Below are 70,931 nucleotides of genomic sequence, written 5' to 3'. Positions count from 1 at the left end.
ATGTGCTTCTGACCTTTGCTTCTTTACCACCAAGTATCCAATCCAGTCCAAAGGGCCGCACTGGCACATCCTGCCACTGTGTCATCAATCTTTCCCTCCCTGCCTCTTCCTGCCCTGACCAGTGCCTCATCCTTCAGTAGTGATAAAACACAAACCTTGGGACACCTGGGTGGTTCAGCCAGTCAAGTGTCCAACTCTTGGTTTCGGCTCAGGTCATGATCTCACCGTTCGTGAGTTTGAGTCCCTTGTCAGGCTCTGCGCTGACAGTGCAGAACCTGCTTGGGATTCTCTCTCTCCCTCTGTCTCTGCCCCTCTCCAGCTCGCTAGCTGTCTTTCTCTCTCTCCCAAAATAAATAAATAAACTTAAAAAAAAAAAAGTCTTCATGTATGTCCACAGATGTAAACACTCAGGAGACAGGAAGAAGGGGAACAGAGAAGGTATCTGAGCATGTCTGAACCCCACCTGAGCTGGTCACAATGCTGTACTACATCAATAACCTGGGGGAGCAGCTCAGTTCCTTTGCCCTCATCCCTCATGTTCTGCCATCTCCAGGTCCTATAAATTTCTGCTGCCTTAATATCTTTTCATTATACCACCCTTCTCACAAAGGATCAGGGACTATCAGCCAGCTGCTGTGAACTGCATACAAAGGAAAGCCCATCTCATACTCAATAATGAGGACTTTCATTAGCCCATGTAACTTGGAGCACAGTTCCAGAGTCTGAACAGCATCAACAAGGACCAGATTCCTTCCATCTCTCCATTCTGTTGCCAACAGTGTTGACTTCATTCTCACGCTGTAAGGTTTCCTTCAGTTTGCGAGAGGGCTGCCTGTCTTCCTCATTCATGTCTGGTAAGAGACAATGACTGCCCATTATTCTCTTTTAAGAGCAACAAAGAACTTTCCCAGAAACCTTTACCTGCTCTCTCTTCATGTCTCATTGGCTGGAATTGGGTCACAAAGGATATGGGAAAATGTGTTGGCCAGTCATACCCACCACTTGAACTGTATCATTTCCCAAAACACATTGCTGTTACCTACTGGGGTGGAAGTGGGATGGATATTGGAGAATCACCCTAGTTACCACAGCCATTAAGAGATCCAAGTCTCCATTCATAGCCTTTGATCCAGAATTAGATCTTTTCTTCAGCTTTTCTTTTTTTTTTTATTTTTTATTTTTTAAGGTTTATTTATTTTTGAGGGATACAGAGACAGAGTGTGAGCGCGGGAGGGGCAGAGAGAGAGAGAGGGAGACACAGAATCTGAAGCTGGCTCCAGGCTCTGAGCTGTCAGCACAGAGCCTGATACGGGACTCAAACTCACTAACTGTGAGATCATGACCTGAGCCGAAGTCGGACGCCCAACCGACTGAGCCACCCAGGTGCCCCTCTTCAGGTTTTCTTACCATCATTTGGGAAAGATCTAGGAACATGTCTGCCTCCTTAGACTGTTTCTTCTATAATTTAGTCAACTTGATTCTTTCACTTGATGCAGTTTTGACTTGTGTTTGTCATCCTGGTGAATAGTGCTTATGTTTCCATGTAACCAAAGCCTCCTTTACCTGGTTCTCATTCTTTGGCATTGGACATAACCCCATTCAATGATGCAGAAGTGAGGCACAGAATTGCTTTTCAGTGAACCAACTGTCCACTTTTGGAGGAGGGAAACTAGGTTTGCAAGAGGCTACTTCATGTTGTAGACTGGAAGTTCTACCTTCTATAATCAGGTACACTACATTGAAGAGTCTGGGCTGGACAAGAGGCTACAAAAGAGAAAATTCAGAGAAGCCCAGAGTCTCCACCCTAGGGAGATGATGGTGATAGAATGTGTTGAGGAAGGCAGTACAAGACAAGAGTTGTTCACCCCCGTTTTACAGAGGAGACTCTGTGGCCACAAAGAAAGATAGTGCTGTCCATCTTTTTGGTGGAAAGAGGGTGCAGAGAGGGTCATGAGACATGATGGGATAGTCTTTGTCAAAAATATAAAAATAAAGTAATGAAAGATACTCAGTCTTTTGTAATTATTTATATTTTAGGGTTCTAAAAGGTCTAACGTGAGAGGTCAGGGCTAAAGTCCTGACATCAGAAGCTTGGAGGAAGGATGGGTAGACAGAAAGGGATGTTATTACTTAAAGATGATGCCATTGGCACATTTCTGTCAGAACTTCAGTCAGAGGGAAAAAACATAATAGGTGCCAGGAATGGTTTTTCAGATGTCAGACTGGAGGTGGGGAGGGGGGGTGGTGGGGAGACAGGTCCAATATAGCAACATCTTTAAATAAGAACTAAACTAATTTTAGATATGCCAGCAAACCAAGCTGGAAGCAAAGGGGAAGGGGAGGAACCTACTAAACCACAGCCCAAAATACTCTCATTTCTCCTTACACTATCTCATTCAAGGACCACCTCCTCCTCCTCCTCTGTGCCCCACCCCACCCAAGGTAGGGCCTCATCTCTGTGTACCACTAGCCCTTTATCTCCCTTTATCTCAACACTCTTGACACTGGACTCTACTCGTCCGCTCACCAGTCTGCCTCCAGTGCTGGATCATGTGCTCCCTCAGGGCAAGGATCAGATCCTTTGAGCCTGGAACAGAGACAGTGTTGATGGAAAGAAGGAATGAGTTGAATGAATGAGTGAGTGAATGGATGGGGCTGTGTTAAGATAGGGATGAAGAGAAGTGGAAGCCAGTTCTGTTTGGAGAGAATTAGGGGCTGTCTCCCAGACCTCTGTGGGGTCAAGGATAAGCCACAAGGGAAGCACTAGGTTTCTCAGACCCCAGAATGCAAGGCTGTGATGTGTGGCTGGCCCACCTCAGAAATTCCACACACCCTTCACAAAGTCATCCTAGAGAAAATAAATCAGATATGCTTCAGAACATGGCAACTCCACCTAGTACAATTTTAGTGTCCTTTTAGAAGAAGGAAAAGCCTTTTGGAGTTCAGGGCTAAAAGGCAGGTTCATCCCTGCCATGACCTTGCAAATGCAGTCTAGAAGTTCTGTATCTTCACTTGGCTGGCGAAGTCTTTTGTATCATTTTTCCCCCAAGGAGAAAAAAGTTCGAAAGGAGCTTCATTAATCCATTTTTGTGATGTCGGTAAGATTTGTCTGTAATGAAACACCACTTCTTCCTGTGGCATACCAGCTGGATCCCAAGCCCTGTGACCTGGGACCCTTTATATTTTTAGTAGGCTAAGGCTTCCAGGCAGGTTCTTCTTGATGCCCCAGCCAAGCAATAAAGGTTTAATTAAGATTAAAAAAATTTCCTGGCGAAATTTTCCAGGTTAGCTTCTTTTCTGTAGTCCAAAAACCTCAAAGATTTTTCTTTGGTTAAGAAGGCAATAAATCCACAGATTTATTATTTCTCAGCCAAATAAACCGCCCATCCACACGGACTCTGACAGGTGCAGGGTATACAGCTGCAGGCTACCACTAGGTGGTGTCAGAGTGCCTCTGACCACCTTTACCCAATGCGTGAGAGCTGCCTGGAATTGGCAAAGTGTTAAGCCCGAGGACAAGTTCCCCAGGGAAAGTGAGCTGCATTTATGGTGTTGGAGGGTCCTCAGTCATCTGTGGAGGCACCTGGAACCCACACTTTGGCCAAATAGAAGAAGGGGCAGTGTGGTTGGCTCAGGATTTGCCTTGCCAAACCACAGCTCAGAACCAAAGAGCTGGATAGAGAATTGGAAAACTATAGCCCACTGGTTCCCATCTGGTTAGGAAGCTTACCCAGGCATCCCTACTGCAAAGCATGGCAAAAGGAGAGTCTCAGATTTGTGACCAGTTTTGAGAATTGAGGACTCTTGAGGTAGGAGGGGCCTTTATAGCCACTTGGTCCAACAGCACCCCACTGCCTAATAAGTCAGGTTGAACTCTGTAGCAACCCTTCAAATGTATGTGGACAATACCCTTGGTCCCCCCAGGTAGGAGCAGCCAGTCCATGGTGTGTATGGGCCTTTGTATCCCCAGAGGGGGGTTTTGTGACTCACCAAGGTGGGTGATGGCTCCTACCACCCAGCCTCAAGCTCTTATTGCCACACCCTGCTGTCTTTCCCAGAATTGGCCTTTCAGAGGATGCAAGAAACCTGAGATTCTTGGACAAGCAAATGTCAGATTGCATTTGACCCCAGCTGCATGCCGTCCTCTCTTCCCCAAGGCAATGGGGCTAACCTTTAGCTCTGATTGCAGAACTGAAGCTGCCAGTATGGAAACCAATTTCTTTAGTTCCCACAAATGGCTGAGACGGTCATCTCTCACCTCCAACCTGAGAGTTCCTGTTACATGAAGTAGATTTATGTGCTCATATTTCTGGGTCTGTGTGCACCGCTGTGGTTTGCCTCCTGGAATTGGATGCAGGAACAAAGAGGATGCCAGACCGTGCTTTTCCTGTTGTTCTGGTTCTCCCTGGGAGAGAAAGAAGCCTCAAAAACCATTTCAGATATTTAGCAAAAAGGTGTCCCTGTGGGCATGGAGTTATCATCACTAGTGGATATTTGTCTCTTTGGAGAAGTCCTATGTGTGTGAGCTCATTCCCTCTCCTGTTTCTTTTCTCCCTTTATTTGTTTTGCTTTTCAGAGTGGACTAGTACTAGGAGCTCACTCCTTAGTCAGAATTCACTTACAAGGCTTCAGGCTCTGTGAGATGAAGGCCTTGTCCACTCTCATGTGCTCATCACCTAATACAGTGACATTTAGGGGGCACATAATAACCATGCATGGAATGGAATGAATGTCAAGACTTCCTTTATTTAGATAATTAACCCTTTTTCCAATGCCCACATACCTAAATCATCATCATAGTAGATACGTATTATAGGCATGTAGTGAGCACTATGTTATGGGCTTTACATATGTTATTTTTAATATTTTAGAACAACAAGCCTGCAAAGGAAGATAATACTCCTATTTGGGGGATTAGGAAACTAAGGCTCAAAGAATACACTCAGAGTTCAGTCAGTTGTGGGGCCGTGATTTGGAAATTCCAGTTGTGACCCAACCCAATTGGTGGAAGAGTCTAGCTTTCCCCACCATTCATTAACAGCGGAAAAAAATGGAAAGAATTGCCTTAAAACAACTAGCTGAGTTAACATTTGTAAAGTGCTCAGAAAAGCTCCTGTTTCATAGTAAATGCTGTATAAGTGTTTGTTAAATCAGTAAGAATCAAGCATAGGTCAATGCCAGAGATTGGATTAAAGTCAGCCTCATGGCTTTCACTGACAGTGTTTTAATCATCTGGAATAAATACAGTAAAGATGAGTAAAGTGGGGCCATGGGGTGTTCTGTGGACATTTGGCACCGCCACCAAGTCTGCGACATCCAGCCCCAGATGTTCAGCATCACAGAATTGGAGCACTTGGGGCCAGGAGGGGACTCAGAGTTTGAACCTGGAACCCAGGTATCCTTTAATCAGTGAGATCATCAGTGAGATCCAGAGGGTCCATGCACCCCTTAGAATGTTATGCACAGTGTTGTGGTTTCATGTATTTTCCAGGCATAGGGCCAAAATTTTCATCTATTGTTAGAGAGCTCTGCAGCTTAGAAGGGTTCTGAGGTTCAGATCTAGCAGTGCCTCCCAAGGTCAGCATTTAGGGGCAGGTAGGGAATCCCAGTGCTCCAGACTTCATTCCGCTCCCACTACCAGACAGACCTCTGACTCACTCCACCCCCTCCCTCAGCTCCTTTCTTTGGAGACTTGATGGGATGAAAATCACAATGTAGGACTGACAAGGCCATCTGGTCTGGCTGCCTACAGGGAAATAGGTTTTTCTGTAGCCTGCTACCTCCTCTGGGGACACCATGCCTCTCCACTGCCTGTGAAGCACCTTTTTTGAACAATTTGAAGGTTCTCCACATTCCCAAGACTCTAGCCACTGCCCCTTCTCCTATTGTGCATCTTCCCAGCCACACCAGCCTGGCAGTCACGGTGGCCCAATTGCTTAGTGGATTGCTAGGGCAGGAGAGGCCACTCCCCACAGGAGCAAAGAGCCCTTGCTATCCTGGCACTTGTGTTTCTGCTTCACCTCGCAGAAAGGGGCTGTTCCAGTGCCAGGCTTGGGAATGCTGCCTGATGGAGCAGTGACCTGGAGATGCCTGCTTCTGGCCACCCCCGTGGCCTTACCTCACATGAAAAGTACATCAGAAATTTGCCAAAGCTCTTTTTAATTTTCTAGAAGTTATTCTCTCAAACTTGTTATCAAGGTAACTAAGAATATAAAGCAGAAGCAGCAAAGGTACCCAGCCTGCCCTCCCACCCAGGATTTCTCTGAGGCCTCAGGAACTAGTGGAACCCACGGTAGAACACCTGCCTACCTGCCAGGAGATGCCATCTGGTTGTTGGTATTTACAGACTTTGGCAGCCCAATCCTGCCTCCTGGAGCTGTCCCTTTGCTGTTGCTGTACCAAGATATGAAATTGGGAGACGCCTGCCCTCTGGTGACAATTCCAGGGATAACACCATCTTGAGAACCAGCGCCAGGGCCTTGATTGGGCTGGATGCTGAAGGAAGTATCTTCTCTAATTAGCAAGTCAATGCTGATTTCCCTTCTGGCCCATTAAGCTCCTTGAGTCATTATTTAACCACTCAAGAGTATTTCGAAACTGGACACATTCTATTTTTCTGCTAAAACACAGTCTCTTAGGAATGTCTGAGTCATTTGAATTTCACAGGAATTTTATTAGCAGGCTGGAATTTCCAAACAATCCCTCAGCCAGAAAGTCTGCTGCTTCAACCCATCTTCTGTCCTGGAGGCTTGGAATCCATGGTCCTGCTCTTCAAGGAGCTAGAAGCCCAGAGCCTTCTTGGATTCAGGCTTCAGCCTCGCATCCATGGCTAAGGAAGGCCTTGGCACTCCCCACCGCCCCCCACTCCTCGCCCCCAAATGCACACAGTCAGGGGCGCCTGGGTGGCTCAGTCGGTTAAGCGGCCGACTTTGGCTCAAGTCATTATCTCACGGTCCATGAGTTTGAGCCCCCCGTCGAGCTCTGGGCTGACAGCTCAGAGCCTGGAGCCTGTTTTGGATTCTGTGTCTCCCTCTCTCTGACCCTCCCCCATTCATGCTCTGTCTCTCTCTGTCTCAAAAATAAATAAACGTTAAAAAAATTTTTTAAAAATTAAAAAAAAAAAAAAAACAAATGCACACACTCAGTCTCAGTGAGTGTCCCTGCCACCTTCTTCCCCCTCCAGAGGACCTGCCTGCCTCACCACTCCCTGGGCCTGGGTTGGCACCTGCTTGCCTTCATTGTCTCATCTCTCTTGCTCCCAGACTCCCCTTGCTGTGCTCCATCCATCTCCTGAAATACCTGTTACCTCTTGCTAAGTTCAAAGCAGTTCTCACTTAGATCACTTGGGATCTCACTGAAATGCAGACCCTTATTCAGAGGGCACGGAGAAGGCCCAAGATTCTGCATTTCTAACCAGCTCCCAGATGATGCTGATGCTGCTGGTCCCTGGAGACCTAGGGCAGCGGTTCTCAATCTCGGCCGCACATTGGAACCCCCTAAGGAGATCAAAACATTCTGAGGCCTGGGTCTCAACCCAGAGGTTGTGGTTTAAGTGGTCTGATGTGTGATCTGGGCACTGGAATTGTTAAAGCTCTCTCGGTGGTCCTAGGATGCAACCAGTGTTGAGAACCACTGACCACAATGCAGATTCCAGCCTCCCGGCCCCAAGGCATCTGCTCTTCATCAGATACTCTGTCCCTTTCTTTTATAGGTTGGCTTCCCTCCATCTTTAGTTCAGTCCATCTCCCTGTGTATTACCCTGGGGTCCTGGGGTTCACATACACCATGATGCAAATTGTACCTCTTGAACCTGTGCAAAATTGGGGCTTCATGAAGTCACTCCCAGGTGGGCCTGGCTGAAGGACTGGTAGTTGAAAGCAAGTGTGAGGGGACTGTGGAGCTGGCACAGAGTAGAAGAACAGGATTAGAGCAGTGGGGCACAGGCTTCGTTCTGCAGCTGCCTTGGGGTTCTTTGGGAACCATGTGCATTGCACCAAGGACTGTAGAAATGCCTGCAGCATCTGCCCTAGGTGGGGTTTGTTAAACCACACTCTGCACTGAAGGAGGATGTCTCCACTCAGCCCAACTCCTGGCTCCTGTTCTGGTGTTTATTCTGTCAGACGTTCTTTGGGGCTGAGTAGAATTTTACCATGAAGAGTCGCTGTTTAGTGTACATTTCCACCATGTCCCCGGATATCACTCCCTCCAACTCTTTCTCAAATGTCACTTTCTCAGTGCAGCCTATGCTGACCGCCTTATCTGAAATGTCACCCTTTATGCTCTATATTTCCTCTACAGTACCTACCACCTGTAGTAAACCACATAATTTACAAACATAATTTGTTATGTTTGTTGTTTGACTCTCTCACCCACTCAAATGTAAGCTGTCCAAGGGTTGTTGCCTGTTTTGATGACAGTGCCTCTGTAGCAACGTGGTGGGTACTGACATTCATCTGACTCCCAGACCTTCCCCTGCCTGGTTTCTGAATCCTGCCACTTGCCTGGTGCCCTGCCTGGCTGCACCCCGAGGCCAAGGCATGCTGCAGTCTCGGGGCCAGGCCCGCTATTGCTGACTGCAGACTGTGGGTGGCTGCAGACACCTGCCAGTAGTAGCTCTTTACCTGGCTGTGAGTTCCCAGTCTCAGCCACCCCACTTCACACCTACATCTTTACAATAACCAGACCTTGGTCTGGTTAGGAAGTTTTGCTATCCGAACAAAAAAACAAAAATCAACATTTCAGTGGTTTTTTTTTTTTTTAATTTTTGTTTTTAACATTTATTCATTTTTGAGAGAGAGTGTGCAAGCAGGGGTGGGGCAGAGAGAGAGAGGGAGACATAGAGTCTGAAGCAGGCTCCAGGCTCTGAGCTGGAAGCACACAGCCTGACATGGGGCTCGAACCCACGAGCCGTGAGATTATGACCTGAACCAAAGTTGGATGCTCAACTAACTGAGCCATCCAGGAGCCCCGACATTTCAGTGTTTTAAGGAGCAACATAAAATGACTTTTCCTCCCATGGAAGCAGGTACAGATTGGAGTCTCCTGTTTGTGGGGAAATAAATAGTTTGTTTCATCCCCTTCTCTCTTTGGAACTTTGTGCTTGAGGTAGAAGGAGCAGACTCTGAGGGGCGTATCCCATTCTCCTGGGGTATACAAGGCACAGAGGCCAAAACATTCCCCGGCTTCTTCCGTTTAATGTGCAGGCTGTCTTCCTGCTCGCTGCTCACCCTGACGCCGGCCCAGGCAAACGGCCTTGCAGCTCCCCTCTTTAGTTATAACTGCAGGAGGTGCTTGCATCACATTTCAGATGACAGTGAAAGGCCACCATTTTTAGGGGCCACAAGTAACTGGACTGGGTTTTCGAGAAGATGTGGAACTGGAGCGATGTCTGCTTTGGGGCATGGCAATGACAGTGCTTGCAGTGATCAGTGATCCGGTGATCCGGGAGAACTTGACAGGAGGGCGGGAGGGGAAGTGATGAGCCACAAGAGAGGTGTGAAAGATTAAAATAGGGCCACTGGAAAGTGGGGGCAGGAATGTCACACTGGGAGAGGAAGAAGGGGGAGTAGGTGAGACATGCAGATGAATCAGAAGAGGTCAGCTGAGTAGTGATGGCCAAAGAGATCTTACAGTTCAAAGGGTCTTTCATATCCACACGCAGCTGATAGCACCTGTGGGCAGCAGCCTCTAAGCTTCTCTGGGGCTCCGTCCCTCTGAGCTGTGAGGTGGAGGCTTCAGCACCCCTGTCCTTCTTTCCTGCCCGCCCTGGACAGACACACCCAGTCCTCTGTCTGGCAGCCCTTCTCGTGGCCTTTCCTTCACAGGCACTGGCTTCTCACCTGACCAAATCACAGCCACCCTTACCAGGCCCCCTCAACACCCCTCTGCCCTGAATACAGGACACCCAGTTAAAGTTGAATTTCAAATAAACAATGAATACTTTCTTTAGTATAACTATGCAATGTTTGGGATATACTCACACTAGAAAATTGTTCATTGTTTATCTGAGATTTAACTGGATGTTCTGTGTTTTATCTGGCAACCCTACTGAGCTCCATATGATGTCAGTTTGGGATCTACCCTGTAGCCTCTTGCTTATGGGTTGGCCCATGTGAGTCTGCAAGAAGTTGGAGAGAAGTGTTTCTGCATCAGACTTTGAAACCCATCTGCAGTGAGTGATGGAGGCATTCATCAATGGCCTTCACAATCTGGTCTCCACTCACCTTTGTCTCCCTGTCTTCTGCTTGTCCCTTAGTGAGAACTCTCTCTGGCCTGGCTGGTCTCCTCATCCTCACCCCATACTCTTGGGCCAGGTGGGGCTCACATCAGTCCCCTCTCAACCCTGTCCAAAATACCTTCTTCCTTTTCCACAATCACCTGTTGAAATCCCTCTACCCCTATTTGTGGGACCAGCTCCCTGAGGCTGGAGACTGAACCCCCGAGTCTTTGCATTCTCTTAGAACCAAGACAGCACCTGTCATTCCCACAGGTTTTGGAAACTCTCCAGAAAGACTTGAATAAGCCAAATTTCCTGCCAGGTTTTTTGAAGAGCCATGAGCTTTGTACCACCTTCCAACAACTGGGGGCTCCTTCAAGCTTTCCCTAGATGGATTCTGAGGGAGAAACTCCTCCTTGAAGCACTCACAGTATTCCTTTGGGGAGAAGAGAGCATCTCAGAATTCCCTCTTCCAGTGACACTTTAGGATTTTCAGGGCATTGGGCCCTGACCCTCTTCAGCGGACGCTTGCCCTGTGTGCAGAGGATGGGGACAGCCAGCTGTCTGGGTCATCAGATAACTTTCCAACATCATCGTCATCATCATTAACAATCCATTTCAGCTCCATGGTGCTTTATAGATCAGATACATTCCCTCATTTAACTTGCAACAATCCTAGGAGTTAAGGAGTTTTACAAATGGGAGGCTGAGGCCTGAAATGCACAGATAACCTTCACACATAGTCCTGTGTGTCTGAAGGTGGAGCCAGAAGTGGGGACTCCCTGACTAGCACTGTCTCTGCTACTTCAGGATGCCTAATTCTTCCTCAAGACGGCAATGAGGTTTGGCCTCAATACCACCTGCCCCCTCAGAGACACCTCTTTTTCCTAGGATCTTGTGTTCCTGAAGGGAGTACATCAAATGCCTGCCCCAGCTCTGAGGTTTTCACCTCCTTCCCACTTCCAGTCCTACTCAGGAAAAACTCCGTCCTCGGTGACTTGATCTCTACCTGTGGTTGTTCAAGATCATCTAGGCAGGGTTTCTGAAAAGATCTTCCATGAAGCACTAGTCCCACTAGATGCCCTGTGACATGAGGGTGCTGTCCAGCAAGTTTGGAAAGCACTGATACTATAATCCCTTTTGAGCATGATGATGTAAAATAACATATTAAAGGCACTGCAATGTCCTGCCTAGAAAAATAGCCATTTGACTTTGACCCTAATTTTCCAAAACCTATCCAACCATAGAATTATCAAGTAACAACCATTAACATTCTGTGGAACTAGGATTCCATACAACCCCCTCTGAGAAATAGGGATTTAGCTCAGATCTCTTCTTATATAGCTGAAAACCACTGAAAATTCATTCGTTAATTTATCAATCATTCATTAGAGGCAAACTGAGGGTCTCCTAAATGCAGAGTTTGTGCTAGGTTCCACGACTAGACAGACATACAGTTATAACAGCTCGTTTTCATGCAGTTCTTATACCTAGCCAGGCTCTTCACTGACCTTTGTGATCTCCAGTGTTTGCAAGAAGCCCATGAGATGTGGGTTTCACACCCACTGTAAAGATGAGGAGACTGAAACCCAGATGGATGCTGTGTGTTGCCCAGGTCAGCCTATAAACCTAGCTGCACCTTTTTATGATTGGTTTTGCTCTTTGTGATTCTACCCAGTGGCCTCTTGAATAAGGTTGCATTTTGCTGGGAAACGTAGAGCCTGGGAGGAATGATGAGGGTATGTTTGGGACCAGGGCTGTGGCCAGGATCTTACCTCCTCTCCCTCTTGTGTCCCCACAGGTCTACCTGGCTGAAGCCGTGCTGTGGGAAGAGAGCAGCCGTGTGGCAGGTATTTTTGCTCAGTGCAAGTCTCAACAGTTTCCTGGTAGCCTGTGTAATATTGGTGGTGATTCTCCTGACTCTGGAACTTCTAATAGATATAAAGCTTCTCCAGTGTGAGTAGCAAGAGAGATACATATGCAAATACATATGATGTCAATATTCAGTGTGCATCCATCAGGGGTCCCCAACCAGCAGTGCAATATGCCCCCAGCCCAATGCCACTGTTATGACCCTGGCCCCATGGCTCATGGGGATTATTGCCCGGGGAGGAAATCTGACAGCTTCTTTCTCTGTCCCCCCAAATACCTGTTTGCCCCTTTCTACCCAATGTGGCCTCTCCAATCCCCCTCCCTAGCATTCCGTGATCAGAAACTGATGAGATCAAAAGTGTTGGGGACCCCTGTATGCACTTTTCTTTTTATTGTTCCCATTTGGAATTCTCTAGGTTGGACTTTTCTGTATCTTAAAGAGAGTTCTTATGTGTGGAGGCATATCACCTTCTACTAACTAATAATAACAGCAACCACAATGATGGTATGATTGCTTGTGTTTTTATCCAGCCATAATTTGGCAGTGTTATTTACACATAATGTGATCATTTTGAAAGGATTTTTCCATACATTTGACCCTCGCAGCAACCCTGTGAGGTGGCATGACTGATTTTATCTCACCTTATAGGCAAGGGAATTAAGATTTGGAGAAGTTAGAGACTTTCCCTAGGTAAGGGTCTTCAAGCCATCAGGCCATTTAATGGCATGGCCAGTTTTTTTCCCACCATAGTGTCTTGGTGTTTGTTCTAGTCTTGTGTTTATGGGAGCCTGATGCACATGGCAGTCAATGGCTTGTCTGCTACCTCTTCTGTCCTTCTAGATGTCCCATGGCAACATGGCTGTTGGGAGGTGCCCACTTCTTGCCCCCCACCCTCGCAGACCCCTATCTGGCTCTCTGGGGAGAGCCAGGTGTCTTTACTCTTGGCTTCAGATGAGTGAGCAGTTTCTGTTAGAGCTCCTGGATCCCTATATTTCCCCAATTCAGAAAGCGGATTATACAAATGCAAATAAAAAAAAAAAGATAAAATTTTTGGCCTGCAAGTTTCCACCATTGGCAAAGTGTAGAACTATAGATCCATCCTCAAACCCAGTCAGTCATCTTAGACTTGTTTTCTCAAATGCCTCCAGTTCTTTTACTGGAGCCTCTGTACTCAGGGTCCATCAAAGCTCCTTCCATGCCCTATCAGCCCTCCCTACTCTCTAGAGAGGATGACAGGCAGTACAGAATTGCTTTTGTCTGATAAGCCTCATTGGGTTTTGTGCAGCTGGTGGCCCCTTGGTTCCAATCAAAGTATCTTCCAGCATAAAGTGACCAGCACTGATTTTACACTCAACCTGTCTTCAATTAAACCATGTTGTATACTTTCCCTCCCACTCATCCATATGTCTGCTTTTTATGAGGTCTGGCCATAACAGAGTCTTTCTTTCCCTGTCGTAGGTTATACTTGGGGCCCTCGGCTGCTCAGGTTGTGACAAGGCATTGAATAGAACTGAGAACCTGGCCGACACTGGAATTTTGCTTAAAATTAAGTATCCAGGAGATTGATTTTGGTGGGAGATCCAATAGCAGCTCATAAAAGGCATCTTAAATTCCATAAAACGCACAATCAGAGATTTATTGCTCTTCTAAAGCAAACCGTAAAAAAAGGCACAGGAATTCATTTGAGAAATAATGGGGAGAGATTTTATGTTTTCAGAATCATCTGGAGGTCTTTTCAGAGTCAGACAGGCCTCAGACTCTCGGTTCCCACTAGTATTCATGTGGCCTGGGATGGAAAGAATCCACGGTGCCTCCAGGCCCCAGCTTCTAAGGGTCAGTCACATTGGCCCAATACCAGGGAACCCTGAGGTCTCCCACCTGGAACCTGGTACCGCAGCCTCTCTCTCCCAGACATGCTCCAGGTTCTGGCTTCTGCCCATTCTGTGATCCCAGAGCTTTGGGGGAGGCTCTGGGTTCCTCTCTTTCAGGTCAGCCTTCCCCACTGAGTCCTGGGGTACTTTTCTTTTAGCCCCCAGGGAATTCTGAGCTACACGCTAAGCAGGCCTGACCAGCAGAGAAGCAATGTAGGCCTGTTCTTGGCAGCATTCCTCCACCTTGTTTTGGCCCTGCCCACCGCTCTGCCCGGCTGTCTTTCAGGCCTGCCTTCTAGAAAGCATCCCCTCCCATCCATTCTCCACCAGAGCCCACCTAACCCTTGTCCTGGGCCCAGAACCCTGCTTTTGGCGTCACTACCTGATAAACTACACCTTGATTAGGCTCTGAAGTTGGCCATGGCTCCCGTATTTTAAAGGGGTCTTCCAGAGATAGCGCCTTAACTCTAAGGATTGTCTGGTGGAAGGTGGGCTGGGAGCTTTCAGGGGCTGATGGCTCTCCCCACTTCACTATGGCGTCTGGAGGGCAAATGGAGCAACTTAGAAGCATGGCAGACCCCAGCTGCTTGAGCTGTCATGTTCAGGAGGTGACATCTCCCTACCAGGCCCAGCTCCCTCTTCCAGGCCTTTCTCCAGCCTCACTCCAAACACCCCTGCCAGCATAGCCATCTCTACATCAGGGTTTTCACAGTGAAAATTCAAAGTAAGCTCGCTTTGAGTCCCACCCAGTGCCCAGAGCTTTGGCTGTGAATTGTGGTAAGGGTTTCCGAAAGCTCAGGTAGACTTGACTGAAGCTGCCTACCGAGCTCTGACAGCCATGAATGTCTTGATAAGCCCCCCTCTGGAGGGCTCCTTTCTGGGAGGATGGCTATAGCTCACAGCCCACCAGAGCTGATGGGACTGAGCTAGAATTCTGAGGCATGGCCTATGGGGGGACAGACAGAGGGAGGAGCAGCACCACTGGCCCCGCACCCTCCTACCAGCTCCATCACAGACACCACTTAAAGCTGCCCTGGATGTTCTCTGGCCTGATTCTGTCCAGATCCAAATGTTCACATGAGCGGGCCCCGGGCTCGCAGAGGTCTGCCTCCACGCTGTGAAGGTCCTCTATCAACGCACCTAACTCCTTGTGCCTAAAATTGGTCCATTATTGTGTTCATTGCAGTTTCCAGTGCATTCCAGTTTGCTGGCATAATTCACTGGATCAGTCTGGTCATTCTCTCTGTGTTCTTCTCAGAGGTAGGTAAAGACTGGGGCCCTGGGACTTCTGTAGGGCAACTCCTGCCCTGGGGAGACCAAGCTTTATTCTCTAAATATTTACTAGCATCCAGCCCTCTTCTAGCCCTCAAGGCTGCAAAGAGGGAGAAACAATACAGAGAACTGAGCTCTGTGCTGGGAAATGGCGCTGGAGGGGCAGCTGTCGACCCCTTCAGGGAGGCCTGGGCCCCAGGAGGTGACCCCTGCATGGAATATGAGAGGATGGGCAGGTGTTGTCCAAGTAAGGGGCGGGCGATGACATTTGTGAAGGTGAGACTGAGTAGGGCGTAGCTGAAGGAGAGCAAATGGTCATGTTTACAGTAAGGAGCTATAGATAAGAGTCTGGGCTGATGCCTCGGGGGCCTGGAGGTAGAGAGAGCAGTTTGGAAGCTGCCCCTTGAGGGGGGATGCTCAGGCCTGCAGAGGGCAGAGAAGATGGAGTCGCATGCCTGGCCAGTGGATTGAGCAGGTGCTGCAGGACCATGGGGTCTGGCTAGGCCGAGAGCTGCCCCCTTGGTATGAACAGAGGGCCACATGAACAAAGTGGTGGGATCAGGGGTGAGAGGCTCCCTTTATCAAGTCAGCCAGTAAAGCCTAAGTCGGTATCTCTATGTGTCAGGTATCTCTATGTGAGAGGTATCTCTATGTGAGATACCTAAGTCGGTATCTCTATGTGAGAGGGGAAAAGCTCCTGGGGCCTTGTGGGCACTGGGTTTAATGCCAGCTGGTAGCCCAGCGTGGGACTGAAATACGTGGTAAACCAGATCCCAGGACATTGCTCTGCCTTTACACAGGGGTGCGTGACACTTCTTTCAAGCAGTTTCCAGACTGTCACAGTGATACCCTGACCTGCATTTCAGTGCTGTTAACTTGGGCTTGCTGCAGGCAGGGTCGCCCAGGGTGACTGGCAAGGCTGGGCTTTATCTTGTGAGCAGTGGCGGGTCATTGAGGGACTGGAGAGTTGCATGTGGAAATCCGGTTCTTCTCAAGAGAGCAGAAGGCTAGTCTAAGTCAGGTGGCTGGTCACTGCCTCTCTCCACCCATGTGCTCTACCACCACTGCCACAGGTCCACATTAGCTCACGCAGAGCCCCAGTGGGGCATTTCAATGGGCAGCAGGCATGGGGAGAATGGCAGGGGAGAAAAGGCAAAGAGCCTGTTGGGAAGATGCATGCACACACAGACACAGACACACACATACAGATCAGTGGGTGCTGCTTCCCTGGTGGCAAAGGGGCCTCTGGGTCTCAGAGCACAGCAGAACCTTGAAGGACAGGATGAAGTGGGAAAGGAACCTCATGAGTGAAGGTATGGAAGTACAGAATATTTTGAGACCTGATCAGGAAACTCAGGCCTCAGACCTGATCAGACCTGATCAGAAAGTCCCAAGGTCCTCTTCTGGGCCAGCTGGAGGCCCTATATGATGGCCCTCGATACCCTGCAAAAATCAGGGGAGGGTTGGGCCTCAGGCCTTCAGTCCAGAACCCTGAGTCTGGGTGTGGGGTGTGGTGGGGCTGGGCAGCAGGCGTTCCAAACACAAAGCGTTCTCTTTCCAGGCCTCGACTCCTGCAGTCCACGGAATTGGCAGGCAAGCCTGGGCCTAAAGCTGTGAATGTGGGGGCAGATCCTGACACTGCCCCTCCTGGGAGTGTCCCAAGTGGCTCGCTGAGACCGCTGCCCTGGAGGTGCCTCAGTACCCCCTAAACAGTGCCTGCTTCCCAGCCTGCTGCCTTTTTAGGGTCTTGCCCTCTCTAGCTCCCTGGCCTCTACTCACCATGATTCCCTCCCACAAACACACGGGCCAAGGCCAGATGTCTCCTTGCTGCAAACCTCAGAAAATGTGTCATGTGTCTGTGACTGCCAACAAAAATGTTTAATCAGTTGTTGCGGTTCTTCCATCTATCCCTCCGCTTTGGTTTTATTGCCTTTGCAGAATTTATTACCCAGCGTGAATTTGGCATTCCCTTCCTGTCACTGCCGGAGACAAGCCACCTGAAACAGACAAGCCCCTGTGCAAAGGAATCTCAGTCTCAAACCCCCCCACTCACTCCCATTCACACATCCAGAGGGGGATGGGCCTGGGGCTTCCCACAGGCCCAGCTGGAGGAGAATGACTGTGCCCCTGACCTTGGACCTTGTCGAAGAGAGGGTTGGGTGGAGCTGTAACAAGGTAGTAAGAGAAGAGTAACAGGTGGAGCAACAGAGGGCTAGCAGTAGAGTAACAGGAGAGATCTGTCTCCCCAGCACACCCTGACCAGCATGAACACAGGGGCTGGGACAGTGATCTTGTGATGAGGCAGCCCAGCTCATGAGCCTGGGCTCTCACATGTCATGGAGTGCCCGGAAGAACCAAGCATCAGAAGGGGCTAGAATGGCCTCATAGATGTCCCCCTAGCCTGTTCCTCAGAGGGTTTGGAGTTGTGTGACCGGGGCACCTCCGGTGAGAAAGGCCAGGGCAGCCAATTTCCCTGAGTAGTGCACCACGCCAGTGTATTTGTCCCCTGAAAATGCCAGTTGTACCCTTTTAAAAAATCACACGGACAAGGGGAGCAGCCTGGGGTCACACAGCCAATTCTAGCCCAAACTGGGCCCAGGCTTCTGGGCTCCTAATCTGGTCTGTCACCGCTGCATATTTTTGTGGCCCTGGTGCCAGCAGGTTGTGAGGGGACGGAGAATCTGGGAGAAAGGCTGCCAGGGCCAGGAGCTGAGAAAGAAGAAGTCCAACCCTACAGTGCATCTGACCCCAGACCCAGTGCTACTGGCTCATCCTCCTCTAGTGTGACGTCCATATTACTCCTTCAAGGCTGAGTGGGAAATACTTCCTCCGGAAATACCCAGGGATATGTCTCTGGGCCACAGGTGGGGGGTCTCTCCAGGACTCCAAGACTGGCTAGACTTAATGAGTGGGTGTTAATTCACAGACAAATTCTACAAAGGTTTGACCCAAAGGGCTCCTGATGCCGTGGTACCTTTTGACTTGTTCGGAGCAATATTCCACTCCTTGTCTCCACTGAGCTTTAGGACAACCCAGAATGTGGGTGTGACATTTTACAAGTTGGGAAACTGAGGCCTGGGAAGGTGTGGAAAGCTGCCCAGGGTCTGCAGGAGTGACAGGCTGGACCAGAAGGTGGGTGTGTAAGTGCTCTATGTCGTCCTTTGCCCATCTCTGTGCTCTGAGGGCTCCTTCAGGGAAGATGGGTTACTCCGTTCTGTGCGGGCCCCAGAGGACAGATCTAGACTCAAAGAAGGGAAGCGTGAGGCTGCTTTGGGCTCAGTTTGAGGACATCTGTTCAAACAGGCTGTGCTATTTTCCAGTGAGACAGATGCTTCTCAAAGTGGTAAGAGCGAGTCTCCCTCAGTCGAGCGGTCTGTGTGGGGTCCCAAGGTGACCAAGGCGAAAGCGGGTGCCCTCGAACTTTTCCTGGGCCCTGATATTCCAGATGGCTCTGAAGCACCCAAGAACGAGCAGAGCCTTTGGGATCCAGATGGAGAATTGTACAAATGGTGTTTGCAAAAACACAGGCTGCCCCACCCTTGGCTGACACCAGGACCGGCCAGCCACGTGCAGCCAGGGGGTCCAGCTGCTTCTCTTCCTGACTGTACAAGGATTTAGGGCCTGACCAGACTGGGCCACCCTGCAGCAGAGCTCCAGTGCAGGCCATGAGGTGTTGGCCCTGTCCCCTAATGCTGGGTGTGGGGGGATCTGGAGAAGCCCAGCTCTTTTCCTGGAAGAAGAAAAAGCTGACCCATGGCTGGCCCTCTAGATAGGAGCCTCAAAGCAGTGGTGGCAACAGCTGCTTCTTCCTTCTCCTCCTATTATTATTATTTTATTGAGGTAAAGTTTACATAATATGGGGCTCGAACCCACGAACTGGGAGATCATGACCTGAGCTGAAATCAGGAGTTGGATGCTTAAATGACTGAGCTACCCAGGTGCTTGCACATAACATAAGTCCTTAAACTCTACCCTCTAGTGCATTCAGTGCATAACCAGTGTTGTACATGACCTCTTTCTAGTTCCCAAGCATTTTCCTCAACTCTCAAGGAGGCCCCAAACCCATTACGCAGTCACTCCCCATTCCACCTTTACCCAATCCTTGCCGACCACTGATCTGCTTTCTGTGTCTGTGAACTTAACTCTTCAGGATATTTCATATTAATGGAATCACAAAATACATGCCCTTTTATATCAACATGTTTTCAAGTTTACTCACATTGTAACATGGGTTAGTGTTCCACTCCTGTTACGTCTGAATACTATTCCTTTGGATGGATAGACCACGTTTTATGTTTCTACCCATCAGTTGATCAAGGCTTCTTAGGGCCACCTCCTCTCCCAAGGCAGCCTCTCAGTCTTGAGGGAGTGTGGCCTGCCCTGTTACCTGTGCCGTGTGCCAAGAGGAGGCCAGTGCCAAACTGAACTGAACCAAGGCCTCCTCTTAGCAAATCAGCAGTCACCCCAAGATTCTGGATTCATGAGGGGGTCCCCCTCCTACCCGCTGCTTCCAAGCAGGAGTGAGCCTCAGTAACCACACAGAAGGCAAGAGGGTGGTAGAATGCTTTATGCTGAGAGATGAGGATGCCATTGCGTACCTTCAGAGCCCCATGAGAACTCAACAGAAGGGAGCCTGTTTGGCCACTGACTTGCTATATGTCCTTGGGCAAGTCACCGCCTCTCTCTGTGTCTTGGCTTCCCCCATCTTTGACCTGAAGGAATTGGAGCTGTCCTAGAGGCTGCCTTTCTGACCCCACCTGAGGTGGAGCCACTGCTTGCCCTTAGGGGAGAGTTTAATTTCTGTCTCCCTTTCCAACTTCCAGAGAGGTGGAAGGAAATCAGGGTCCCAGACCTGCCTCACCCCCAGCCGAGGGAGTCCCTGCCCATCCTGCCACTTCTGACTTCCCTTGCCCCATCTGTAACGTGAATAGCAGCTGCCCCGCCACCTCACGGGAAAAGCCTGTTAGGTTTATGAACATGCCTTAAACAGACTGAAGAGAAAGAAGTGGGTAAGAGCCCAGAGCAGTGGACTTCTAGAGGGACCAGACTTGATTTAGAAGGTTCGATCCTGCCATCCCCAGCCTGTGCCTCCCGCCTCTGTTGGGCTGGCACTAGAGCAAGTCTGCAGTGACTTGTTGCTGCTTTTTCAGCACTGCCAGGAGCCCTTTGTCCTCATACCCCAACCAGGCCCCACCTGGTACTGTGCAGAGATAAAAAAAAAAACACAATGCCACTATGCAGGGTTATGTGGACGTGAAAGGGGGTAACTCACATTATAGATCTGTTTGTGTGTTGTGACACTTTCCTGGAAGATGGCAGCCAAATGTCTCATTTGTAAAGTGAGTATATTATAACCGTTTTCCAGTAGATAGAGGCGCCATAGGGTCAGGAACCTCCCCATTTGCATGGAGGTACCACATAAGCTAGTGGAGGCCCTGTCAAATTCCATGTACTTATTTTGGAAATGCCTGTGATTTCTGCCTGGAAGGACTGTCCCGCTTGCTACTGCTTTTCTGACACCTTCCCTTCCTTCAAGGCTCAGCCCAGGTCCCCCTCCTTCACCTCTTTCAGGCATCCTGTCCTCACCAGCCCATGTAGATCTCCCCTACTCTGAGCTGAACCCATTGTTATTTCACTCCCTTGGGCCCAGGTTTTGCCTCCCCTTCTGCTGTGAGCAGTAGGACAGGAGCCTTAGTATATTCTTCTGTCTCCCCTGATCACCCGATATGGGACTGGGCATCTAACACTCATCATTGAAGGAGTGAATAAACATTTGAGAAATTATTCTTCAAAATCTCATTTCCATTTTTTCATTTGCCACGACCTTGGCAGTGATCTTAGGGAGCGTGAAAGTCGGATACAGAGATGAATTTTCTAGACAAGTTGGAATGTACTACTTTAGATAGTGTCAAGCTCACTGTCATTGGAAGTTTGCAGGCTCGGGCAAATGACCCACTCATTGGGCTACTGGATAAGGGATGAAAACAATGGAAAGGGGTTGGGCCATGCGACATAACATTTAAGGTTCTCCCTCCAGCTCTGAGATTCTAGGAATAATTTCAGGTCCAGAATGTTCCGCTTACCTCACATCCTTTATTTGTTTGTTTGTTTGTGTTGAGAGAAAGAGAGACTGAGGGAGTGGGGCAGAAAGAAAATCCCAAACAGGCTGCACATTGTTAACACAGAGCCCAACTTGGGACTCAGTCCCATGAACCGCGAGATCACAACCTGAGCCAAAATCAAGAGTCCTATGCTTAACTGACTGACCCACCCAGGTGCACCTTACCACCACATTCTTAGCAACAACTGATCTGGGCAAGTGGGGAGAACTGGGATAATACTTCTAACTCCTGGAGGAGGTACCTAGTAGGAAAGAAGCCTGTCCTCACTGGCCCTTGGCCTCAGAAGCAGACTGGGACCTCATTCTGGGCCATCAGGGTAACATTCAAAAAGAGCTGGGAGCCACCAGACAAGAGAATCCATAGGTTGGGTCCCTGGTGACTTCTCATGCTTCATCTACATTAGAGTAAGCACTGAGGCTCTATCCAATCACAAAATAATTTTTTTTTATGAAATAATCTTCATGTTTACAAGGATAATTCTGGCTATTGTAGAAAATTAAGAAAATATAAACAAGCCAAAATAAGAAAATAAAAATCACCCATATTCTTATCACCCACAGACAACCACTGTTAATTTGGTCTATGTCCAGTGAAACTTTTTCAATGGTCCAGTCAAGTTGACACGTAAAATTAACCATCATCCCTCCTAATACAGAGGCACTTGACAAATGGAAGCTCTTATTTATTTATTCATTTAGCCAACATTTCTAAGTGACTCTGTGATGCACTGTAGGTGGTGCTGGGTTGTAAGTTGGCTGTAGTTGGCTAGGAAGCAAATGTATGTATTGAGAGAGCCAGGAAAGGAGCTTAAGTTCAAGCTTAAGGCAGTCATGGAAGACCTTAGAGGGGAAGCAATCTGTCTGCAGATGTGTGAGCTTCCAGGTGGGTGAAATAGAAGGACCTCAGACGGCAGTCACAGAATGCAGAAGGGCAAGAGCCGTGAGCTGACACCACGTGTCTGGTTGTTGACTATGGCAGTGGAGGTGGTAAGACGTCCTGAGAACCCAGGCAAGGCCAGGTCACAAAGGCCCCTCAGTGCCTTGCTCAGGAATTGGGGTCTTGATCCAAGGGCGGTGGGGAGACCCGGGAGGCCTCCAGGCAGAAGAGGGACATGATGGGGCATGATGAAATTGGCTTTTTAGAGAAATCACCCTGAGAGCTGGGTTTGGAGGAAGGAGGAAGACTGGAATTTGGAGACCATGTAGGAGGCATGGCTCAGCTGTGCGGGGTTAAAGGTTTGAACCAGAAAGTGCAAGTAGAGGTGGAGGAAGGGACAAACTGGAGATGAATTAAAGAGCTGTATTTTGTGGGACTTGGGAATGTTCATCACTGGTGGCCAGGGGTTGGGAGGGAGGGTAGCAGTGGAGAAGACAAGACAGAGAGGGGATAGTGATGGGGTTTGCCAAGTCAGAACTACAGCAGGAGGAGGCCTAAGCCGGACACATGGACTTAGGGGGCTTCAGGATATTGGTGGGAGTTGCAGCCAAGGGTACGATCGTACAGGGATGTGGGGAGGAAAAAGAGAAGAAACTGGAGCCCTGGGAAATAATCTTGGTATGGAGGGAGGAAAAGAAATCTGCAAAGGTAACCGAGAAGATATAGGCAGGGCAGTGGGAGGAGAATGCAGAGCATGTGGCTCCCTGGAGAGGAAAGAGGAGTCCTTGAAGAGCAGGGATGTGCTCAGTGCCCCACACGCTGCCAGACTAAGATTAATTGCAGGACATTATCCATGAGATCTGACAACAAATAGTCATCAGTAACCAAGGTGTAAGTGGTTCCACTGCTGTGGTGGGCTCATGTCAGATTGCGGTGGGTTAAGTGGAGACACCTCTTCAAAACCTGGGAGAAGAGAGAGGAGAGTGGCTTAAGGGAGACATGGGGTCAGTGAGGGATTTTTTAGAATGGAGGAAACTAAAAAGGTTTCTAGGCTGAGTGGAAGTTCTGGAACTCAACTTTGCACATCTGTGTGTTTCAGTCTGCCTCCTCACCCCAGGGTGGGCACAGAGAGCACACAGTCAGTGTTCAAGGGACTAACATTTGGTCATGTGGTCCACCACCCCATTCTCTACCCTACAGGTCTTGTACCCATTCTTTTAAGGTAGCTGGGAACTTCCTGTCAAAATGAACCTAGCACCAGGGACCTGTGAACCCATGTCCCCCAGAGGTATTGGCTATTGCATGTGGAGGGGGCTCACATTTAGATCCCTAGGCAAGAGGCCACCCTCCTGGGGAGGGGGCTATGTCTGGCTCATCGTGCTCTGTCTCCATGGGTTTTGACTGTGTGCGGATGGAGGAGTGAAGCTGGTCCCTCTGCTCCTGTTTTGTCGATGCCTAAGCCTAGGAGACACTGTTGTGCTGCCCCACTGTCACCCCTCAACCTGCACTTGTTACCCAAAAACCTTTCTTCTGCACACCAATTCAGGAGTGCTTTCAGCCCCTCCCACATTTCTTAATTTTTCCTCATAACTGGAATGTGGATTCCACGTTTTCCTCTTGCTGCTCTAGTTTAACTCTGGGTCTGGGGGTTACTTGGAGGAGGGAGCCAGCAGCTCTCTTTGCAGGGAAAATTTGCCCAAGAGTAGATTTGTTCCTTGAAGAAGTGCTTGGGGCCAGCCCTCTGCACCTAGTACGCACTGTGGGTATTCCTTAGGCCAGCCTGCACCTCCCCACCCTGGCCAGCTGCAGGGTTACAGGGACACAGGCTCAGGGCCAGGAATGCACTGCCCCGTCCTCCCCCACTGGTAGGCCTGGTTTCAGAATGGTTTTGCAGAGAGCAAGGGTGCCAGCCCCCGCTCAGCTCACCAAGCTGTGAACCAGGATCTCCCTCTGCCTGGAAAATTAGTACCTTTGAAAAATTCACATAGAGGCATCTTACAGACCAACAGGTGCTTCTGCCTGTGTCCCCCAAGGTTCCCAAACCCTAGGAGCTCATCAGACCCTATCCCAGGGAGAGAAGCTCAGTCCCCTAAAACATGAGGCTTGGGCCTCAGCAGGAAGGGCAGGAGGCCTTGCTGCCACCTGACTAACACAGGGCCTGGAGCAGATGCAAGGTTCTCACTCTGCCCTCCTGTTACCTGAAGCCTGAATCCCTTCTCTGGGGAGAGAAGAGAAGTATCCTTCCAGAAAACAGGGCTTTCTGAGGGTACTTGTGGTAGAAGGAAGAGGGACTTGAGGACCCTGTTTATCTGTTTCTCCCTGAGCCTGTTTCTGCATCTGTAAGATGGCACGAGAGCTGGGCTTATAGTAATACTCAAATGATACTATCCATGAAGTTTTGCTAAGACTTTGGCCTATCTCACGTGTCAGAGCATCCTTGTCTCCTGAAGGCAAGGTTGGAACAAAGGAGGCTGAAAACCCTGAGTCCCAGGTGGGAAAGAGGCAGGTTGAGCTGAGGATTTGGGTTCCCTTGGACCCTTCCTCAAAGCCCTTTGCAACTTTGGGGGGCAGGATTGCAGGACCGAGAGTCCTAGGGGTGGGAGTGGGTGATAAAATAGTCCCACCTCATTGCCCTGCACTTGTCTTTCCCCGTGGAGCTTCGGGGAGGCAGGCGGCATGGGGTGCTCGGTCGCCCTTTGTTCCAGCCGATGTCACGTGGTCAGTAAGGGCTGGTCAGAAACAGAAAGAGGATCAGACTTTTGACTCCTCATATAATGCTCTTTCTCCTTCTTGCATCAGGGCATGCAGCCTCCCTGTTTTCACTCGTGAAATTGTCACTTTATACATCCCTGTGGTTCTGGTGGACGCCCTGGGGGAAGTTTGTTAAAAACGCATGTTTCTGGGCCCTGCACCCAGAGATTCTGATATCTGGATCTCCATGAGACCCCAGGAATCTGCACTGTAGACAAATCCCCAGATGCTGCTGAAGCAGGGTGTCCTTGCCTGTACATTGAGAAACATAGCCTTCGCTGGATTGGTCAGCCCTTGGCAGGGCAGTGTGGCCAGGTCCCTGTCTCCATGGATGAGGGATCCCAGCAAAAGATGCTGCAGGGGAAAGCCACCAGGTGGGGTGTTTCAGAGCTGCGTTCTCATTCTGGCTTTGACTCTGATTTGGAGCAGCTGTCTCCAGGCCGCCATTTCCCCATCTATGCCAGGAGGCTGGACCAGGAGGTGTTTCCACGGCTGCCTTTGGCTGTTCTGTTTCCGTGGGCTGGGTTAGGAAGGAAAGGCTTCCCCAGAGGAGGGTGAGCTGAGCCAGGCCTCAGAGGATAGATCCCACGTGGATGAGCCAGCCTGGAGGGAGGCAGGTAGCCAGTGCTCCAGCTGTTCTGCTTGTTTATACATCACTACTTCAGTCATCCACCCATTAAACTTCCATCCCTTCCTGGAGCACAGGGCTTCATGTGTGATGCCTGCTCATCCCCTCATTGGGGGGGGGGGCGGGGGGTCTGGCTGAGTCTCATGCCTGGCCAGCTCCCTCTTCCTCCCCCAACCCCATATCCCCTGGGCTGCTGCCTTGTTTATAGAGAAGTGAGATGATTCCTTTTATATGAGGTTCCCAGAACAGTGAGGCTCAGAGACAGGAGAATGGTGGTTGACAGGGGCGGGGGGGGGGGGTAGGGAGAGGGGGTAGTTAGTATTTAATGTAAATGATGAAAAACTTCTGGAGATGGATGGTGGTGATGGTTGTGTGACAATGTGAATGTACTTAATCCCACAGTACACTTTTAGAAATAGTTAAAATGGTAAAATTCATGTTATGTGTATTTTACCACAATCTTGAAACAGAAAAAAGAAGGAGGAGAAGCAGCAGCCGGAGAAGTCCTGTTTGGACCAGGCCTTGTTCCCCCCTGTCCTGGCCTGGACTTTTTGCCTTGGAAACCTCACAGTTGGGAATTTGGAGTAGATGTGGCTGGTGTAACATTTCAGAGGAGACAAACACCAAATTTCAATGTCAGCACAAGTTAGAATGAACAGCAACAACAACAACAAAAAAAACCCAGGCCCATGTGTGGTGTTTTTATGCCACTTGAGTGTAACATGCAGAGTCAACTTCTGAGTCCAAATGTCAGCTCACCATGCAATGCCTGAAGGACCCCGGGCAGCTTCCTTAACCTCTCTGAGCTTCAGCTTCCCTTTCTGCAAAGTGAGAATCACATGTAAGGCGGGCTGGCCCACGGCCTGGCACCTATTGATATGAGTACATGGCAAAGGTTAGTTTCATAAAGAATTGGAAGATTCATATCCTATAACCCATCTCTCTGGCAGAGAGGAAACTGAGTCCCAGAGAGGGGATTTGACTTGCCCAAGGCTACACAACCAGCCTGTTACTGAGCTGTAACTTCAGGATATCTTGGACCTCAACCCAGATTTCTCTCCACTCACTTAGAGCTGTCTTGCAGTGAAGCATGGGTCCTCCAACCTGTAGATAAGGAAGCCATGTGGGAACGGACATCAGGCTGCTGTATGACCCTCTCTGTTCTCAGAGATGCCACCTGTGTCCCACCTACTCATGCCTTCGTGGAAGTCAGGATAGTCTTTTCTAAGGAAGAGGGGAATTTTATCAGCTCAGCCTTTTTGTGGCATAAATGTGGGTGAAGATCCATGGGCTTTCTGCAGCTTTGTTGAGTCCAGATGGCTGGCCTTGTACTGCAGCATGTGGGAGAAGGGACACCACCTGGTGTGAATTACTGTGAACTAGTCATCTTGGTTTAAGGAAGGGCCTACAGACAAATGTACCAGTAATATGAGACCAGCTTTTAAATATTCTCTTTGTAGAAAGATGTACTGTTGGTGAGGAAGCCTCTCCTGAAGGTACGGCATTGGAGTGAATTACTGAGGATTTTAAGGAATTAGTCATTCATGCATGCATTTGTTCATTCACTCAAACTGTATAATCATTCAGTGTCTACTCTATGTCAGGGATTTGGGGTAATGGAGAGAAATCAGTGTCTCTTGAGCCTTGATTGGGGGATCACGGAGGTAATCACCACAAGCTACGATGAAGTGTAGTGGAGAGTTATTGGTGTTCAAGTTCTACAGGAATGCCAAGGAAAGAGGCACTGAGCCTGGGGAATGTGGAAGAACTTCACAGAGGTGACACTCGAGCAGATGCCAGAAGGACAGGAAGGCCCTTTCCAGGCAGAGAAGGGAAATGGCCCGGATGGTTAGCACATAGGCCAAGCTGCTCCAACAAGAAAACAGAAAATACAATGGGGCTTCAACAACGCAGGGTTCATTTCTCTCTCACAGAAGGACAGGTGGAGTAAACAGTGAAAGCAGACATGATGGTGTGGGGCTAGTGGGGACCCAGGATGCTTCATCTTGCCCTGCCCTCCCTACCTGAAGATAGTTCACCACCATACCTACACACCCACATTCTAGTCTTTGGGAAGAGGGAAAGAGGAGAAGGAACCTAGTGCCTACAGGGCTGGGAAGTATCGTCTTTGGCTACGTAACCATGCTAATTATCCAATTATTCTTGAAGAGAGAAGAGGGCCACTTGGGTGGCTCAGTCAGTTGAGTGTCCAGCTCTTGATTTTGGCTCAGGTCATGATCCCAGGGTCATGGGATGGAGCCCACGTCAGGCTTTGCACTGGGCATGGAGCTTGCATGAGATTCTCACTCTTTCCCCCTCTCATCCTCCCCCTCCCTGCACTTGTGCATGCTCTCTCTCTCTCTCTCTCTCTCTCTCTCTCTCTAAAATAAAAAGAGAAGAGATTAAAGGGAAGAGGAGTGAACCGTCAGTCTGCCACATGCAAAGACAAGGTGAAAGAGGAAAGAGCTTGCATGTTTGTAGATTTGTGGCATGACAGGAGTGCAGGAGATGACTCTGGAGAGGGAGACAGGTTTGAGTGTTGTTTCAAAGGATCCAGGTATATTCTGCACTGCAGGGTGTTGAGCAGGGGCAGGTGGTGGGGAGGGGTTGCACAGATGGTGATGGTGATGCAGACTGGAGCTGAGGCACTCGACCTGTGGTGGAGAGGGCATGTGGTCTGAGAAACACTCAGCAGATAGTGAAGACGGTTCCCATTACTGAATAAGGAGGCAGCAGCCCACCCTGATTCTGAGCTCCAGGATCTTCTCTGCTAGGGGGAGGGGCAGGGGCTGGAGAGCAGTAAACATAACCTCTTCTTTCATTTCCTCTCCTCAGACTGTTCTGCGGATTATAGTACTTGGGATCTGGGATTACATCGAAAACAAAATAGAGGTAAAGGCCAGTGTCCACACCTACCCCCTACCTACGCTTAGCCATCCTGGGAGCTGGAAAATGCCACTGTCCCACCCACCTCAGGGTGGGAGCATCAAAAAGGCCCTGTCCTCCCACACTGGATGCAGGAGTCCCCGCAGCTGTGCTGTTGAGGGTCGGGAGGTGGGCAGACTGAGAAGGTTCCTGGCAAAGGGACAGTCTAAAACTTCTCTAAATTCTGCAAAATTTGAAAAGGTATTCTTGAATCATTTGGAAAAGCTGTGAAAGGTGTTTTCAAACAAGTAAGTCCACTCTCAAATGGCCTGGTGGTTGGAGAGCTGGGCAGGAAACCATACAGGCTCCTCCCAGCCTGTGTCTCTGTAGAGCATCCAGCTGCTCTGCATCATGTAGGGGGTGGGGTGCAGTGGGTGGAGATGAGGTGCCAAGGAAGGCTGGCTGTTGCTGGGGGTTTTGTGCACTTAGGACAAGGCAAAGTGGTTAGTGTCTGCTGCCCAACTGCTTCCTCACCCCCAACCCCACCCAACATCCACATTTTAGCCTCTTTGGGCCTAATGCTGGGAGCAAACATAGAGGCCTGGCCCATGGAAGTCACAGATCAAGGCCAAGCTGGAACAGGCAGATAGAAGGTCAGGGCCCAAGGCTGTATCGCCCATGCTGGGCCCCCTCCTCTCCTAGCCCTGCCTCCCTGCACGGTGAGAGACTCAATGCCAGATAGAAATGAGATACAGGCTCTGGGCTCCTGTTACCCCAGGGGAAGGATCCTGCGTTCAGCCCCCACTGCCAGTGAGGGATTCAGCAAGGCTGGAACAGGAACTCTGGGACATGGAATGCAGTCCCCATCCCAAGGGACAAGATGCTGGAAGCAACCCAAGGCCATCTGAACAAAGGCTGGGGATGGGCTGAGGTCTCTAAGAGGAAAGAGTGCTCAGGGGCATGTCTGCGAGTGGGAGGTCCCTAAAGACTGAGGACTTTCAGGAGAGGCAGCCACGGATAAGGGTGACCTTCTGATGTGGAAACAGACCTCCTGGAGAAACTGGCCAGCACCAGATGCTTTGCCTGTTTCTGGGACATTCAGGAAGGTGGCCCAGGGCACTGAAATCCAATTCCTCTCACAGGTGTTTGACGGGGCTGTGATCATCCTGTCCTTGGCCCCGATGGTGGCGTCCACCGTGGCTAATGGGCCCAGGAGCCCCTGGGACGCCATCAGCCTCATTATCATGCTCCGGATCTGGCGGGTGAAGAGGGTCATTGATGGTGAGTGGTCCAAATGGGTCGGCAGAGCTGGCAGGGTGGTAGGTGGCTGCTATAGAACATGGAGCTATCAACTAAGGAGAGAGACCATGTGATATGGGGTGGGAGGGAGGGATGACCCCGCCAGCCTCAGGGATTGGAGGATGGAAACTATTGGCAATGGAGAGACCAAGCCTGTCACTGCTCACTTGATGTCATGTGTTCAGGAACCACACGTACTGGCCAGATGTCACGTGCAAACACTTGAGTGTTCATTACCACATAACTATTTATTGTATGTCTGGATGGCCAGCCCTTCATGTGAGTGCTCACAGCAGGGCCTGCTATTCTGGGAGCAGTGGCTTTGTACATCCTGAGCGTTCCAACACACACCTACCCTGGCTCCCTGCTGCCTGCAGACTCGCCACTGGCTTTGTCCAGGTTACTGGTCAAGGTGTTGCTCCCCGCAGGGTCCGTCTCACCTGCGTGTCCAGCAGGGGGGTGCCCCTCCCAAGCCTGTCGAGCTGCAAACAACTAGAGAAGGTTTCTATGGGAGTTGCTGGCTTGGTTTGGGTTTTGGCTGGTGCTTCACCCAGTTTTAGTAGCACATGCTCCCATCTAGGTGTCCATCCCAGTGAGTGTCTGATCCATTCCACTTTATCATTGCCTTTGCTACCATCAGAGGCAAGGCCACCCTTCCTCCTGAGCCACCTCATCTAGAGGGCTATGCCCTGACCCGGGTGGTTCATGTATTTCCAGAAAGTGGTGACAGACCAGAGTGTGACCCCCCAGAGGAGGGATGCTTGGCTGAAGAGGAGACCAGAAGCCTTGTCCCTGAAGTACAGGACAGGGTACCGGGATGGGATGGGTGGTCTGGGGAGGGGGAAGAGGGTGGAACCAACTCTGGGTTCCAGAGGATGGTCCTTGGACCTCTGGGGACATGACAGGGAGGCCCACTCTCCTCAGGCAGACTAGGCACAGAGCCACCCACAGATGGGCTGGTCTGCCTCTAGGAGGTGGGCTTCTGCTGGAGTGCAGGCAGCTTCAGGCCAGGTGGTCACATGGAGGGGCAAGGCGTGAGCAGATGAGGAGTCCTAAGCTTTTAAGTTTTTTTTTAAGTAGCAAACCCCTTTCTTCTGCAAAATCTCATGCAGCTACCCAGTGTGAAAAATGGATTAAAAGTGGGGCTGCTCTGGATGACTCGGAGCAGGGCGCCAGAGCCCACCTCCGTGCCCCCTCTCTTCTCCCTGGGGGCATCTCTGAGGATCTTCTGGCCCTTTGGAACAGTTTTAAATCACTGGGATAGACTGCTAAGACTATAGACTGTATAGTATATAGACTCTAAAGTTATTCCAGCCCTGAATTTTGGTTGCAAATGACAGAAATTGTGGCTGTGAGAGTACCCCGACAACCTTTGTCAGGGACTAGGGAGCCTGAGGCAGAAAGGACAGCCTCATCCTGAGGTCTCATCCCTTGGCAGGGCACCCTTTCCCTGTCCCCACCCCATATCCTATCCAGTTAGCAGCGTGAGGTATGATGTCTTGTCAGGGATCTCTTAATCCAGAATCTTTATCAAACTGAAAGGCCCAAGTGGGAAGGCTTTGAGAGATCATCTAGTCCATTCCTGTCATTTGGTAACTGGGGAAACTGAGACCAAGAGGGAGAATAGTCACACAGCAGAGCAGGCGATGAGCCAGAAGTGGAAAGTAGGATTGTTGGCACCCACCAGTGTTCTTCATACGTTCACTCACCCCCATCTGCTCAGGGCCCTGCTCTTGGCTCCATTTATGAGAACATTCCTTCAGGGAAGGAACAGTGCCTTCTGGCTCTTCTCTGCCAGCTGTGGACAGCTGGACACCCTCACACTGATGGATCTTGACAGCCCTTGTGATACTCTTCCCAGCTGTCCCCTCCCCTTTTCCTGATACAAATCAGGCATTGCTGTGCCACTGGGAGCTGCAGGATAGGCATGTGCTGTGTGCATGTGTGGGCATTAATTTGTTTCTCTTGCCCTGGGTGTGAACTGGCTTCAGCAGAGATCTGAGGAGGCAGAAGCCGCTTGGTCCAGCCTCTGGAACCTGGAGATAGGTCTGCAGGACATGTGGGCTGCCCTCAAGTTTAGAAGCAAGCAAGAGTTATGCTTTCTCTTCTCTGCATGATCCCTGCAGCAGCCAGAGAACATCTGGAGGGTGGGACACTGTGGGTGGAAAAGGGACTTGAAGAGTGGAGATGTGGAGATTGTAGAATACAGTGGCAATAGAGGCATGTGACTGGGGTTTCTGTCGAGTCAGGAAGAGCTTGGTTCTGTGAGATATGAGAGTGTGAAGGCCAGAGCACAAGGGTTGGGTCAGGAGTTGACTTCCACAGAGCCCAGAGAACTGCCCAAGGGAGAGGCCTATGGGGCTACCACTGGGACCCTCCAATCCAGAGTCTAGTCTCTCTGCTCTGGGTCTCAGTGTGTGCATCAGTGATTGATATGATTGTCTATGAGTAACAGACCCAGAATAACAGGGACTTAAACAAAACAGAAGCTTATTTCTGTCACATGAGAGTCTGCAGGTAGGAAGTCCGGGGCTGATGTGGCACTCTCTGTAGTCAAGATTCCATGCTCCTCCCATTTTGTTGCTCTGCTGCATATAGTCTACTTTACAAAGTCACCCATGGCCCAAGATGGCTGCTCCGGTGCCAGCCATCACATCCTCATTTCAGCAGCTAGGAAGAAGGAAGAGACGAAGATAAAGAGGCGAAAGGAAAGTTCCAGATGCCTTTTCTTTTTAGACATTGTTATTAAGATATAGGTCACACACCGTAAAACACCCATTTGAAGTGCACAATTCAATGGCTTTTAGTATATTCATAGATTCGTGCAAATATCACCAAAATCTAAGCTTGGAGCATTTTTGCCACTTCAGAAAGAAAGCCCATACCCACTAATAGTCACTCCACATTAGCCTCTCAGCCCTAGGCAGTCACTAATCCACTTCCTGTCTCTATAGATTTGCATCTTCTGAACATTTCATAGAAATGGAACCATATGATATGTGGTCTGCTGTGTCTGACTTCTTTCACCCTGCAAAAACGTCTTCAAGGTTCATCCATGTGTAGCATATGTATCAGAACTTCATTCCTTTTTATTGTTGAATAGTGCTCCTTTGTATGGATGGAGCACGTTTTCTGTATCCATCAACTGATGGGCATTAAGTTTGTTTCCACTTTGGGCTGCTGTGGACATTCATGTACAAGTTTTTGTGTGGACATATGTTTTCATTTCTCCAAGAATTGAATCGCTGGGCCATGTAGTCACTGTGTTTAACCATCTAAGGAACTCCTAAAGAGTTTTTCCAAAGTGGCTGCCCCAATTTACTTTCCCACCAGCAGTGAGTGAGGGTTCCAATATTTCCACTTCCTCATCAATACCAGCTCCTGGAAGCTGCTGCATCACACCTCTTTCATCCCATTGTCCATAATGTGGTCTCATGGCTGCCCATAACTGCCTAGGAGACTAGAAAACATAGTCCTTGCTCTAGGCAGCTGTGCACACAGCCAAAAGTAAGGGTGTTATCACTAGGGAAAAGAAGAAAAACAGATATCTCAGTCACCACTGGTTACGATTCTGGCCCTTTTCTACTGCCTGGATGCTATTGGGTACCTAGACATTCCCCGCAAGCCCTACACCCCTGGCCCCTCTAGGAACTGCTCCTGGACTGAACCTGCTGCTGACTGAATGCTGGGACCGGCCCCTTCCCAGCCTGAGCCCTGCTACTGCCAAGTTCTTCACAGAGCTGTCTCTCTTCCAGCTTATGTCCTGCCTGTGAAGGTGGAGATGGAGATGGTCATCCAGCAATACGAGAAGGCCAAGGTCATCCAAGACGAGCAGCTGGAGAGACTGACGCAGATCTGTCAGGAGCAAGGGGTAACGCCCTACCACTTCCAGTCTGTCCAGGGCTGAGGGCCCTGCTGGTGCCTAAAGCTGCAGGAAGCCAGAGCAGCTGGGCCCCCAAAGACACAAAGGGAGCCTGAGGCCCCGAGAGTGGGAAACAAGTCTCTAAGGTCACTCCTGCTCAGCGCAGCCAGGCCTGGGTGCTTTTGTTTTGGTACCACAGTGACCAGTCAGCTCTCCAACCTGAGCCAGCTGAGTCACCAACTCAGTTCATCAGAGTCTTCTCAGCTCAGTGGTCTCTAGAGCAGGGGACAACTTCTGTCTGTAGAGGTTGCAGGCACCAGTGCGGGCCAGTCACCACTCAGGACCCTCCCCCCCCCCACCACAGACACCCCAAAGAGTTGTTAGCACTTCTCTGTCTTCTAGGAGCTGCAGGGAAGAGAAAAAGGTGACAGGCCCTGGGAGACCGTGCTCGGCAGAGCCAGGGGGGCTGGACAGCTGGGCCAGGGAGAGGGCTTGTCTAGCTGGGTCCTGCAACAAGGCTCCAGAGCTCTGTAGAAACACAGCTTCCAGTGAAGCAGTGTTCTAGTACCCAGTGCGCAGAGTAGGAATGCCAGAGAGGGGACTAGCTAGCAAGGTGGTGGAAGGTGTGTGAGAGGATGGACTGTCATTCTGGCCTACGCCTTGGCTGCTGGGGAGAGGACACTCCACTGCCCCTTGCCCTGTGAGCCACATAAGCTATGCCCCCGCCCTTAGTGCCCAGGGCCAATCCAGGCATAGAATGCCCCAGCTACTTGCCCCACGTGGGGCTGAGCACTTCTGGCTTGCGGTGTGGTGAGGATGCACACCCCTTGGTTCCCTCCCCCTGCCCCATAGCCGAGCACCCAGGCACTCTCAATGAGGTCTGAGGGCCGCACACAGCTGTCTGTCTTGTCGACCTCATGCCTCATTCATCTCGTACGTGAACACTCTGATGGAGTCAGGTGGAGTCACCTGTCATTCTGACAAGCCCCATGCCATCCTGTCTCTTAGCTTTGGTTGTGCTGTGCCCCTCTCCTGAATCCTTACCCCTTGCAAGCTCTGCCTATTGAACTTGTGCACAGCCTGCAAGTCTTTGCTTTTCCACAAAACATGGCACTCCCCCTTCACCACAGCCACTGCTCCTTTACCCACCAGCCCTTGCTGTTGGCCTCCAGAGAGCACGGGGCACTTGCTGCCATGGGCTGTCATTATTTGCACCCGGGACTGCTTCTCCCACTGAGTGGACTGCTCCACAAGGGCAGGCCTTGCCTGACTCATGTTTTCCCTCAGCCCAGCGCCCCGCACATTGTGGGTCTCTTGGCCCCTCAACCCCAACCTCTCATAGCTGGAGGAAGAGCTGGGGGGGGTGGGGGGAGTGGGAAATCTGTGGAATGTCACCACGAACCGGCACACAGAGTCTTCAAAATCATCTCCTTGGAATGTCTGTCAGGGAACCAAATCTTTTTATCTACTTTGGGAACACAAAATGCTTATGGGTGATGAGGGGACATCAGGGGACATAGCCCTCAGGAGCACATTATCCAAGGGATCCTGGGTGTAGGGCGGTCTATCCAGAGCTGTGGACAGGAAGACCAATATCCTAGCCCCTAAGTAGTTGGACTCAGCTTCATTTTCTCACCCATGCATCTGGTCAGCCAGCACCATCCCAACCTGTGCCGGGCTCTAGGAGCACTGTCGTGGAGAGGATTTGGCCCCTACCCTCATGAGGCTCTGGGTGACTCAAGGAGTGTGGCAGGCCCATAAACAGTGGCAATCTGGTGCATGCATGCTTCAGCAGGGACGTGCCTGGGGGCTCTGCATGCCACAGGGACAGGAGAGTGGTGGGTTTCCAGGGGAGCTGACATCGGGCAGGGTCTCTTGGAGACAGATGTCTGGCAGAGGGGACAGGTGAGGCACTAGAGCAGCTGTTGTACCAGGGGCGCTTAGGGCCATTCGGAGTATGAGCAGCAGGAGAAAGTAGGAGGATCTGGAGGCAGTCTTGGGAAGGGCCTGCCTGGCTGATCAGGGAGCTTGGGCTCCAGCCTATAGGGAAGGGTGAGGCCTGGAGTGTTAGAAGCAGGGGTAGGAGATCTGATCAGTTTGGAGTTTCTGATGGATCTCTCTGGCTGCTGTTGGAGGCAGGATGGGTGAGGGCAGGAATGGAGACAGGATGCCTGGGTAGAGAGGCCTAGGTTTGGGACAGACAGAGGTATAGAGGAAGAGGAGAGAGGACAGATCTGGGTGACATCCAGGACCTGGCTGGAGCTTAGTCAGGCAGCTCTCAGTCTACTGTCTAATCGGAAAATGAACACTCTGCCTCAGTGGCCACATGATAGACGCCCACAGGGTGCCATATCTGCCCTTCATAAATTCACACACAGCCTCCCAGCCCGGCAGAGAACAAGCTGACCCTACAGCAGCCTCACATCAACACCACATGGGCCACGTAGCTGAGAGAAAACCCTAATGGCAACCCCACCCCCAGTGGTTTCCAGCAGGACTCCTGTCCTGAGCCCCCAGAGACCGCGTGTTCCTGCTGTCCTGGTTTAGGTCACCCCCCACATGTGCCCTCCTTCCTAGGGGGCTCGGCCAGAGGGAGACTCCCTTGGATTCTGCACAGGAAAGAGCCAATAAATAAAGACAGATTCCCTCTAGGTAGTGACATCTGGAAAAGAGATGAACAGAAAGAAACAAACCGTTTTAATTTAAAAAACACCTGAAGCCTGTAATCTTAGTTGAGACAGCAGAAAGAGGCAGCTGGACTGGAATCCCAGCGGGCCACAGGGAGGGCGGGAGGGGGCCCGGTGAGAGCAGAGGAACCATGGATGCTGCTCTCCACTCCACAGGCGGGGCCAGTGGACACCTACCTCATTTCCACCTGTGTTTTGGGACTAGGTTTGAGACTTGACTGGACTACAAATACCCTTAAAAAATGAGGGTGCTCATGGCGTTATCAGGGCAGCCAACCACTCTGAGAGGATAGCGCCTGGAATGGTTAGGAGAGACTTCAGCAACAGACCTGAGTGCAAAGCCAGCTTGGCCACTTCCTGGCCTTGTAGCTTTGGTCACTGGTGGGACCTGTGTGGGCCTTGGTTTTCCTAGTCTGAAAAAGAGCAATAGTAAAACTCCTTGAAGGATGGTTCTGACATTATGTCACCTAAAACCCGGCACATGATGAATGGCAACTAATGCCAGCCCAGCCCCTCCCTGACATACACCCATTTATTTTACAGTTAAGAAAATTGAGGAGTGGTGACTTTCCCAAGAGTTCACAGTTGATTGAGGGCTTTTAGAGCCAGGAATAGACTCAGTTGTCCTAATGGAATACTGTTCTTTCCCAGCCCACCTTGCTTAGAGTCTTTCTACATTATTTTTCTATCCATATGGCTTCTTGGTGCTCAGTTGAAGGCATTGGCCAGATTATGCACCAGGGTATCTTTAAACCACAGCCTGAGCGTAGCTCTCCCACAGGCACAGACCCAGCTCTACTCAGCTGTCTCAACAGCATTTCCTAAGAGTCTCTTCCTGCTGCGCACCTCCCTGCTACCTCCAACCCCACTCCAGGTCATTTCAATCATCTTTGTCAAACACTCCTGTGTTCTGTCTCCCTGCTGGAATTCTCCTAGTTTAATAAAGCAATTTCCAAATCGAATTTGTATGCACTACCTAAAACGTTGAAATTTACCAAACTTCCCATGAAGTGTGTAGAATTTCAGTTTAATGAAACACCAAATTTGCATTCATCCTGCTCTTTCCCCAAGATGAATCTGTGTAAATATTTCTCAAGACTTTACTCATCTTTAGCTCTTTTTAAAATAAACTATTTTTTTAGAACGGTTTTAGATTTATAGGAAAGTCATGAAGATTGTACAGAGTTCCCGTGTATACCCCACACCCAATTTCCCTGAGACCGTCTCACATTAATATCATGCATTTCTTACAATTAATAAATCAATATTGGTATGTTATTATTAGAGTCCATTCGTTGTTCCCGTTTCCTTAGTTTTTATCTAACATCTTTTATCTGTTCCAGGATCCCATTCAGGACACCACATTACATTTGGTCATCATGTCTCTTTAGTCTCCTCTTGGCTATAAAAGTTCCTCAGACTTGCCTTGTTTTTAATGATATTGACCATTTGGAGTACTGGTCAGGTATTTTGTAGGATGCTCCTCAGTTGGGATTTGTCTGATGTTTTCCTCATGACTAGATTGGAGTTATGGGTTTGGGGAGGAAGACCACAGAGGTAAAGTGCTGTAGAGACTCTTGGGTGACACAGTGTGCAGGTTTCTTACATGAATATCTTGTACATTTTATCTTCTGTGCCATGTGGCAGCTCATTTCTTACCACAGGCCACACCCCAGGTGCCCCAGAACCACTTTATGTTATAAATGAAAGCATCCTTAGAGGGCATCTGGCAGAATCCTAGATTTGGCGGATGGGGGAATCTGAGGCACAGAGAGGGGGAGAGGTGTGCCCAACTTCACACAGCAGTTAGAAGATTAGGATGGAAACAGAACTCTTGTGGCTCATTGCCCTGCTTCCCGTATTTCCATCATCTCTTCTGACTGATGGGCTCAGCTCACCCTGAACAGATTCCTTCTGGAAATCTGGGGCCAGCGGGGAAGGAGGATACTCTGTTGGTCAGTCTTCCCCTGCCTAAGCTCTGGCAGGCCTTCTGCATCCTGCTTCCAGGTTGCTCACTTCTGTGACAGAAGCAGATAGCCTCAGACCCCCAAATTCAACAGTCCTTCTGCTGATGAAAGTTCCTTCTCATTCACTTGTGTTTTACTCTCTGTCTGAGACTCCTGGCCAGGATGTCCTTAGGGGTTAATTTTGCTGATACATAGATGGATTCCAGAGGTGGGATGCTAGTTACTATCCTTTGGAGAGATAGCATGAGCTTTTGTCCCTGTGTTCTGACTGCTTCAGAGATTAAAGCTGTTTTAGATACAGCGGTTAAATCACTGTATGCGGTTAAATTCTTCCAACTCGTCTTAAGAAACCACTTCTGAAGCTTTATGTACAGCTGTGCGCAGGATCTTGCTCTAATTCTGAAACCTGTTCTGAAGTCCCCATTGTACTTGCTCTTTGCCCTGTAAGCTTTGCCTTTGGCCCAGTGTTAATAGGATCCAACCTGGCTCACAGTCAAAATTTATTTCTTTTCTCCAGGGTCCTTTGGGAAGGACAGAAGGAAGTTCTCTAAGTTGAGTACCATTCACCCTGAGACCATTAGCAAAAACCCAGGTATCTAGGGCGACTCGAGGCCTAGCCTGCAAGGAGGCCAGTGGAGCTCAGTGAACCTCTTAGGACAGTCTTGGGCCCTGGGCAAGCTTCAGTCCCTGAAAGAGGAGTCCTGTGTGGGGGCAGCCTGGAGGGTGGAGGGAGCCCTCTTAGACAAGGAGCCAGCAAGCAAGATTCCAACCTCCACTCCACCAATGACTAGCTTCCCCCTTAATCCCTGGGCCTCGATTTCCTTGTTGGAAAAACGGAGGAAACAAGGTTTATGCCACCAGGATGCTATAAGGATCAGACTAAGTCAAGTAACATATATAAAGTCCAGCCTACCAGAGTCTTTCTGGGAATGTAAAAAAAAGGGGAGAGAGAGAAAATAAATATACTAAATCATTTGTATAATGGTGGCCACTTACAAATGTGCTTCCATGTATTTAAAAAAATTCTTTTAAGTTTCTTTATTTATTTGGGAGGGAGAGGGCACCTGGGAGGGGGAGAGAGAGACAAAGAGAATCCCAAGCAGGCTCATGCAAACTGCTGAGCTGAAACCAAGGGTTAGACGCTTAACCGACTGAGCCACCCAGGCGCTCCAGTGTATTTTAACTCCCTTTGGCTTTGTGGTTAGAGTGGGTAGGCTAGGTATTATTAACCCCTTTATAGATGGGAAGACAATGTCTGAGAGAGGCCGTTGCTTGCCCAGGCCACACAGTTCGTGGTAGAGGGCCAGGGATGGAACGCAGCGTCAGGGTCTGCTTGCCTACACCAGGCCTGGGGTGTCTGTACAAGTCACTGTCAGGCAGAGTAACACAAGCTGCTACATCAAACAAATACGAAATGTCAGTGACCTACCACAAGAAGAGTTTGTCTGTCACATCACAGCCCAGTGCAGGTTGCAGTGGACAGGGGGTGGTGGGCCACTGTTCGACACAGTCAGTCTGGCCTCCAGGCTCCTCCCATTTTGTAGCTCCTTCTAAGTCCTTGCAGTTTTCTTCCTTCAGCAGGGGAGAAGTAGAGAAGGGGAGAGTAGAGAACTGTGTACAGGTTTTTATTAGCCAGGCTTCTGCCCCCATTTCGTAGATGGGACTCAGTTTCACAGTCACACTTAAGGCACCAGATGCAGACTAAAGTGGTCTATGTGCCCAGCAAGAAAACAGTCACTTGCACGGGGACTAATCCATAAAATGAGGCCCATGGGCTCACGACGTTCTTTACCCCTTTCCCCCATCCCGTGGGCACAATCACATCTATTAATCCTCTCTGGATGATGCAAGTCACCTTGACCTTTTTCTGTAAGAAACAGAATAATAATCTTGACCCCAAGCAATAGGCATTTCTGGTGGAAGTAGGCGGTGGGGGGAAGGGCCGTGTCCTGCTCCTCCCTCTCCATCTGCTCCATTTTCAGGTGCAGGGATCGTGCAGGGGTCGTAACCCACTTGTTAGGTGGTGGGAGGTGATCTGCGGACCTTGCTTGGGACCCAGGATCCCCGGTGCTCAGCACCTCTGAGAGAACGCCAATGGCTGCACAGATTCTCACCTTTGAGGCTGGGCCGCCAACTCAGAGAAGGGCTTCCATGGCCATCAGCAGATTGGAAAGAGCAGAAAAGGGTCCTATCCTGGTTCTAGGGGTGGTGCTTGATCTGACTCATTCCAGAGAGCCCCCCACTTCCCCACTTTTCCCGCAGAGGCCACAAGTCCCCAGCTCAGCACAATCGCCTTTGTTACCTGGATTATTCAAGATCTCCACTGTCGGAAGGGAAGTGTGTGTGTGTGTGTGTGTGTGTGTGTGTGTGTGTGTGTTTAAGCATGGGAAGTGATTTGTAAAACAGCCGATAGCTTTAATGACAAGCCTATTTAGCTGATAAAATTAGCCATCAGAGGAATAACTTATGTTATCCTTTTGCCATAATTTAAATTTATGGCCAACTACTAGTCATCTTCACAATGGATGGAAAGGGGCCAAGGTCGAATTCAGCTTCCCCCTGCTCCTAAATCATTAGTTTGCAACTGTCTCCTGATTTTTATTGTTACCAACAATGGCGAAACTAATGGAAATAAACATTGGATGCCATCCCAATAGCAGATAGGTTTGAAGGCAGGGCAGTCTGTGCAGACAGCACTAATAGGATGGAAGAAAATTATTGTTCTTGCATTAGATAGCATCGAGCTTCTGGCCAGAGTGTGCATTGATCAGGCCAAGGCCGTGTCAAGTGTACTCCACAAACCAGACCATTATAGGCAGAGATGTACTGGGTGTGCCAGCTCTGCCGCCCCAGGGGTCTGGCCCCACCTGGGCATGCATTAAAAGCCCAGCCCCAATGGAAGAGGCCTTGACTCACTCTGTAATGCATGCTGAGGGCTTCCCTGTGGATGCTGGCTGATCTGGTCAGGTTATCTGATAGAAATACTTAGCTAATGATATGCATTAAGAAGGGCTGTGACTGCACTTTCATTCTCCCTGAGTCTCGGGATGGTCTTTTTTTCCCCCAGGCCAGTTTGCCAATGGAAAATTTGCTTCATTTTGTCATCAGAGCCACCATGTGCCTTTGCCCCTCGAGGCCCAAGGCCCAGGCCCACATGAGCCCTGGAGAGCTTGGATGTTTCTTCTTAACTGGTTTCAACAGTTTGACCACAGAGTGTCTAGGTGTGCATATTTTGTATTTATCCTGCTTCAGATTCTCTGAGTTTCTTGAATTTGTGGATTTTTTTTATTATATTGGGAAAGTTCTTGACCATGATTTCTTTACTGATTGTTTTTGCTTTATCCTTTCCTTCTCCTTTTGAAATTCTGCTTGCCTATGTTAGGCCCTTTGAGCATGTCTCACATCTCTCTTAGACCTATTTTGATCACTCATTCTCCCTCCCCCCCCCCCCCCCCGCCTCCTTTTTTTTGGCCATATGTTGCAATATTTTCCTGTAGACCTGCCCTCAAGTCCAACAATCTTATCTTCTACAATGTCTGGTCTGCTGTTAAGCCCATCCAATGGAATTCTCAATTTCAGATATTGCATGTTGAACTTCTAGAAGTTCCATTTGATTCCTCTTACAAGTTCTGTTTCTCCACTGAAATGCTACATCCATTCTGTTCATCTTTCCTCCTAATTCAATATAATCATCACACTTATTTTGAAGTCCTTATCTGCTAACTCAAATATTAGATAAGCCAGCCTTTATGAAAATTCTAAGCAGCCTCTTGACTGTTTTATGTCTTGATAATTGAACATTGGGTGTGTGTGTGTGTGTGTGTTTGCTTATTTGCATGAATAGTAACTCTTTTTGTGTACTACACACTGTTAATAATGTGTTTTAGAGATTCTGGATTATGTTATCTTTCTGTAAAGAGTCGGCCCTCCGGGAATGGGGCATTTCATCAGGGAACAGGGGATGGCCCTCAAGACAGCACCAGGAGCCACCTGTCACTTGTACTTTATTCCCTCCCAGCTAGGCTCCCAGAGCCAGCACAGAGCTTGTCATAGACTCAGAGTTCAGCTAGTCCATTTGCCTTATTGAACACACAGTAAAACCAAGGTCCAAAGAGGAACAGAGACTCACCCAAAGTCAGAGTGAGGGAGGGGTGAAGGGCTGAGAATTCTGGTGCCTGCCTCCAGCCCTTGCTTTTTCCCCACTTGGAGCCTCCTGCTTTTTCCTGGCCCCTATAGCCACCAACCCCTCTGTATTCTGCTTGAGCCTAGTCTCTTCCATCTTGTCTCTAAGGCTTCGAGTTCCTTGACACAAAGTCTGTGAAGCTAGAAGCCAGAGGCCTGGATTCTGGGCCTAGCTTTGTTTCTGATGCACCCTGTTGACCTAGCTTTTCCCCTGCCCTGTCTCCCAGCACAGAGGCTTCTTCCAACCCTGGAGCCCCAGTTCACCCACTGACTAATGAGGTCCTGATATCCTAGGACCCCTGACAGCCCTTCAGTCAGCTGGGGAAGTACATGTGGCCATGTTCAGTAGAGGAGAAGCAGAAGCCAGGCTCTGAGTGTCCCAGCTGCAATACCCTGACAGCCCCCTAGAGCTGAGCTGAATTGAGCTGAGCTGAGAGCCATTTAGCTATATGCACTTCCTCTGTAGGAAGTCAGTCATTCCTCCTCAGGGCACAGGCTGAGAGCATCCAGCCACTCATACCCTCTGAAGCTTGTAAAAATATGTCCCTCTCCTTCACCCTCATTCCAATCCATGCCCATCCTGACACTTCTACCTCCTACTAGTCGCCTTAACCTCCTGTCTCCACTGTCTCCAACCTAGTCCAAATTCTGGTTATTTGGCCTAGGTTGCAGAAATAGCATCCCAGCTGGTATTCCCAGGTCCACCCTGGCCCATCTCTGTCCAATCCTTCGCCATGCTGTCAGCACAGTCCTTCCAAAGTGCTCACCTGAGTCACCACAACACCTCCTCCCTCACCTGTCCTTCCGTTCAAAAGATTTCAGTGATTTCCTGTCACTCTTTAAAGGCCGACATCCTAGAAACATCTTGCTGTGGCTAAAGGGCTCTGCCTGGTGTGGCTTCTGTTGATCTCCCCAGGCTCTCTTACCTACCAGGCCTCTGTCTTTTGGACACATCGTGCCTCCCCTGCCACAAGTGCCACCCGGTGTCACCCCTTGAGACTGTCCTGGGAGATTTACTCCCCACAGTGCAGCAGACACGGTCCCCCTCACATGGGGCCACTGAGGACTCACTTCCAAGCTGAGAGACACATTTTCATTCTAAAACACGTAACAGAATTTTAACATAGCCCTCACCATGCTTTATCTGAATGAGTGAATGAATGAACGAATGAATGAATGAATGTCTAGGAGAACTCCCATATACTTGGGGTTCATATCTGTAGCCTAAAACTTGTTTTAATGTATGTGCCTATGTCTGCACATGTGGGCTTGGGGCTGGGCAAGCCCTGGCCTCTGGCTGTCTGGCCTGAATTCCAGTGGGACACTCATGGGCAGCTCTATATCAATTACAAGTTATCAATAATGCATCTGCTCAGAGTGGCCTAGAAGGCCATTAGCTGGGCCTACTGGCCCTGACGAGCAGCCTTGGAGGAAGTGGTCTACATATGCCCATGGGAAGTTCAGATGAGCCTGGGAAGGAGGGGCTTCCAGCCCCAGCAGAAATCAGGAAGGTTGCCTCATGGGCCCCTTGTGACCTCTGAGACCTTGATGCCAGAGAGGTAGCTTGAACTCTCTCCCCCTGCACAGAAGACCACCGTATAATAAGCCAGGGTTGCTTTCTTACCATCTACAACCAATGGCCCCATGTAAGTACTGAGTTGTTGAGGTCCAGAGTCTGAGCCTAGACTGAAAGCAGAGATAGGGCACAGTGTGTGAGCAGGTACAGGGTTCAGTGTGTAACCATGGTTGGGGCTCACGGTCAGAGCTTAGTGTGTGAGCAGGATCAGGGCTCAGACTATCTCAGCTTTGGGCTAAGATTGGAGCTTGGTCTGAAACCACAGAATTGAGCAGAGCTGATTAGTTTCATTCATTCATTAATTCAACAATAATTATTGAGTGCCTTCTCTACACCAGGCAACAAAACAGTCAAGACCCCTGCTCTTACATAGATTATATTTTATTAGGGGGGCGAAGGTGGCAGTGCTGTGCTAGAGCCCTTATCCCTGAGAACCACTTGTGTACATGTCTTCCCAATTCTCCATGACATTGTGTTGGTAGTTTGAAATTGGCTATGGTGGAGTATTTACACCACAGAGATTGGCATAAACTACCCATCAGGACTTTTTTCTTTCTTTCTTTCTTTCTTTTTCTTTTAACCATCATACCATCACTGAAGTGAGAGGGGAAAACCAAAAGATAGTCCTTAAAGAAAATGATGGAGTGACTACACATATTTGTATCATCTCCTTTCCCAAACTCCACTAAAATCACTATTTAAAAAACCATAAACACTTAAGAATTAAGAAAGTGTCTCTTTAAGTCCTGTCCATAAGGACAAAGAATATAGAGACTTAAGTGGATTTGAGAAAAATAGTGGATGAGAAAGGGGTAACCGATCTAGCAGAATGGAGAATTTATAATTCAAGTGCCTGCAGAGGATAATGAGGGAAATGGGCTAATTCTGCCCTCAGAACCCTTGAGAGTTTGGGAAGAAAGGAGTGATTGGGAAGCTGACCAAAGGGAGAGGGGTTGGCTAAAAGCCTGTACACACAATATTTGAGCCCCTTAGGCCCCATCCCAATCCTGAACAGCCAGGAGACCACACACCTGCATCCTACAAGAATCATAGAGGTTTTTCCTCTGGAGAAACTGAACCAGAGGGCTCTGCAGGTGGTCCCTGGGTTAGGCAAGGGTCAGAGAAGGGGTACAGGGCTGAAAACGAGGATTAAGTGATAATCCTTCCGTATAATGATGGGACCCTCTGCCCCATTCCCTTGCCCTGCTCCCAGCACAGAGGCTGCCAGAGGCTGATGAGCTCTCTGAAAAACTGAGTGGTCCCAGAGACAAAACCTGTGGACACTGACATTGGGAGGTTGTCCCAACGTCAGTCTCCTACTTGACCACCCTAATGTTAACGAATGCTCTAATTGTGCATTTCATTTACACCAAAAGAAAAATAATAAAATATTAAAATAGATTATAAAATATCAGAAGGTGATAAGTCCAATGCAGAGAATTCAAACAGGCTGGCATGACAAAGTGCCTGGGTGGCTGCCTCAGGTGGGGGGGGGTGGGTCTGAGCAGAGGAGCTGACTATGTGATCTGTGAGCAAACAGCACAGCTGGGAAAGTGGCCTTCAGATCAACACATGCTTGGTGTGTTTAAGGAACTACAAGAAGCCCTGCATCACAGGGAGAGGTAAAGAGAGAAAGGATGAGGCGAAGTAGGCCAGAGAGACAGGGCCAGATCATGCACCTGCTTTGTAAGCCAAGGGTAAGGAGTTGAGTTTCCTCCCAGTTGAGATTTGTAGACAAGATGGTGATATGATGTGATCTAGGTTTGGGAGAATCTCTCTGACTTCTTCTGGAGAATAGATGGCAAAAGGCTGTAGAAGTTGCAGTTGCCCAGGTGAGGGCTGGCAGTGAAGGTGGTGGGGGGTGGGGCAGGCAGGCTTGGCGTAGCACTTGGAGGTGGAGCTGGACTTGGGGACAGATTGCATGGTGGGGGAGGGAAGGCAAGGAAACAAAGGAGGTGATTCATTTTTGGCTCCAGCTAAGATGAGATGAAACCACCTGAGGAGTGATTTTCAGATGCAGTGAAGAGTCCTATTCTGACCAAGTTGAGTTGGTGATTCCTGTGACCCAGTTCCATGTTGTTGTCAGGTAGGAGTTGGAGGTGTGAGGCTAACATTACAGGGAGGGGTCAGAGCAGGACACCGAGCATCATGGGCAAGTAGGTAATCTTCTAGGTAGGGAGACCAGGCACTGGGCTTCCCTGGGACTGCCCTCCTCCACCACCACTTGTTTCAGGCTTTGAGTTTGTCTGGAGGTTGTGCAGAAGTGATGCAATGTGTTCTTGGGACACTAGGTGGCAGTGAAGGCTCTCCTTGTAGCTGAGCCCACAGCCAGGCCCTTCAACGACAGAAGTCAACTTTGTCTTTGCACAGATGGCCCAGAAAGGCCCAAGGATGAACAGCCATTTCAGCCACAAACCCAAGAAGCATCTGGGTTTGTTGGCTTTTCCCAACAACAACAAAAAATAATTAACCAAAATCAAAATATGTGCCGCTTTTTTCAAAGCCCTTATTTAAGTACCCAAGTCCTCAGAGAGATCTAGGGTGTGAGAACCCCTGTTATACAGATAAGGGAACCCAGCCACATGGTCAGGAAGCTACAGAGCCTGGACTAGGGCCCAACCCTTTCTGAACACCTCCTAGAAGAGGCAAGTGGGTGTTGCTGGAAGACAAATGGACAGTCGACAGCCCAGCAAGCAGGTGATGATCCCTGACATCAGGATGGGCTCCCACCGCTGGTTAGGCTGGCCCTGGATGTTCCCAGGTATCCTGTGTTACATTCATCATCAATGTAAGACACCTGAATTAAGGCACACCTGGATCGCACATTTAGGCAAGTAACTAGATCAAGATTCAAACCCGTGTTTTTCGCCTCTCCTTCAGTGCTCTTCCCACAGACCACAGGTGTGTTTCCCCTAATGGCCATCTTGTCTTCACAATGGGGCCAGACTACACAGTATCCCAGAGATGACACACAGGAACGCACTTTATTACTTGGATAAGACTCCATAAACGTCAAAGGCTCTAGCGACTGGTGTCGTTGGAGATTTGTAAGGAAGGCCCCACCCACCCCTCAGGACTCTCAGCGCCAGGCTCCTGGCTCCCGCCCCAGGAGCAAAGCGCCCCTGGCCCCGCCCTCCCGCGCGCAGCCCACCGCCCACAGCCCCTCTCCTCTTGCAGTTTGAGATCCGGCAGCTGCGGGCGCACCTGGCTCAGCAGGACCTGGACCTGGCTGCCGAGCGCGAGGCGGCGCTGCAGGCCCCTCACGTGCTCAGCCAGCCGCGCAGCCGCTACAAGGTGGTGGAGGCCGGCACGTGGGCGGAGGAGACGGCCGCCGAGAGCGTCGTGGAGGAGCTGCAGCCCTCGCAAGGTGAGCCCGCCGGCGGCCCGCCCCCACCCAGGCCTCTGCGCCCAGAATCCTGAGGGCGGGCGAGCCTCCTTGCGGGACTGGTGGGAGGAGGGGCTCACCTCAGGAGGGGGTGCCCCCGGGACGACCTTTCCTAGCCCTGGAGCAAGCGTTTAGTCAGGCTGCCTTGCCCCAACCACGAAGTCATCTCAGTGACTTGCACCCATTCTATGCCTGTGGGCCGCTGGCGTGCTTTGCATGCATTATTATCTCGCCATCCCTCACTGCATTAGAAGTATGACTTACCTATTTTACGGATGAAATAAAAGTTGTACAAAGGCGCATCACTAATAAATGGCGGAGCTAGGCTTCAAACCAGAGACTTGAGACTTTCCTTCTGGATTACCCCGCCCGCAGGGGCCAGATAGTCAGTCCATCCTTAGGGCCAGTACAGCCCAGAACCTAAATCTTGGAGGTGGTAACAAACTGGTGGGCAGGAGAGATTAGTGGAGAATGGGGCATGAGTACTGTATAGATGGCCAGCTGTGTTATCTTGAACAGGGAACTTCCTCCTTCTGAGCCTTGGTTGTGCTAGCTGGCAAATGGGAATGGTGCTGAGCTTTCCTCACAGTGTTGTTGTGAGGCTCAGGGAAGTGGGTGCAAGTGGCCTCCAGAGCTGCAGAACAGTCCTGCAAATGTCAGATGGTATTGCCTGGTGACACAGCCCTGTCAAGTTTGGACCTTCGCAGGATTTGGGGAGGCTGTGTTCAAATGGACTCAAGTCAGGGATCTACCTCAGCTCAGGGAGCTGGGGAGCCAGGTAGGGGGATGAGCGCCCACGTTAGGGCCCCAAGGGGATCCTAGGAGCTCTCAACACAGACTTCCCTCCCCAGGCACCTTTTGTGTTCCTGTCTGAGTCCTCCCTGCCCTAACTTGTACCTGAAAATGTTATCACTAAAGTGATGGGTAAGGGGTTACGTCACTTTATCAAAAAATTCTTTTAAATATTGACCTCCCCTGATAATTCAGGATACATTTTCAAGTTTACATTTTTTACCTGAAGGTAAGGGAATTAAAAGTTCATCAAATCGCCCCTTCCCCGGAGGGAGGTTTTTACAGTGTGATCTCATTTCATCCTCACGTCACCTTTCTCTCATATGGAGGAGAAAACTCAGACCCAGAGAAGTTGAAAGAATTTCAGGGTAGAGACGCCTATGTGGCTCAGTCAGTTAAGTGTCTGACTCTTGATTTTGGCTCAGGTCATGATCTCAGGGTTCATGAGATCGAGCCCTGAATTGGGCTTCATGCTAACAGTGCAGAGCCTGCTTGGGATTCTCTCTCGCTCGCTCTCTCTCTCTCTCTCTCTCTCTCTCTGCCCCTCCCCTGCTGTGTCTCTCTCAAAATAAACAAACAAACATTAAAAAAAAAAAAAAAGAATTTCACAGAATTATACACTGGAAATGATGGTGCTGAGCTTAGAACCCAGGCTGTGGGGCCCTAAATCCCAGCTTGACCTCGGGCCCACTTCACCTTGGCTTGCCATGTTCCCCTTGCCAGGACAGCCCAGCAGAGCTGCGTGGGTTGGGAGGCAGGAGGCCAGAGCCTTGGGCTCCACTACTCCCCAGCTCTGTGACTTGAGGCTTCAGTGTTCCCTTCTATAAAGTGCCTCACAGCTCCAGCTCTGCCTGCCTCACAGGCAGCATGAGGAGCTGATGGATGTGAGAAAGCTCTGGAGGCTGTAAGTCACTGTGGACAGGTTTTGTGGAGTGGGGTGATTGCTGTTATGATCTTTTAGAGAGAACTTCGGATCTTAGAACTGTAGAAGTTGGGGGCTGGGAGGGACTTCTCTGAGGGAGGGATAGACCTTCAGCTGATGTGTTCATCCCATCTAAAACTCTTGCCAAGAGGCTCCCTGGCCTCAGCTTACCTTCTTTAACAACAGGTGCTCCTGAACTCCCAGGGAAGCCCACACCAACCCAACTTTCAATGGCTCTGTTTATTAGAAAAGAATTCTTTGTTCTGGGCTGAGGTCTGCCCCCCAGCACCTGTCTTTCCTACTTGGCTGCAGCTGTTCTGCATTGGTTGCAGTGGATGCCCTCCCGGCTGAGGCACCTTTCATTTTATTTTTTTATTGAAGTCTGTTTGACATACAGTGTTATACTGAGGTGTCATTTCAAAGACTGGCCTTTGAGTGTTTTCTCCTGCGGGGACTGTCACTGCATTCCCACAGCCAACCCTCAGGAGAGAAGCTCTCCATGTTCTTGCTGTATCATCTCTCCTTGAACATTCCAGTGTTTTGGTTCCTCTTAGAGTGACATCTAGAACAGAACACAGTTCTTGGGGAGCTGCAAGACCAGGGTGGAGTGCTAAGGGGCCACCCCTGCTTTTTTGTTCTGAACCGAGAACCCTTAGATGTGGCTGCCTGGCCTGAGCTCACAGCTGACCCGGCCCCCTGCCCCGTGTTCCCTGGGAGGCCCCCCCATCCCCGTTCCCTGCTCCCATTCCACTGTGCAGCACTTTACATCCATCTGTGTTGGGCTGTAGCTTCTTTGATTCCTGACTTAACACGTTGGCTGATGGCTCCTTGGGCTGCAGTAATGGTGATGAAGCACGGCAAACTGCTTACCTGTCAGTTTACTGTCTCACGGCTCTCGAGGCTGACGTCTGAGATCAAGGTCTTGGCAGGTTGGTTCCTCCCGAGGGCTGTGAGGGTCTGTCCCCTAGCTTCTGGTGGTTTGCTCATAATGCTTGGTGTTCCTTGGCTTCCTCTTCACCTGGCATTCTCCCTGTGTGTGTGTCTGTGTTCACATTTCCTTTTTTATAAGGACCCAAGTCATACTGGGTTGGGGACCCACCCTACTCCAGTATGACATCACCTTAATTAGTGACTTCTGCTTCAGCCTCATTTCCAAATGAGACCCCATTCTGAGGTACTGGGGGTTAGGGCAACATATGAATTTGGGGGAGACACAACGATTCACCCTCTAACAGGTGGCATACAGACCTTTAATGATCTCGCTTGCCCAGCCTCAACTCCTCCCACTGTCTTCACCTTCACTGTGGGCAAGGGAGACATCTTTTAGCTCTGTGTTCTATGCAGCGGTAGGTCTTGGAACTTTTCCACATGCTGATCACTGGCGGGCCAGGCCTGCCTGCCAAACTTCTCTTCCTCCTTAGAACCCATCTCCAGGTGAGCTCCCAGCCACCACTCTCTCCCCTCTAGACTTCCATGAACTCCCATGAGACCCAATCAACTGTGCCGTGTTGCTGTGACCATTTATATGTGTGTTCCCCCCAAGACTTGTTTATCTCCAGAGCCCACCCAGGCCTGGCCCTCAGCAGGCTCCCTGTAGTGCTTGTTGTGTGAAATGTAATGTGCAAGTCTGTAACTGATCAAAGAACAAAAGAAGGCTTGTGGATGTCACTTGTGCTAATGTGGGTCCTTGCAGTGCTCTGGGCTCAGGGGCTATCTGGCAGCAGTGCACTCCAGAAACCCCTCTTGACTTTCAGCTCCCTAGGCTGGTGTTTGTGGAATCCAGAATAAAAGAATATAAGAATATTCTTTTTGCAAGTTCTTCTAGAAGTCAGCAGCTTTTGCCTGCTTGTCTTGCTTCCCAAGGACAGGAGCTTCACAGTCTCCAGCTCATCCCAGGGTCTTCCTCATTGATAAAGCAGAATGAGTCAGAGGAGCAGCTGCTGGGCAGCCAGCCTCCTTGCTCTGCCCACAGTGGTGCTCACAGCCCATTTCGAGGCTGCAGCTCACCTGGGGCTTAGGCCTGACTGGTTCTGTTGTCTCTTCACATGTGCTCACCTATAAACATCTGAGCTCAGGTGAGCGCCTCCAAACAGCCACACATTCTATAGCACCTCTCTATCATCAGGATCCTTGGCTCTCGCGATAACAGCATGGCCATTATTGTCCCTGAGCCAGTGACCTCCAGACCCTCAACACCTGATGCCACATTTGGGCCCACAGGGAGTCAAGATCTGGGTTTGGAGAGTCTACAAACAAACCAAGCCTTTGAAATAATCCTACACATTCTAGGAGTCCTTGCCTCTCCATCCTGCTCCCTCTCTCTGCTGTCCCCATAATGAACAACTTCCAGGAGGGATGGAGGTGGCAGAATAAGAAGGGAGAAAGCTGGGTCACACTCGAAGCCCACTCAGGGTAAATTTGATCAGCTGTGTGTTACTAGCCAGGATGTCATGGCATCTGTGCTGACCCTCCTGAGACTAGGAGGTGTCTGAACAAGGCACCCAGGCCTCCCATAGAGATGCCAAACATGTATCCCTGGGAGCAGCTGCAAATGCCCCACCCATCTATACCTGGAACCCACCCCTGCTCTCCTTTATCTGTTCTGTGACACCCCTACCTCCAACCTCTCTAGACGCACACCTGCCCTGTACCTGCCCCAGTCTATGCCATGCACAGTCCACTCCCCCACAGGCCACTTCTGCCACTTCACTGCCAACCTCCAGAGCCATCAGTAGCAAAGCCAACACCGCTGAAGCAGAGGGCAGAAGCTGGGGGGCCAGCAAGTGGCATGTGTGATTCATAGCCTCCAGTGGGCCAGTGAGACAGGGCATCCCCCAGCTGATTTCTCTTTGATCAGGAGCTGTGTCCAGGGAGGGATTTCCATGACATTAGAAATTATGGCCGGACAAGCTAGGGATGCCCTGGGCTACTCTGGAGATGTAGAAAGGGCAGCCTTTGTTGCTAACGATGACCTTCAGGCCAGTGAGGGCTCCGAAGCTCACTGTGTCACAACAGCACACAGACTTTCCAAGGATTAACCTGCAGAAATGAGCGAGAAGTGACAGGAGCCTCTGGAGGGGGCCTTGCTCACTGCGGGAGGGTGGCCCTGAGGGGTGGGAGTGCTGAGTGGTTCCTACAGTCTCAACAGTTGCCAGCAGGTCAGAGCCAGACTAACGCCGACCAGCTTCTGTTTAGACTTGCTCTGGCACAAATCATTTTTAAAACCCAGGCTGCAAAGTTCCAGACTTCGGGGCCTGCCAAGTTCACGGTGCCCCTGTGTAGTCGTTAATACTTCCCTCCCAAATTTATTAGTCTTGAAACTTGCCCATAATTTATGAATTACAGCTACTGGTGGGAGTGCCACAGTTTCACTGTATATCACAGGAAACCTCTGTGTCCCTGTATGCTGCCCCAGCACTCAGAGAAACCCCCACAGAGGTGCACCAGGCCAGGCGGCCCCCCCAGAGGGCCTTCCCTCTGCCAAGCAGCTGGCACCAGGGTGTACCCTTAGGAGAGCAGAGACCTATGTGCTATGGAGACAAGTCGGGGTTTCTGCCACTGCTGGCCTCCTCACATGTGTTCCTAGTGGAGTCACTGAGGACCCAGGGAAGCCCCAGAGCTGTAGGGCCTCACACAAAATAGTGAGACAGTTGACAGGGCAGAGGGCTAGGGCTAGGGGTTTGTATCTCAGCTCAGCCTTGAACAAGTTACTTTACCTCTCTGATCAGGACTGGGTCCATGGCCTGGTGACTTGGTTGGTCATACAGGGGCTCGAACTTGGTTCAGTGCTCTGCTGTGGTCTACTTGAAATCCTTAATGCTTTTTTTTTTTTAACAGATGTGTAATTGGCATATAGCTTATTAGTTTTGGGTATACTATGTAACAATTAGATATTTGTATATATTGCAAAATGATCATAATAAATCTAGTTAACATCTGTAACCATACATATTTATAAAATTAAAAAAAATTTTTAAGTTTATTTATTTTGAGAGAGAGAATAAGCAGGGGAGGAGCAAAGAGAGAGGGAGAGAGAGAATCCCAAGCAGGCTCCATGCAGTCAGCACAGAGCCTGATGTGAGTCTCGATCTCAGGAACCATAAGATCGTGACCTGAGCCGAAACCAAGAATCAGACGTTTAACCGACTGAACCCCCCCAGACCCCCCAGTTACAAATATTCTTTTTAATGTGATGAGAACTTCTAAGATTTACTTGCTTAACAACTTTCAAATATGCAGTACATTATTAGTAACTATTGTCACCATGCAATACAGCATATCCCCATAACTTATTTATTTTACAATAAAATTTGTACCCTTTGACCCCACTCACCCATTTCACCAACCCCCACCTCTAACAACTACCAATTTGTTCTTTGTATCTGTGAGCTCAGAGTTTTCTTATTTTTGTTTTGTTTTTAGATTACACATAATTGAGATCATATAGTATTTGTCTTTCTCTCCCTGACTTATTTCACTTAGCATAATGCCTTCAAGGGACATCCATGTTGCAAATGGCGCAATTTCTTTCTTTTTTATAGCTGAAATACTCCAGTGTGTGTGTATCTGTGTGTGTCTGTGTGTGTGTGTATCTGTGTGTGTGTATGTACACATGCCACATCTTTATTCATCCACCATTGGACACTTATGTTGTTTCCATGTATTAGCTATTATAAATAATGCTGTGATGAATGTGAGGGTGCATCTTTTCAAGTTAGTGTTTTCGTTTACTTTGGGTAAATACCCAGGAGTGGAATTCTATGGTAGTTGTATTTTTGATTTTTGAGAAACCTCCATACTACTTTCCACAGTGGCTATAAAATGTACATTCCCACCAAAACTCTGCAAGTGTTCACTTTTCTTGACATCTTGCCAAAATTACCTCTTGTCTTTTTGCTAATAGCCATTCTAACAAGTATGAGGTGGTATCTCATTGTGGTTTGTAGTCCTCTGATGACGAGTGATGTGGAGCATCTTCTCATGTGTCTGTTGGCCATCTATATATGTTCTTTGGAAAAATGTCTATTCAGATCCTCTGCCCAGCTTTTAACTGGTTTGGTTCTTTCCACTGTTGAGTTGTAGGAGTTCTTTATATGTGGTAGATATTATTAGCCCCTTATCACATATGATCTGGCTTTTTGAACAAGGGACCCCATAATCCTGCTCGTCCTGTCTCTGATGGTACACAGCGTGGTACACAGCAGGTGCCCAGTGAATGTCCATGCCTCCTTCTATGAGGGCTGCCTAGTCAGGGACCAGGAGCCCCAAACCAGGAATCAGGGCTTCCCTATGGACTTTGGGGCCCGTGTCTGCACAGGATGTATGGATGTGGGGTCCTGGGACCCTGCCCCACAGCACCCGCTCTCACCCCTTCCAGGAGGCCCAGCTGACTCAACCTCAGCCTTTCTCTCAACCTCAGCCTTGCCAGGCAAGTTGGGGCTCCACCCCAGGGGCAAACACACATAATGAGCGTTGCCATGGCCAGCACTCGAAGGGCTTTGGGAGGATTAGCCTGGATGCATTTTCAGAATGTTTACACCCCAGGAAGAAAGGTGCCAGGTGGCCAAGAGCAGCTGCTGTAGCTGCCTCAGAAGCCTCAAGACTTTGGGGTTGGTAGGGAACGCCATGGGCCAGGGGTTCAGAAAGGTGAGGGACATCCCAGGGCTAGACTTGACATTCATTACCTCAGTAAATCTTACAGCTCCCCAGCAGGTTGGTGTTTCTCATCCCCATTTCACCTGTGAGGAAGCTGAGGCTCAGAGTGCCTAGGGATTTGCCTGAGACCACAAGGTGGCTGTTTTGTCCTGGAGCCTGTGTTTGTGCCCACCCTTCTTTCCAGCCCCTCCAGGGGCAGCCAGCTCAGTCCTCCCATGGGGTGGTTCCTCCATGGCCCTAGGGCCCCTTGGGGCCAAATCAAAACAAACTCTGGGGCAGGAGATTATTCTTAGGTGGAAGGTGGGCAGCCCCTCGTGTAGAGGATGAATGGTGGCCTGTTCCTGGCCACAAGCATCTGTGTCTACCTCCTCTCCTTTTCCCCAAGTTCCCAGTTACCCAACAGTCTCTAGTCTCTAGGCAGGGATCAGGGACAAGGAGAGAGGCTGTGTGCTGAACAGTGAGAGAGAATCCCAGAGGGGGAGGTCCTGGGAGGTCCTGCAGGCCCCCAGACACAGTCATCTGTCCAGTCAAAACTATTTATTGCTGGCATATGGCAAGCCTCATGCTAAGTGCTAGAGAGATGCTGAAGAAAATGTGGCCCCTGTGTGGGTCAGGACGGAACCCCAGCCCAAGTGGTCAGTTCTGGAGAAGAAGGCCTGCCTAAAGCAGAGAGCAGGCATGAACAGTGTCAGCATTGCTAGAGGAGTCCAGCAGGCCTCGCTTTCAGATCTGTATCTTTTTTTTTTTTTTAATTTTTTTTTAATTTTTTTTTATTTATTTTTGAGACAGAGAGAGACAGAGCATGAATGGGGGAGGGTCAGAACGAGAGGGAGACACAGAATCTGAAGCAGGCTCCAGGCTCTGAGCTGTCAGCCCAGAGCCTGACGCGGGGCTCGAACTCACGGACCACGAGATCGTGACCTGAGCCGAAGTCGGACGCTTAACCGACTGAGCCACCCAGGCGCCCCTCAGATCTGTATCTTAAAGCTCATTCTGAGGCCCCTGTGTGGGAATAGAGGGAGCAAATGCAGACTGGACAAACCTCCAGTGGCCACCTGGGCCCTAGGTTTTGTCAGGCATATTCATGCAGCTAGCCATCCCATTCATTAAACCCAAGACATGACAAGAGTCCAAAGGGGAAAGCACGACATCTGACCTATGGCTAGACCACAGGACCATAACAGAGGGCATCAGGGGTCCCTCGAATAGTCACAGACTTGGTAGGAATCGGGTGAGGAAAGAGAAAGCACTGAGAAGTAGCCAGTCTCCCAGCCTGGGTGGGCAAAGAAACCGTTCACCAAGATGGAGGTGGAGGGAGAAACTGAGTTCTATTTGGGACATGTTGAGTCAGAAGTAGCTAGAGGTCATTCAGACGAAGTTGGCCAGTTGCCAGATCAGTCATAAGTTCAAGAGAGACATCAGGGCTACAGTTCACCTAGCCTAGATTGTTTTTTCCAATGGCTTGGATGAAGATGTGGCAACCTCAAACAGTCAACACTGAGATAGGAGAAAGATCTAATACCTTGGACTGAACCAACATTAAGAGTGCTCTGGGGTGCCTGCGTGGCTTAGTTGATTAAGTCAACTCCAACTCTTGGTTTCAGATCAGGTCATGATCTCACAGTTCATGGGTTCGAGCCCCACATCAGGCTCCATGCTGACAGCGTGGAGCCTGCTTGGGATTCTCTCTCTCTCCCTTTCTTTCTGTCCCTTCCCTGCTCTCGCTCGCTCTCGCTCTCTCTCTCCCCCCTCTCTTTCTGCCCCTCCCCCACTCTCTCTCTCAAAATAAATAAGTAAACTTAAAAAAAAAAAAAAAAAGAGTCCTCCTCAGCAGGCTGCACCTCTGTACTGACATTTGCCTGGGATGAGAAACAGGAACCCTCCATGGAGATTACACAGCCAAGTGTGGTAAGGGCTTGGCCTGGCCCCAGTTACTGCAGAGAAGCCCTGGGTGTCTCGTGAGTCAGTGGAGTAGGGCGGTTGCTGCACCCACTTGGAAGATGTCAGGCTGCATTAGGGGAGTAATCCCGCCAGATTTTAGGAAGGACCAGTCTATTAAGTAATCCTGGCCTTGCAGGGCAGTGGCCAGGATTAAAGGATCTCGGTGTGTGTGGTGCCAAACCCCAAGGTGTGGAGCTATGAAGGCACAGTGAATGCTCCCTCCCTTCCCCTCCTCCACCTGTTTTGGTCACATCTGTAACCCCTAGTGAAGCCTTCAGAGTGGAAAGGCTGGAAAACTGGGGAGGGGTAGAAAATGGACAGTGGTTTCCCAGAGGAGACTTCTCAGGAGGGCCTTTTAAGTGTTTAAGTGTTGGATGGTCTGTCACCATCACATAGACAGTGAGGAGCAGTGGGCTTAGCCTTGGTACCTGTGAAAGACAGGACCAGGGTCTGCAAGGCTTGATTAAATGGAGATTGGCTGTTTGACCAAGGAATGGACATCCTGGTAAGGCCCCGCCTGTGCTCCTCAGAGGCCAGGACTCCTGGCCTCAGTACCCAGCACAGGGTCCAGCACACTGTGATCCTACTGAGCACAAATGAACAAGAAGCTGTCCACAGCTGACTGTTAGAGCTCCTCAACAAAGAGGTAGGCCCTCCCGTCCCCAGGTGTGCAGGCCATGGAGGGGAGAGCCCCCCATCAGGAGGTAGTGAGGTGATAGCCCAGATGCCTCTGGTCCCTTCCCACACTGCTCTCTCATCTCTGGGTGCTTTAGAGCTGGCAGAGGTTTTGGAAGCCATCTAGCCCAGCAACATCACAATCTGCAAGGGCCTCACCCGCCCCTGGTGGTACAGATGAAGAAACTGAGGACCAGAGAGGGGATGTGACCTCAGGCTCCTGTGGCAATGGCATGCCCCAGGACAAGACCCAGGATCTGGGTTTTGGGTTTGTTTGTTACAATTTGTTTATACAATGTTACATTAGTTTCAAGCGTACAACAGTGATTTAACAAGTTTATTATGCTGTGCTCACCACAAGTGTGGCTACCATCTGTCACCATACAGTGCTATTACGATACCATTGACAACATCTCCCATGCTCTACCTTTCATTCCTGGGACTTACTCCATAACCAGAAGCCTGTATCTCCCACTCCTCTTCAACCGTTTTGCCTATCTCCCCACCACCTCCCATCTGGCAGCCATCAGTCAGTCTCCATATGTACAGGTCTGTTTCCACTGTTTATTTATTCTTTGTTTTCTAGATTCCACATGTAAGTGAAATTATATGGTATTTGTCTTTCTCTGACTTATTTAGCATAAGGCCCTCTAGTTCTGTCCGTGTTGCCTTAAATGGCATGATCTCATCCTTTTTTATGACTCAGTAATATTTCTCTCTGTGTGTACACCACATCTTCTTCATTTGTTCTTTTATCAGTGGACACTTAGGGTACTTCCACATCTTGGCTTTTGCAAATAATGCTGTAGTAAACATAGGGATGCATATATCTTTTCAAATTTGTGTCTTCATTTTCTCTGGGTAAATACCCACTGGTAGAATTCCATGGTCTTTCTATTTTTAATTCTTTGAGGAACCTCCATATTGTTTCCCACAGTGGCTGTACCAGTTTGCATTCCCACCAACAGTGCAAGAGAGGGTTCCTCTTTCTCCATATCCTTGCCAACACCTCTTATTTCTTGTGTTGTTGATTTTAGCCATTCTGACAGGTGTGAGGTGACAGCTCATTGTAATTTTGATTTGCGTTTCCCTGATGGGGAGTGATGTTGAGCATCTTTTCATGTGTCTGTTGGCCAGCTATATTTCTTCTTTGAAAAAAATGTCTGTTCAGGTCCACTGCCCATTTTTTAATTAGTTTGTTTTTTTTTTTTACTGCTGAGTTGTAGGAGTTCTTTATATATTTTGGATTTTAGCCCTTTATCGAATATGATTTGCAGATAACTTCTCTCATTCAGTAAGAAAGTGGTCCAGTTTCATTCTGCATGTAGCTGTCCATGTAATTTTCTAGGGTCTGGGTTTTTCTTCATCACCCCAGGCCACCTTCTGTGTGTAACTCCCTTAGGATGAATTTTCACAGGTCTGCAGATATTTTAGCCGAGTTCATAGTTCTGCCCATGTCACAAGGCCCCTGCAGCCATGGCGCAAAGGAAGGGACCAGAACCTCCTGTCTGGCCCAATAGGCCTGGGGGACCCCCTCCTGTCACTGCTTGCCGGAAGCAGCCACACCAGCCACCACCTACTTCCCAGGGTGACCTGCAGGGCTAGACAGCATTTACAACATAAATTATAAAGAGCCATGGAGAATTGTATTGCTGTCTGATTCTGAGGGAGCATTGCTGGCTGATCCTGGAACAGGGCCTAGAGCGAGAGACTCCCTCGGGCCCCTCCCTCAGCTGAGGCATTAATGCAAAACACACCTCTCACCACAGGCATTTAAAGATCAAAAGAGGCCAAAAAAGCTTCTAAGAGCCAGGTCTGCCTGTGCTCACAGACTTCCAGCGTCAGGACAGATTGGCCTTTGCAGTGATTTCAGGTGTGTCCAGGAAGGCAGCCGTAGAAAGCATCTGGTCCACTCATCTGTAGACCACGGCTCCTAGGAGAAGCACCTAGGGGTGTGGACTCCCTCAGACGTCCATAGGAGAGGAAGAACTAGACTTCTGTGTGTTGAAGGCCTTCGTGTGCCTGACCCCACTGGAGAAATTCGACATTCGTTAGCTTGCTTAATCTCCTTAACAGATAAGGGAACAGAGGCTCAGAGAGGACCATTTAGCTAAAATGTGGTAGGTCGAGGTTTGAAATCAGGTCTGATTCTGATAGGTCCTTGTAGGACCCTAGGACCCAGGGGAGACCACGGTTGCTAATGGAGCATACCTTGAGCTCAGCTGACAAGTTACCAAACTGAGTCAAAGATCATCTTGTTACTCTCTAAACCATGCCAGGTCCCTCCTGATTATCATTTGACTCTGATCCCTCCCTTCTGTCCCATCAGGCACCACTTCCCTCCCCAGGACCTGTCAGCCTCACCTGGGCATCGTCTCTGGTCTCCTTGCCTAAATCCTGGCACCTTCTGAACCACTCACCCCACAACCTTGGGAGTGAGTCACACCTGACCGCATTCAAACTTTCATGTGGTTCTTCACTGCCCTCATAACAAGGCCAAGCTCCTTGGGATGGCTTTTGGGGTCTCCAGTCATCTGCTTGTCCTCCCATTCTCAGGCCACTCTGAATTTCTCACCTTTCCTCTCTCCCATTCCCTCTTCATTCCTATCAGGATGATGAACCACCATTTCTTTGAGATCCTGATCCCATGTCATCTCCTTTGATCTGAACAGCTTTATACCCTGTCATGCTTAATTCATGCAGTAACTATTTACTGAGCACTCACCCCGTACTAGGTAGTGGGGAAGCGCAGCCCCTGTTCCATCCCTGTACTGCATGGGAGACTAGGTACTCAGATGGGTGAGCCAAGGGGATGTCATCAGTGATCAGCCTCTGCAGCTGTCTGTGTGTGGCCACTTGCAGGGCTTTGAGACTTTTGTACTGAGGATGGCATTTCCGGTCACCCTGAGAACCTCAGGTAGACTAAGAGACTTAGGCCATCCAGGCAGGGAAAACCCTGAGGAACTGTTTCCACACCCCTCATCTCAGAGATGGGGAAACTGAAGACAGAGAAGGAAAGGGCCCTGCCTGTGCCATACGTCAAGCCAGATGCTTCATGAAGACCTGGGTCCCTGATACCCAGGCCAGCCCAGCCTTGGCGCAGAGCCCCACTGAGGATTGGAAAGCAGCAGAGAGCCTCTGGGAGACAACGCCTCCTCTCATGGTGATGGGTAGGGGCTTTAGTACTGGGGGAGGGACATGAACTGGCCACAGCCTGGCGAGCCACCACACTCACCTTTCTCTGTCCTCTGCATAGATGCCGCAGTGAAAGATGACATGAACAGCTACATCAGTCAGTACTACAATGGGCCCAGCAGTGGTGAGTCTGTGTCCAGGGCCGGTCTGCACATACCAGAACCTCTCTGTGGCCCCACGCAACCCCTAATGTTGAGAGTGGGGACAACTCGGCCTGGCGTGCCCATCTCCTGTTGCCTGTGAACCGTAACTGCAGGCAGAGTTCAAAGACCTGGAGCTTTAACTCCCAGCCAAGTCCAGCACCCAGCTATGGATGTCAAGGGTGGAGTACTCCGTGATTACCAGTGAGGGCTGCATGTGGGACCCTCATATGAAAGGGGGGCTGGAGGTTAGAAATCTGAGTGACCTCAGTGCCTCTCAACCTGAGACCCTTTCAGCATGATCATGATGGGGGTGAGGTAGTTGGGTTTGAGGAGCAACAGGTGTGGGGCATGTCCTTGCTCCAGTTACATTTCATTCTTGCACTTGAAAGAAGTTTCAGGGGAGCCTAGTGGTTTCCACTTACGGGAAAGGTTGAATTTTAAAATAATACGCAGGCCTATTGCTTCTCAGCCTTTTGGCTAAGATCAAGTGTAAAATAATACGCAGGCCTTCAGTGTCTTGTTTCTCCTTAGCCAGTGTCTTAAACCTTATAGTTTGTATTTCACAGCCTTCAAATCCTTATATATTCCTTTGTAAGACTAGAATGTTACATTGTGTGACATGTATAATGCATTGGATTTTTTTCTTCTCTATAATTTAGCCCCCTCAAGATCTCTTTTCTCCCTCTCTTTTTCAAAGCTTCATCCAATCTGCTGATTTCAAACACCATCATCTCTAGCTCAGACCTCTCACCCAGTGCACTCACCCCACAACTTGCCCTCACTGTGCCTGCCCACTGTAACTTGGCCCCTGGATACTTTTCACTTAAAGACCTTCTGAAGTGTCCTCTGTCCTCCCCCTGCAATGCATCCTTCAGGGATGAATCAATCTTCTGAAGACACAGCTCTGATCATGTCACTCTCAGACTGGCCCCATTTAAAACTTTGAATGACTCCCCCTGACCATGAAACCCAAATTCCTTGTCCTGGCACCTCATGCCTTCTGAGTTAGGATGTTGGCATTAATAACCCCAGCAGCACTGTGGTTTAACTAAATCAACAAAGGTCCATGGCAGATCATCCAGGTACTCTGCTCCCAGGTTGTCATCTTTCCTTCAGCACCCAGTGGGCAGAACAGCTACCATCTATTCTAGAACATTGCTGACTGCCAGGCAGAGCAACAGCCGTTTACCGTTTATATAGATGCCACAGATCAGTTCTCACAGATAATTGACCAGTGCATGTCCCATGTCCACACGAGTTCACCAAGACGAGGGCAGGGCATAATCCTCCCTCAGGGCAGGCCAGCAAACATTGGGAAATTGGACCACAGACCAACCCCCCCTACCCCCCCAGCAGAGCCCAGGCACACTCACTGTCCACCATTCAGGTCAGAGCCACCCGCATCAGGGCCTGCAGAGGTGTGGCATAGGGAGAAGTGTTACCAGCATCCCCTCCTTTCTTGCAGACAGTGGTGTTCCAGAGCCAGCTGTGTGTGTAGTCACCACAGCTGCCATCGATGTCCACCAGCCCAACATCTCCTCTGACCTCTTCTCAGTCGATGTGCCCCTGAAGCTCAGCAGCAATGGCACCCGTGCAAGTGCCACCTCCGAGAGCGCCTCCCGCTCTGCTCACAGCTCCGTCACCCGGGCCCAGAGCAACAGCAGCCAGACACTGGGCTCTTCCACAGACTGTAGTACCGCCCGTGAGGAGCCGTCCTCAGAGCCCAGCCCCTCTCCTCAGCCACTGCCTCTACCACCCCAGCAGCAGATGGCAGAGGCCACGGTCCAGGACCTGCTGTCCTCCCTATCAGAGGACCCCTGCCCATCCCAGAGGGCCTTGGACCCAGCCCCTGTCACCTGGCCCAGCCCAGCGGGCTCGGCCCAAACCAGCCCCGAGCTGGAGCACAGGGTAAGTCTTTTCAACCAGAAGAATCAGGAGGGCTTCACTGTCTTTCAGATCAAGCCTGTCATCCACTTCCAGCCTGCTGCACCCATGCTGGAGGAGAAATTCAGATCTTTGGAATCCAAAGAGCAAAAGTTGCACAGGGTCCCTGAAGCCTAGAGCCTCCAGGTGGGCTGCGTGGGAGGAGGAGGGAGAGCTATCTGGATGCTCTCCTAGAGCCCCAGAGGCAACCAGGGGCATCACTCAAGGCCTGGGAGCCCACCTGGCCTCCCTCAGGGTGCTGCCTGCCTCCAGGGAGGTGTCACCAGGCCAGGAGGCCACATGCCTCAGACCTCAAAGCCCAGAGCTGGCGCCTCCTCTGGCCCTGCTCAGGGGAGGGTGGTGCTCATGGCTGGGGTCTTTTTAAACCATTTTTATAAAAACCAGCCTGTGGCCCAGCTTCAGCAGGGTAGAGCGCAGGGGCAGCCCAGCCTCTTCCGTTGCCTTTGTTCCTGGCGCCCACCCCGGACCCTTGGGAACAGCACTGTGAGCAGGGGCTATCTAGCCCCATCCCCAAGCCGTCTTTTCTGGGAATCCTGGGTGGAGCCGACACAATCATACAAAGACCACCATCTGAGCCTATTTCATTCATCCTCATTCTCTCATTCGGCATGAGCATTTCTGAGTCTTTTCCAGACAAGTCTAGTTTTCACCTTCATAGGACATAATGAGATGAATCTGGAGGTGGGTGGGAGGGTCACTGGGGGGGGTGGGGGGACAGCTGTTTTCCAATCTTGGCTTTAATAATAAAAACCAACTGCACTGAGACTTCTGGTTGGCAGAGGTTTTCCTTTGCAACTGCTAGCCCAGGTGAAGAAGCATGAGTGGGTTTGGGTTGGCCTGGCCTGGGGTGAAGCCACCCAGGTAGGCCCAAGCCGCACCCAGCAGCTCTTGAGGCCTCTACAGAGTGGAAGGAGCCCTGGACCCCAGGCGGGAAGTTCTCACACTGCCTGGCTGTGTGACTGCACTGGTCTCTTCCCGCTCCTTCATCTCCCCACCAAAACAGAGCTTGGAATTTTGCCTTCCTTGCTGACAACACCAGTTCCCACACCCAGTTCCCTGACCCAGGTCTCCATTCCTTGGGGACCTCAAACTCCAAAGGTCCACAACCGAGTGTGGTATCTTGCCTGAAGCCTGCTCTTCCTCCCAGGTTCCCAGCCAGGGCACCATCATCTACCCAGCTATTACCATGCATGGCATGGGCATCATTGGCTCCCTCCTCATCCCTCACAAGCAGTGGTAAATCCTGGCCATTCTGCCCTTCAAAGCACCTGCCCTAAACCCCATCACAGCCTTGCTGAGGCCCAGGCGCCGCTGCTGGTTCCACATTCCACTAGTGGGTCCTTCCAGGCTGATGAGCCTGCTGCGTGTCTCCCTCGCTGAAAAGCCTCCAAGGAATTCTGTGTTTATAACTGCTACGTTTTGTTTTATATGTACACAAAAGGGAAGACTTAATTCCAAGGGCTCCCATTGCCCCAGCTGAACTTCTCAGTGTGTTCATAGCCCCTTCCACTTACCTGTCCTTCTGGCTACCCTCCCAACCTGTTCTTTGTCCCCTCCACCTTTAGGTTGTTCTCACTGTATCTCACTAGTCCCTCACTATAGTTCAGGGTGTCCTCAGGACTTCTGTGTCCTCCTGTGGACTCATCATGATAGTGCAGTGATCCCATGGCTGGGTCAGCATCTGCTTCCCTACCTGCCTCCCCTTGGTCCTCAAAAACAGGGATCAGGCCTGAGTCCCATTAGAACCCCAGAACTGTGCATAAAAGGCCACAAGCTTGGGCAGAGCCACTTGGGAAAGATGGCTAAATTATAAGGTATGACCACATGCAGGCAAAGAGCATCCGCTTGATTCCTGGGGAGATGAGCAGTGTCCACTTGAGCCATTTGGGGGAGTAATCTGAGGCATTCTGAGTGGCTAGCAATGTCATTACAGTTTCTTGTTACTGAGCTCTCCACTAGGGCCTCTACTGGAGCTCCTTTAAGCCTTCCAACAATCCTGTGAGGCCAGTATACTAGCCCTGTTACACAGATGGAAGAAACTGAGGTTCAGATAGGTTTAAGAGACTTTCCTGAGGTCAGACACTAATAAGAGAGGCACTGAACCTGGAGCCCAAATCCACCTGGTAGTGTGTTGAGTGCTAAGGCTCCCAGCTTTCAGAGCTTTTGGAAGCAAAGCGGTACTCTCAGCTTTTGCCACATAATGGGTGGAGGGTATTACATGATTTATAATCTCTAGGGTAGGAGCCATAAGGGTCTGTAATTAGTGGTCTGCACCTGCTGGACTAGAAACAGCTACTGTCCTCAGCCAAACCCAGCTTGCTGAGCTCCCATTGCCCCAGCTCTTAGGGTACCCCAACAGGTGGTGGAGCCTGCCCTGCACCAGAAGTGAGACCCCACTCCTAGCCAGCACTCGCCTCTGCTCTGGACTTCTACTCCAGAGAAAACCACAGGACAGGGAGGAGAGCAGTGGGGTAAGATGCTAGGCAAGTGGCACCTGCTCTCTGCTTCAGTTTCCCCATCTAGAAATGGGGTTTACAGAAGAGCTCTACTTTCGAAAACTGATTTCTTAGGGAATTTGCAAACTGCTGTGAGGTGAAAGTCTGCCTGAGCACTCAATGTTGGCCTCATGCCTGAACGGGCCGTACCAGTGTTAGCATTGCCCCATGGGCCAATTAAAACTGAGGACAGGGGCGCCTGGGTGGCTCAGTCGGTTAAGCGCCGACTACGGCTCAGGCATGATCTTGCGGTCCGTGAATTCGAGCCCCGCGTCAGGCTCTGTGCTGACAGCTCAGAGCCTGGAGTCTGCTTTGGACTCTGTGTCTCCCTCTTTCTGACCCTCCCCCGTTCATGCTCTGTCTCTCTCTGTCTCAAAAATAAATAAACGTTAAAAAAAATTTTTTTTAAATAAATAAAACTGAGGACAGAGATACCAAGAGGAGGTCCTCTCAGGGGACAGAGCCCACAATCATAGCATTAGAGAGTGCACACAGATGGAGGAAGCCACTTGCTTGCCTGGGGACAGGCATGGGGTGGAGTCCCAAGGCCTGGAATGCAGGAGGAGGAGGGTAAAAGCTTTGGCTTTCACGGCTCCCCTGGGTGCCATAGCCCAGAGTTATGGTTGGTGGGCAGCTGGGGGTCAGTGGAGATGGAGCCTGAGCACTCCCTGGGAGGTTTGCAGCTCTGGGAAATGGTTTCCCCTTACTCATCCACCCTTTCACAGAGCCCACTCTGGTGCCCTCCCAGAAGGGAATAGAGCTTAGGTAAGAGCCCCTGTCTCTTATGAGCCAATGAGGGGGTGATAACAATAATGGCTCCCATTGATTCACTTCCTGTTGTCACAGGTGCTCTCTGCAACCTTCCCTCTTTATCACAATCTGCAAAGTGGCATTCTTTTCCTTGCTTTCCAGAGGAAAAAACAGGCACAGAATGATGGATTAAATGACCTGCCCAAGGGCACACAGCTAAGTGGTAAACTAGTGGCAGGATTCAAACCCAGGTATATCTCAGTCAGATGTCATGCTGGATATGCTGGATTGAGCTTCCTGGAATTAAACTGGGTGTCAATAAGAGAGCAGGAGCTAGGGGCACCAGGGTGGCTCAGTCAGTTAAGCCTCCGACTCTAGATTTCCATTCAGGTCATGATCTCACTGTCTTGAGATAGAGCCTGGCAAGGGGCTCCGTGTTGGGCATGGAGCCTGCTTAAGATTCTCTCTCTCTCTCTCTCTCTCTCTCTCTCTCTCTCTCTTTCTCCCTCTGCCCCTCCCATGCTCACACACTCTTGCACTTTAAAAAGAAAGAAGGAAAAGGGGGGGTGGGGAAGCAGGAGATAGAAATCTGGACTCAGCCCCCCAGGCCATTCATCAGCCCACATGGCCCTCTCAGTCTAGAGGTACCAGCCCACTGTGTCTGCAGAGTGCCATGGCCCCTTTTGCAGAGCCAGCCTCCCTGCTCAGCCTTTCCACCGTAGCTGGAGATGAGCCAATCCTGCGGCCAGGGTGCCACCCTGACAAGAGGACAAGGTTCAGAGCTAGCAGGGCTACTGAGCAGCTCACAGCAGAGCTGGGCCAGAGCCCTGCAGACCTGGTTCAAAGTCTGCCCAGGACTGGAGAGCTGTAAGGCCCTCCTCCACTGAAGAACGTACCGGCCCCTTGCCTGCCAGCTCAGTGCAATGCATCTAACCCAAGCCTTGGCTTTTCAGATCAAGTCCACAACTGTGGGGATTTTCATAGATCCTGCATGGTCAGAGGCTAGTGGTCTGGAATTCTCTTTAGTGTGGTGGGTATTCATTCCATCCATGACCCTCAGTTCAGGAACTTCTTTCTCACTCCAAGACAGCTCTTGACAGAAGCTCTTGTTCTGGTGTTGCCTCCATGCTCCCCTCTGGTGCAACTTCCTCATCTCTAAAGAGAAAGACTAAGAATGGAAGCTCTACTCTCTGAGCTACAGAGAGCCTCAAATAAGGTCCAAGGAAGCCTTCTTAAAAGAGTTTCTTACTAACCAGTCAACAGGATACTTGTGTGGAGTTGCTTAACAATGACACCCAACAACTCTAGGGGCTGGCATGGTTAACCCCAACTTTTGAATGGACTTCTCAAGACTGGAGAGAAGTCAGGATCACTCCACCTCCATCCTTCACCTCAGGTACTGTTCTGCATCTAGAGTGTGTCTAAGCCCAGGCAGTTGGATTCTCAGTCCAGCACTGTTTCCAGTTACACGGCTCCAAGTGAATCCCTGGACCCACTTCCTCCCCCTGTACAACAGGAATAACTCCCAGCCTCCCTGCCCCCATGAGGGTTGCTGGGATAGCTAATGACATAATGGAAGGGAAAGCCCTTTGAGAATGTGTCAAGGGAGACACAAACAGAAACCATCTTTATTAATAATAGATGTCTGGGGTGTTGCACTGCCTGCCCATGTTCAGCACTTCTGGGGAAGGCTGTGCAGGAGATGCTCAGTTGTTTCATTTGCTGCAGCAGCTAGTGTGGTGTATGGAGGGAGGTATACGGGTGGTGACAGGGTGTGAGCCCTGCCCCCCAGCCCCATTGCCAGCCAAGGCACTGTCTGCTCCTACAGAGCTCATCCCTGCTGTCATATCCCCAACAGTTCCTTTGTAGGTAATGCCTTGGAGTCACCCTGAGTTAGCTAAGAGAGCACTGTTGTTCCCCAGACAGGAAGCACCTTATCTGCCTTTCCTCCCCCTTTTCCAGTACAAGCTGAAAGCCTGTTTTTCCAATATAAACTGAGCAAGGATTTTTTTTTTTTTTTTCGCTCCAGTGCTGAAAAGTTTGGTAGTGTCTCCTGGTGAATAGTTAATTCAATTATCCAAATAAAATGATGGAACATTTGCTGAATTTACTGCACGCTACCAAAGAGACCACGCTAGCATAATCTTATGCAGAGCCCTAGGCTACAGCATAGGGGAGCAGACTGTTCATCTTGAAACAAGCAAATGAAATTGACTACCCTAGAGATCAATCAGGACATTAAACACTGTGATGAATGTGGAAGAATCCTTCAGTGTCTGAGATTTACGGGGCACCTTTCACCAAGCTCTCTAGGAGCCTCCTCAACATCAATTATGCCTCATAACTAGGTAGGCTCACCTCTGCCTCCACTGCATAAAGAAGGGATGTGGGGTTCTGGGACCTGGGTTTGCTAAATGTTGCAAAAGATAGCCAGTGTGCAGACCAGATCCAGATTCTAGTACAAAGACCCCTGCTTCCCTGAGCAAAGACTGCCTCAGAATTGAGGAATGTCGGGCTAGATGGGGACTCAGGGACTGGGGTCCAGAGTCAGTCATGTTCTTAGTGTTTCTGTTCCTTGTCCTTGCTGGGCCTTCTGCCTGGGGTGCAGTTCTTTGGTTATTTTGACAGCTCCCTCTGAACTTGGCTCAGCTGTCTCATCTTGCTCCTCTCCATGTCAGCCTGCCTCAGCCAGGCTGCATTCATTAGATACGTCCACCATGATCCCAGAGAGGACAGGATATGTAGTTGAGAGAATTTGGCCTAAGGTCTCCATTTACTAGTCATGAATCCTTGGGCAAGTGTTTTAAGGTCTGTAGGTGTTGGTTTTCTTACCTGGAGAGTGGGGACCGCTACTACGCCTTGTGGGATTAGGAGGCGAGAATGAGGTAATATATGTAAAGGGTTCAGCAGAGCATCCTGGACATAAAAAGCTCTCAAAAATGATTTTTGTCTCCATCTGCCTAAGTTTGAGATCTGCCAACACATTTAAGCTTTAAGATTAAAGCTTAAAGACAGCTTGAAAGATTACCAAATTCAATTTGCCATTTTACAGATGATGAAAATGAATCCCAAAAGAAGGAACATGACCAGGTTGCTTCTGAGGCACTAACAAAACTAGGATAAGAACACAAGTGTCCCTGTGACCAGCCCATTCAGTGTTCAGTCCTCCTGAACTGTTCAGTCCCCAGTGTTCCCCACGCAACCTCACACTGGGAAAGAGAACAGCCCTCTGAGCTGGAGGTGAGCGGACAAATAGTAGCAAACCTGACAACCAGTTGTGGGAGGCAAAGACAGAAACCCAGACAAGTGAAGCCTCACCAGGACCTGACCACGCACCAATCCAGGTACCGTAGAAAGTAATTGCCAGCTTCCTTCCCAATAAATTCCTAATTCCATCTCTGTTCCATGCTTCTAATGACAAGCTCACTGTTTTGGGGCAATGTCAGCAGAAGAAGAGTCCTGGAGAAGCTGGGAGACATTGGGAGGCAGCCTGGTGTGGTGGAAAGGGACTCTAGACCTGGAGCCCTGTTCAAATTCCACATTTCACTGCGCCTCTCTGGTTACCTCTCAGTCCATTTGTTCATCCACGAAGCAGGGATAACAATATCCATTTGGGGGATTGTTGTATTAGGGAAGGATAATAAAATGCACCTAGTAGATTCTTAATAAATAATATTTGCCACAAATTCTGGTGTGTTCTAGTTTCACCATTTGCTTTGTGACCTGGGGAAATCACCTTCTGAGAGCCTGATTTCTTCACCCTTTCCACCTCTGATGGGGTAACTTACATGAAAGTGTTTTATAAACCAACAGTTATCAGCAACTCTTCTTCACTTGTGCTCTCCACAAAACATTTTTTAAAACTTAGGGCACTATGAAATTGTGGCAGTATATCACCCTATATGGGCTTTTTACAAGGTTATCAAACTTCCTTTAGCTCAGCAATAGCTAACCAAATCCATCTGTTGTAATCAAGTGTTTTTTGGGTTTCCCAGCCTTTTAAGCCCACTTTTATGTGGACCAAGACAAAAATCCCTCGTGAGAGCATGAAATGCAACCAAGCTGATCATCCCTTTCAGAAAGCAGAGAGCACTTATGGCTGGCGTTTTAAGCCCTCCAGCCCTGTATAGACACGCCCAGCCTCCACCGGCAGCATGGCTCCCACACTATCCCAGGAGGAAGAGCCCCCACTCTCTGCCAGCCTCGCCCACAGGACTGGACCCATTTCCACAGTCTCCAGGGACCCATTCTGTAACCAAAGAGCTTTCAGTCAAACCCATCTGGGGCAAAAGGCCAGAGGATTCCTGCAACAGCCTTCCAATCTCTTCCATCTTCTCCATCTATCTATCCTGAATATACCACCAGGTTAGATTATTTCCCTAGGTTAGATTATGGGACCCTCCTGAAAAAAATGTCAATTTTTTGCTAGGAGGGTGCTTAAGACTTGCTCAGGTGGCAAGGTCTCAGGAAGTCAGGTAGCACTTTGTGGAACATTCTTGATATACAGACATATTTATTAAAAAAATTTAAACGTTTAAATTTTTGAGATTTTTTTGAGAGAGATCATTTTTGAAAGAGAGCACGAGCAGGGCAGGGGTGGGCAGAGAGAGAGGGAGGCACAGAATCTGAAGCAGGCTCCAGGCTCTGAGCTCTCAGCACAGAGCCTGACGGAGGGCTCAAATTCACGAACCACAAGATCATGACCTGAGCCAAAGTCAGAAACTTAACTGCTTAACTGATGGAGCCACCCAGGCGCCCCGATATACAGACATATTGCTTATATTCCTAAGAGAAGGCATAGCAGCCACCAAAGTTTTAGGGGGGAAAAAAAGTATGTAAGACAGGATTGGGAAAATTCTAGTGATTTTCCCTGCAAATCAGGAGAAGACCTCTATACCCTTCCCGGTACCATTCCTGGTCCAGCTCCTGAAATAGCAGTATTCCTTGAGGGCAAAGTTTGAGAACCACTGACTATGAGGGAAAAGTC

General features: G+C 49.8%; 1 protein-coding gene across 1 annotated transcript; it reads left to right on the top strand.

Annotated features, from left to right (window-relative positions):
• Positions 1-11,949: 11,949 nt before the first annotated feature.
• On the top strand, positions 11,950-63,680 carry TMEM266 (transmembrane protein 266). Its single transcript, XM_049614144.1, has 8 exons — positions 11,950-12,172; positions 15,147-15,220; positions 28,445-28,501; positions 29,617-29,755; positions 33,529-33,644; positions 47,225-47,414; positions 60,674-60,736; positions 62,221-63,680. Exons 1-8 carry the CDS (start codon positions 11,950-11,952, stop codon positions 62,814-62,816), a joined length of 1,458 nt encoding a protein of 485 aa, XP_049470101.1. The 3' UTR covers positions 62,817-63,680.
• Positions 63,681-70,931: the final 7,251 nt, after the last annotated feature.

Source organism: Panthera uncia (genome assembly GCF_023721935.1).
Source record: "Panthera uncia isolate 11264 chromosome B3 unlocalized genomic scaffold, Puncia_PCG_1.0 HiC_scaffold_1, whole genome shotgun sequence".
In the NCBI taxonomy this organism is placed as follows: Eukaryota; Metazoa; Chordata; class Mammalia; order Carnivora; family Felidae; genus Panthera; species Panthera uncia.
This window is presented reverse-complemented; position numbering and strand designations above follow the sequence as displayed.

Bases quoted from the DNA above. Each gene is read 5' to 3' on its own strand.
- TMEM266 (XM_049614144.1), top strand. From the start codon at position 11,950: ATGAGGGTATGTTTGGGACCAGGGCTGTGGCCAGGATCTTACCTCCTC. The intron at 28,502-29,616 runs GTAAAGGCCAGT...TTCCTCTCACAG, and splicing joins ACATCGAAAACAAAATAGAG to GTGTTTGACGGGGCTGTGAT. The intron at 29,756-33,528 runs GTGAGTGGTCCA...TCTCTCTTCCAG, and splicing joins GGTGAAGAGGGTCATTGATG to CTTATGTCCTGCCTGTGAAG.